This window comes from Cnephaeus nilssonii, assembly GCF_951640355.1.
Source record: "Cnephaeus nilssonii genome assembly, chromosome: 14".
Lineage (NCBI taxonomy): Eukaryota > Metazoa > Chordata > Mammalia > Chiroptera > Vespertilionidae > Cnephaeus > Cnephaeus nilssonii.
In genome coordinates, this window is record NC_137085.1 from 72,363,320 (window position 1) to 72,435,408 (window position 72,089).

Consider the following 72,089-nt stretch of genomic DNA (forward strand, 5'->3'; position numbering starts at 1 on the left):
AGTTTCATTTTTTATTGTTTGAGGAGACTCCATACTGTTTTCCACAGCGGCTGCACCAATCTGCATTCCCACCAATAGCACATGAGTGTTTCATTTTCTCCACAACCTTGTTAATACTTTTTGTTTATTGATTTATTGATGATAGCCATTCTGACAGGTGTCAGGTGATATCTCATTGTGGATTTCATTAGCACTTTTCTGCAAATTAGTGACATTCATATGCCTATTGGCCATCTATATGTCTATTCAGGCCCTCTGCCCTCTTTTCAATTGAATTGTTTGGTTTTCCAGTGTTGAGTTGTATGAGTTCCTTATAAATTTTGTATATTATTCCCTCAATGATGTATCATTAGCAAATATTTTTCCCATTCAGTAGGTTGTCTGTTCATTTTGTTACTGGTTTTGTTTTCTGTGTAAAAACATTTAGTTTGATATAGTCCCATTTGTTAATTTTTTTCTTTTGTTTCCCTTGCCTGGGGAGATATAGCAGAAAAAATATGACTAAGAGAAATGTCTGAAATTTTACTATGTTTTCTTCTAGGAGTTTTATGGTTCAAGTCTTATATTTAAGTCTTTAACCCATTTTGCATTTATTATTCTGTGTGGTGTAAGAAGGTAGTCTAGTTTCATTTTTGTGTGTATATCTATCCAATTTCCGCAATACTATTTATCAAATAGGCTATCTTTACCCCATTGTATGTTCTCGTCTCCTTTGTCATATATTAATTTATCTATAGTGTGGCTTTATTTCTGGTCTCTATTCTGTTCCACTGACCTATGTGTCTATTTTTATGCCAGTATTACCCTATTTTGATTACTGTAGTCTTGTAATAGACTTTGATATCAGGTAGCATGATACCTCTCCAACTTTGTTGTTCTTTCTCAAGATTGCTGTGGCTATTTGGGGTCTTTTCTGGTTTCATATTAATTTTTGGATTATTTGCTCTAGTTCTCTGAAATACACCATTGGTATTTTGATAGGCATTGCATAACTCTATAGAATGCTTTGGATTACTATCTTACCTAATAATAGACAAATATGCAAATTGACCATACCTCCGACACACCCACAAGCCATGCCTACCATCCAATCAGAGCGAGCATGCAAATTAACCCAAACCAAGATGGCTACAGCCACAGAGAGCAAGGTTTCCTAGGTAACAGAGGAAGCCAAGCTTTCTGCCTGCCCTTGCCAGGCCTAAGCCTCCACTCAAGCTACAAAGTTTCAATTATAGAAGGTAAACAAATTCAAACAAATGGCAGTAGAATGGAGCTTGAGAGAGCAGGCCAGGGTTGCTGCCGGCAACAGGGGAAGCAAAGCTTTCCACACACCCTGGCCGGGCCCACCCGCTTAAGGCAACAAAGTTTCAATTATAACCCCAACACAAATGGCTGCCGGCCTCGGAGGGAGCCCCAGGCTTGGCTCCGCTCCAGGCTACAAAGTTTCAATTGTAGAAGGAAAATAAATTCCAGATACCAGGGCCTCCGCTTGGGTTGCCAGGGGGTGTGGCCGGCCTGCAAACCACCACAGGCCCCTCACTCAGGCCACCCCACGCCCCAAGGGAACCCCCACCTGATCCGGGAAACCCTTCAGGGCAAACCAGCTGGCCCCCACCCCTGTACCAGGCCTCTATCCTATCTAATAAAAGAGTAATATACAGATTGATCATCACTGCAACACACAATATAGCTGCCCCCATGTGGATACAAGATGGCCACCACAAGATGGCCAGCAGGAGAGGGCAGTTGGGAGGCACCTGGCCTGCAAGGGAGGGCAGTTGAGAAGGACCAGGCCTGCAAGGGAGGGCAGTTGGAGGTGATCAACCCTGCAGGAGAGGGCAGTTAGGGGTGACCAGGCCAGCAGAGGAGGGAAGTTGGGGGCAAACAGGCTGGCAGCGGAGTGGTTAGGTGGTGATCAGGCTGGCAGGCAGAAGTGGTTAGGGGCAATCAGGAAGGCAGGCAGGCAAGCAGTTGGGAGCCAGCAGTCCTGGATTGTGAGAAGGATGTCCGACTGCCTGTTTAGGCCTGATCCCACTGGGACTGATTCATTGACCCCATCGGGATCGGGCCTAAACAGGCAGTCGGACATCCCTTGAGGTGTCCCATATTGGAGAGGATACAGGCTGGGCTGAGGGACAACCCCCCTCCGTGCACGAATTTCGTGCACCGGGCCTCTAGTGGACATTATAAAGATGTTAATTCTTCCTATCCGTGAACACAGTATATGCTTCTACTTATTTGTATCTTCCTCAAAGTTTTTCTTCAGTGTCTAATAATTTTCCAAGTACAGGTCTTTTACATCCTTGGTTAAATTTATTCCTAGGTATTTTAATTATTTTTTAAGCAACTATAAATGAGATTCTTTTTTTTTTTTTTTTTTTTTTTTAGTTTTCCTTTTTGATAGTTCATTATTGGTGTATAAAAATGGGACTGATTTCTAGATATTTATTTTGTATCCTGCTACTTCACTGAGTTCAGTTTCAGTTCTAGTAGTCTTTTGGTGGAATCTATATACAGTATCATGCCATCTTTAAATACTGATAGTTTTACTCTTCATTTCCAATTTGGATGCCTTTTATTTCTTCTTCTTATTTGATTGCTATGGCTAGGACTTCTAGTACTATGTTGAATAAGAGTGGTGAATGCCCACATTGCTATCTTGTTTCTGATCTTATGGGCATACTTGTAGTTTTTGCCCAAGGAGTATGATGTTTTCTCTAAGTTGGTCATATATGGTGTTTATTATATTGAAGTATGTTTACTCTATTCCCACTTTGCTGAGAGTTTTCATCATAAATGTGTTCTGGTTTTTATCAAATGATTTTTCTGCATCTATTAATATGATCAGATGATCTTTATCCTTCAATTTATTTATGTAGTGTATCACATTTATTGTTTTGTGGATATTGTGCCAACCTTGCATCTCCAGAATAAATCCCACTTGATCTTGGTGTATAATCTTTTAAATGTATTGCTGGATTTGATTTGCTAATATTTTTTTGAGGATTTTAGCATCTATGTTCATCAGAGATATTGACATATAATTATCTTTTTTTTTGTCGTGTCTTTATCTGGCTTTAGAATTTGGATAATACTGGCCTTATAAAATGAACTTGGGAGTCTTCTTTTTTAAAAAAATATATTTTATTGATTTCTTACAGAGAGGAAGAGAGAGGGATAGAGAGTTAGAAACATCGATGAGAGAGAAACATCGATCAGCTGCCTCCTGCACACCCCCTACTGGGGATGTGCCCGCAACCAAGGTACATGCCCTTGACTGGAATCGAACCTGGGACCCTTCAGTCCGCAGGCCGATGCTCTATCCACTGAGCCAAACCGGTTTCGGCAAACTTGGGAGTCTTCCATTCTCTTGAATTTTTTGGGATAGTTTGAGAAGGATAGGTGGTAGTTCTTTTTTGAATGTTTAGTAAAATTCACCTGTAAAGCCATCCAGTCCAGGGCTTTTGTTTGTTGGGAGTTTTTAAAATTATTATTACTGCTCCAATTTCACTAGTTGTAATCTGTCTATTCAGGTTTTCTGATTCTTCCTGATTTCATTTTGGAACATTGTATGTTCCTAGGAATTTATCTATTTCTTCTATGTAGATTGTCCAATTTCTTGGTATATTGTTATTCATAATATTTTCTTACATTCCTTTGTATTTCTTTGGTGTCAGTTTTTACTTTTCCCCTTTCATTTATTATTTTATTTATATGGTTTCTATCTCTTTTTATCTTGATGAGCTTGCTTAAAGGTCTGTCAATCTTGTTTATCTTTCAAAGAACCAGCTCTTGGTTTTATTGATTTTTTGTACTGCTTTTTTAGACTCTATTTCATTTATTTCTGTTCTGATCTTTACTTTATCCTTCCTTCTCCTCATTCTGAGTTTTGTTTGTTTTTGTTTTTCAAGTTCCTTAAGTGAAAACTTAGGTGGTTTATTTGAGCTTTTTCTTGTTACTTGAGATAGGCTTGTAATGCTATGAATTTCCTTCTTAGGACTGCTTTCCCTGTGTCGCACAGATTTTGAGTTGTTGTGTTCTCATTTTTTTTTCAAAGTATCTTTTGATTTACTCCTTGATTTCATTTTTAACCCATTCATTGTTTAGTATCATGTTATTTAGCATCCATGTCCTTGTGTGTTTTCTAGTTTTCTTCTTGTGATTGATTTCAGGTTTCTTAGCATTATGATCAGAGAAGATGCTTTATAAGATTTCAATTTTCTTAAATTTATTGAGACCTGTTTTGTGTCCTGATATGCGATCTATCCTGGAAAATGTTTCATTTGCATTTGAAAAGAATGTATATTCTGCTGCCTTGTGATGGAATACTCTGAAGATATCAGTTAAATCCATTTGATCTTTGTGTCATTTAAGGCCTCTATATCCTTATTGATTTTTTATCTGGAAGATCAATCATTGTTGTGAACGGGGTGTTAAAATCCCCTACTATAACTGTATTACTGTCAATCTCTACCTTTATGTTCGTCAAGATTTGCTTTACATATTTAGGTGCTCCTATGTTGGGCGCATAAATGTTTTGTGTTTTTTTTTAATTTCTTTATTGATTAAGGTGTCACATATTTGTCCTCATCCCCCCATTCCCATCCCACACCCTGGGCGCATAAATGTTTACAAGGTTATATCCTCTTATTGGATTGATCACTTAATCATTATGTAGTGTCCTTCTCTGACAGCTGTCAGTCTGCTCTCTGTTTCTATGAGTCTGGCCTGGTCTGATGGACAGAGCTGGGCTGGGGGTCTCCTCTGCCTGCTCACCACAACTGGGCCGTGATATAGGGAGAACCTACAGGAGGTCAATGCTTGCAGGAGGTCTTGGAGAGGAAAAGCTGGAATAAAATTGCAAGGTGTTTGTCCAATAAAAAGAAGATAGAGAAAGGGACTCCATGGGAGGAAATACTTGGGAGTAATAAACAGCTCATGGGGATAAATAGTAGAAATGCATGAAGTTTAAGAATACAAAAACCATTAAAATGAATACAAAGATGGTAACAGATGGTTAATTTAAAAATTAAAAGATTTTTAAAAATCAAAACAACTAAATATCTACCAAAACAAAAAATTCCACAACACAAGAATAATAAAACTCCTTTTTAAAAGGCTGCTCATTTAGCCCGTGCTTATGGTCAGGTGCTCCGACCATGGTTGGCTGCTCCACACTCCCGAAGCCCTTTCTACATTTTACGTTACATTAAATGGCCTCCCACTGTTCTAAATACAAATAAAATATTTTTTACTTCCAAATCTAAGAAATTTGAAACCATTTTATTAGCAGCTCTTAACATGAAAACTGAAATATTGAAAAGCTTAAAACCTAACTGGTCACCCTACTTCCCCTTTGCTGCAACCCTCATGTGCTTTCAGGTTCTAAGTATGTCTAGCACTGCCTTGAGCAGGATTCCCTGATTAATAAATAAGGCAGCACAAAACACAATTCTGTTTCCTTCTCAGCTTCCTCTTTGTGGATGCCATCCCATGAGCTAATCATCTTATGTTCCTCCTAACCTGCAGGTTCTTCTTGTACTTCCTAACCCTCAGAGGCTCATCCTAACATGCTCCACTCTGAACCAGCATTGTGGACTGTGAGGTTGAGACGTTGAAAGCATGAAGATCATGGTAATACATGTTAAGGAGTGCTTTGAATTTGTTAGATAATCCTATGTAATAAAAGGGTAATATGCAAATAGACCGAATGGCAGAACCGAACAACCAATCAAAGCTTAATATGCTAATGATATGCTAAGGCTGCTCAACCGCTTGCTATGACGTGCACTGACCAACAGGGATGACAGTCAACTGGCTGACCAGTCGCTATGATGTGCACTGACCACTAGGGGGCAGGTGCTCCGACCGGTAGGTTAGCTTGCTGCTGGGGTCTGGCTGATTGGGACTGAGTGAGATGGGCTGGACATGCCCTGGAGCCCTCCTGTGGTCCCTCCCCAGCCCAATCGTGCACCGGTGGGATCCCTCAGCCTGGCCTGCACCCTCTTGCAACCTGGGACCCCTCAGGGGATGTCGGAGAGCCTGATCCCACAGCCTGATCCTCCTTTGGGAGGGCACTGGACGCAGGGCTCATGGCTGGTGAGTGCCGGTGCGGCAGCACGAGCCTCTCCCGATCAGGACTGACTGGGCGTGAGCCTGCGGCAGCCACAGTGGGGCGGGAATGAGTGGGAGTGGCAGGTAGGAGCTGCAGGCGGCATTGGACTGCGGGTTTCAGCCCGATCCCTGCAGGCCACCCAGAGGGACCCCACCCGTGCACGAATTCATGCACCGGGCCTCTAGTGAGTTGATACAATACCAAGCCTTTGTGTACAATAGTCAAGCAGATTTGACTTTTGTGAAATATAGTAGGATAAACAGAATGGACCAACAAAGTCTTGAACTTGGGGATGCAAAATCAGATATCTTTAAAAGCTGTGTATACAAAATACTGTTAAAAAGGACTAATAAAAATCATAAGAAAGTTTCACAAGCAACAACTAACCAAATTTTCAAAAGATGTAGTTAGTTTCACAACTGGGAAAAAGAAGAAACTAAAAAATGGATGGGATGCAGACAATTCCCTCACATGGAAACAAAGTTCATGGGTAAAATCATCATTAGGGACTTACTGCTAATTTAGTCGATGTGATAAATGTAATATGAATAAGTTAGAGATTATCCTTATTTTTTGGTGGGGATGATACAAAAGGAAGTTTTCATAGGTGAAGTGTTATGATATCTGCAACTTACTTCCAAATAGCTGAACTAAAAAACAAACATATAAATACATTTTTAGCAAAATGTTAATCATTGAACCAATATGATGGATATATTAATAGATACATTCTATTTCAACTTTTTACATATTTAATATTTTTATTAACAAAAATACTAGGAAAAACAAAAAAAAGAAAGAAAAAAAAAAGAAAAAAAATACTAGGAAAAACAGATGTTAATGATGTTAGTGACCAGTCAACAAATTCAGTTAATTTTTCAATAATTCTTCAAACAGCTCCTCACTTCTACACATGAAGCAAGGCTAGTTCAACTTAGACAGGTCTGGGATCCTGGGAGTGTCTCACCCATTATTCAAAAATGCATAAACCCTGTAAGAAACAAGCTTTGGTTTCTCTCTCAACTTATAGAAGCACACTGCTTTACAAACTTAATGAGCACAATGCCTTTAAGTCTACCTGACTTAAGACTGTACTTTCCCCAATCTGCATTTAAATCATGAAATCGCCAGAAATCTGAATCGAGATTACAAATTTGTAACACTTCATAAATGTAAACAGCAAGTAAAAGCTTTTCTCTTTCAAAGGCAAAAAAGGGAAGGAAAACAAGTCATTTCTAACCAGGAGAAAAGCTGGCTGACTTTTGAAGGGAAGTGGAAAACCCCCATACCTAGAACTGTTAGAAATAAAAACATTGTGACACGTTAGCAAGAGGGGACAGAAAGTGGGTTCTTGGCAGCAAAGAACAAGAGAGAGAGGAAAGAGATTCCACATTACCTTTCAGGTGTCACCTAAGTTCACTTTGAGTTAAAACAAAAACTCCAATTTGAAACTAACTATGAATTAAGACTGATTCTGGAGGAAAAGTAATTCTGACAGAACTCAAGACGTTTACATGAAAAAGTGCCTTCGGAAACCATTCCATGCAATCTCCCCTTTACTACAAGGACTGAGGGCCACCCTGCCGGCCAGTCGATGTCCCGACTTCCCAATTCCCCACCTAACGAACTGCAACTGTGATTACAACACTAACAGTAGAGAAGCCACAGCCAACGTACGCTGCAAAGGGAATTGGGAGAAGCACAGGAAGCCCCTCAGAGGAGCAACTCCACGCTTCCTACTGGCTCCTGTCAACCCCACCACTGTGCTCAGGTCAAACCACAAACCTTCCCGCATTCAAAAATCAAAGTTAAGTCCATCTTCTAAGATATTCGTTACTTTCACAAACAGGAAGGGAAGAAAAACAAGAAAATAAATATTAAGTGTTAATAAGACACTTTATAAGAACAACATTAAGGAAAAACAAACCATTTCCTTAATGAACTTTGGTCTCCTCCTTCACTCAAAAGGCATTAAAACCTTATATAGACTTTTATAGTTTTAGAAAATGTGGAAGGAAGTAATGAAATTTATCCAGCTATGCTAACACCTTGATCTAAGGTAGAGGTGACTCTACCACCTATTGAAAAACTCATATTTGTAAGTAAGAAAATTAATATATAAAAACTTGAGCTGAAGAAATTCCATCTTCTAGGTATAGGGCATGAAGAATTCCTCTAAGGAGACATATAAAAAAAAATGCTCAAAGTCACTAATCATCCGAGAGATGCAAATTAAAAGGACAATGAGGTACCACCTCATACCTGTAAGAATGGCTACCATCAACAAATGACAAATGCTGGCGAGGATGTGGAGAAAAGGAAACCCTAGTGCACTGCTGGTGGGAATGCAGACTGGTGCAGCCACTGTGGAAAACAGTATGGAGTTTCCTCAAAAAATTAAAAATGGAACTGCCATTTGACCTAGTGATCCCTCTTCTAGGAATATATCCGAAGAAACCCGGAACTTGCATCAGATAGAATATATGCACCCCTATGTTCATAGCAAAACTTACAATAGTTAAGATCTGGAAACGGCCCATTACATATATGTTAGTACACTTGAGGTTGTTTTACAGGTGGCACTGTTGTTTTTTTTAATTACTTTTCTCTCAGTTGTCATATTAGAAGATTTCAACTGCACTATTTATCTTCAAGTTTATTTCTTCTGCCATCTCAAATCTTTCCTGATCCCTATTAGTAAAATGTTCACTTCAGTTATTGTTCTTTTCTGAGAATTTCCACTTGATTCTCTAAAAAAGTATTTTCTTTCTCTTTATTGATATTCTCTACTTGTTGAGTCATTATCATGATTTATTCCTTATTTAAATGTGGTTCCATTTCTTTGAAATGTATATTTAAATAGTTTTTTGTACATTTTTGTCTTCTAAATTCATTGTCTGAGATTACTCAAAGATAGTTTTTTAAAAAATATATAGATTTTTGTTGATTTCAGAGAGGAAGGGAGAGGGATAGATAGATAGAAACATCAGTGATGAGAATCATAGATAGGCTGCCTCCTGTACACCCCCTACTGTGGATCAAGGTACAACCCTGGCATGTGCCCTGACTGGGAATGGAACTGTGACCTCCTGGTTCATAGGTCGACACTCAACCACTGAGCCATGCAGGCCGGGCTCAATTATAATTTTTATTGACTGCTTTATTTCATAAGTATGAGTCACATTGTGTTTTTTTTTAAATCTTTATTGTTCAGATTATTACAGATGTTCCTCTCCCCCTCTCCCCCCCACATAGCTCTCCTCCACCGGGTTCCCACCCCACCCCAGGCCCTCACCGCCTCACTGTCCTCGTCCATAGGTGTAAGCTCTTTGTCCAATCTCTTCCCGAACCCCCCACACTCCCTTCCCCCGAGAATTGTCAGTCCACTCCCTTTTCATGCCCCTGATTCTATTACATTCACCAATTTGTTCTGTTCATCGGTTTTTTATTCATTTGATTTTTAGATTCACTTGTTGATAGCTATGTATCTGTTGTCACTTTGTTGTTCATAATTTTTATCTTTACCTTTTTCTTCTTCCTCTTCTTAAAGAATACCTTTCAGCATTTCATATAATACTGGTTTGGTGGTGATGACCTCCTTTAGCTTCTTCTTGTCTGTGAAGCTCTTTATCTGACCTTCAATTCTGAATGATAACTTTGCTGGGTAGAGTAATCTTGGTTGTAGGTCCTTGCTATTCATCACTTTGAATATTTCTTGCCACTCCCTTCTGGCCTGCATAGTTTCTGTTGAGAAATCAGCTGACAGTCGTATGGGTGCTCCCTTGTAAGTAACTAACTGTTTTTCTCTTGTTGCTTTTAAGATTCTCTCTTTGTCTTTTGCCCTTGGCATTTTAATTATGATGTGTCTTGGTGTGGTCCTCTTTGGATTCCTCTTGTTTGGGGTTCTCTGAGCTTCCTGGACTTGTAAGTCTATTTCTTTCACCAAGTAGGGGAAGTTTTCAGTCATTATTTCTTCAAATAGGTTTTCAATATCTTGCTCTCTCTCTTCTTCTGGCACCCCCATAATTCGGATGTTGGTATGCTTGAAGTTGTCCCAGAGGCTCCTTACACTATCTTCATATGTTGGATTCTTTTTTCTTTTTGCTCTTATGGTTGGGTGTTTTTTGCTTCCTTGTACTTCAAATCTTTGACTTGATTCTTGGGATCCTTTAGTCTACTGTTGAATCTCTGTATATTATTCTTTATTTCAGTCAGTGTATGCTGAATTTCTGACTGATCCTTTTCCTTTTTTTTTTTGGCATTCTCACCAAGATCCTTGAAGGTCTCACTAAGTTCCTTGGAGGTTTCTAGAAGATTCTTGAGTAACCTTATAACTGTGGTTTTGAACTCTATATCCCGTATTTTGCTTTCATCCATTTCTTTCATTTGTGACATGTGCTTTGTCTCTGCATTCTGGCTGCTTCCCTGTGTTTGTTTCTATGTATTGGGTAGCCACTAAGTCTCCTTGAGTTGATAGAGTGGCCTTGTGTTGTAGGTGTCCTATAGGGCCCAGTGGCTCAGCTTCCCCAGTCACCTGAGGTGGACACTCTTGGTGCACCCCTTTGTGGGCAGTGTGCACAATCTTGTTGTAGTTAAGCCTTGATTGCTGTTGATATCACTGGGAGGAATTGACCTCCAGGCCAATTTGCTGTGAGGACCAGCTGTGTCTACAATGGAAGAGCTGCTGTGCAGGAGACAACCTTATGGGGCAGGACTTGCTTCAATGGGGCTTTGGTGCTCACTAAGTCTGCCCCTTGAGTGTGTCACTTATGAATGTGAAGAGTTGTAATCTGGTATGGTTTCACACTGACCACTGGGTACACTGGCTCTTGAATCTCCAAGGAGGTACAAAGCCAGCCACTGCCTGGGGGTCGCCCAGCAGGAGCTACAGAGGAACCTGCAGATTCCTCCTCTTTGTACTGGGTTTGGAAGTGCCCATACAAGGCCCAGCTGTGTAGCAAGGCAAGCTGCTGCCGCCGGATTGATTGCTTTGGGGCTCCCTGACCTAGCTGCTGCCTGTTTGACAGATTTTAGGCTGAGAAAGGACAGGCCATTCATATACAAAAGCCGATGTGCACAGCTTGGGTGGGGTTATAAATTGGGTGGGACAGGGTCTCAGAGAATCACCAGGGTGGAGCAAACAGCAATGGCTGCCAGTCAGCCCTGCACTGGAGAGTTCCCCATGCAGGAACAATGACAACTGCGCACACCTCTGACTGGAAGAAAGCTGCCCTTGCATTCCTGTCCCAATGCCAGACAGTCCAGTTTCTCCCCGTATGTGTCTGGGTCCCCCAGAGTTTTGCTGGGAACTGGAGTTCAGAGCAAGTGGGAGTTTGTATCTCCCTCCTAATTCAAAAAAATAGCGCACCTGGGTGCCAGCCCGTTCCATGCTTCTGCACCTCCTACCAGTCTCAATGCACTTTCTTCTTTATCTCTAGTTATAGAACTTCCACTCAGACAGCTATCCCACTGTTCTGGATGATAGTTGTTCTGTCTTTTAGTTGTAATTTTGATGTGGTTGTGAGAGGCAGCAAGTACAGGGGTTTACCTATGCCGCCATCTTGGTTCCTCCCCCCACATTGTTTCTTTATGTATTGTAATTTTGTCTGTTGGTATTTCGGACAACATAGACTTTGGGGATTGTGATTTTTACTCCTGAGGGTTGCTGTTTGACTGTTTTTGTTTAGTAAACTTGTCTGGACTAATTCTGTGACACCTCTATTTTTTTAAAACGAACTTCTTAATATTCTCTTTAAAAAAGAAAAATGCCAGTACCTTTGGCATTTGTTAGTAGTTCATTCATTATGTGCTTTCATTTAAACGTAAAAACCTGGGTCAATCCGCAGGCTGGAAGACAAGTACACATCCAGGCAACTAACACCTTTTCATTTTAAAAAATAATTTAAACAAAAATTACAAAGACCCTGTAACTTAAAAAAAAGAAAGATTTTAGTGCTCACCTGAACTGCCCTTCTCATGCACCCCAGGTCAGTTTGATTTTACTTGTCTGATTTTTCACAATTTGTCCCAGAGCGCGAGTGGCTTTAATTCTGACAGATGAGTGGGCATCTACCTGAGACCATGGCTGAAGGTCCAAGTCCAGTGGGGCTGTGAGGGCAGGCGGGTGGGTGTGTGGGTAGCGAGGTGTAGTCCTGACTTGGGATCTTGTGAATAGTGTAGGTAACTTAGCTCCCTGCCCTGGAGCATTCTGAGTATTGTATCCCGCCCCGGGGCACTATGGGTAGCGTAGTTCCAGCAGCAGGGCATTCTGGGTATTGTAGTCTCGCCCTGGGACAGTGTGGGGAGCGACCCACACGCCCCTTGGCGGAGCTTGGCGGTGGTGACTGTTCTCCGGGCGCGTGGTGGGCGCGGTAGGTTTGGCCGCCAGCTCAGGGGAAGGACAGTCGGGAAACCTGGGAAGGGAAAGCGTGGCAAGTGTCGCTCTGGCCCAGAGGTGTGATTTCTCAGGGCGGGGTAGGGGGCTGGGGTCTCAGCGTCCTGTCCTGTTGGGGCCTGGAATAATACGGGCGATTTGGGGAGCAGACGTGCCCAGAGCTGTGGGTTTGCGGCTCGGGCTTACTTCTGGGTATTCACGGGCGCGCGGCCAGGTGGTGCCCGCCGTGCTGGTGGAGGCGCTGCTTGGCCCCGCGGACCCGGGTTTGGGGGAAGCGTTGGCTTGCAGACTTATTTGGGGTGGGGCGTCTGAGGCCAAGCGACTCTGTTAGCGGCCTCAGGACGTTGCGGGGAGGTTGGGGTCCTGGCGGGGTCAGTATTCCTGCTTGCGTGGGGCTTCCCTGTGTCTGCATGGTTCCCGCCGGTGCGGGGCCCCTTCCAAGAGCCCGGGGTAGAGTAAGTGGAATGGAGCCCATGGGTAGGGAACCTCCCGCAAACCCCACGGGCGGCCGGCTGACCCCTGAATTACAGGGGCCGAGGGAGGGGGAGGCGGTAAGAATCTGTCCTTAAGTTTTTATTTGCAACTTTTCATTATGAAAACATTGCAAGCATGCCTAGATGTGGCCGTGAGGTTCCATGATTCATCGCTCAGATTCACTAACACCCAGAACCTGTCCTCTCCCCGCAAATCTGCAAGTGTGCGTCTCTGGGCCTTGTCTCCACCCAGGAGCCTATGCGAGGTCTGCCATCCGGCCTCTGTAGGGAGAGTTCAGATCCAGGTGCGCCTCTTTCTCACGGAATCTGTCCTCATTGTGGAAAAAGGTGCAACTGGCGTCTAGCACATGCTAAGTGCTCAGGAACGTTATTTGTGCGTTTACTAAACTCCACAGGCACATAGAAGATAATGTCATGCTAAGTGTTGACATGAGCTTAGAGCTGGCTTTTTCTAAAACCCACCCCCTGCCTCTGAGGGACATGGAAGCTTCCTGGTTCTGATAGTTTAGTGAAGACCCCCCCCCCCCCCCCCCCCCCCCCCGCTGCAGGCTTGGGGGTTTCCAGCCTGCCCTCTGGGCTGGGAGAGAATCCTTTGGCTGGAGTTGCCTCTCTCTTGCTCAAGTCTGCCCTGGTGCACCCCACGTCCCCCCATATCCAGGGGGATTGCCTGTTAGGGTGGGGAGAAGAGGGGTGGGGGCCTGGCAGCCCCTTCTCAGGTGGGCAGCACCCCCCTGTGTTCCTGTAGTGCCTTTGCCCACAACAGAGGGCTGCTTGCTTTGCTTGTCCCTGGTACCTGGGGTGTAGTTTTCCTCTGCGGCTCAGAGCTGCAGGTGGTTTCCCAGGGGCTTCCCAACTTCTCCAGGGCACTCATCCCGACCCAATGTTCTCTGGGCCTCGGAGCCCTGGCTAACCAAAGGTGGTGAGAAGTAGTGTTGGATCCTGTGCACTGCTTAGTTTATTTCCTCAGCCAGCCTTGTACATTAGGTAGTAGAATTCTCATTTTATAGAGGGAAATGGTATAGTAACTTTTACCTTGGAGCCAGCTGTTCTTTAACTTTCAAAGTTTTAATGAAAATGTAAAAGCAGGTGCTCTGCCTTTCAAATTTGTCTCTCGTGCATCTAATGTGATAAAGATATAACATTTGTTCCCTTTCTCCTGATCCTTTGTCCCAGTCCCTAATGACATTAACTTCTGTTGATGACAGTAATGACACTAACAGAAGGCAAGAATCAGACCAGCCAGTATTTGTAGTTTATCCCCTCTCCTTTTTTTTTTTATTTCTTTATTGATTAAGGTGTCACATATTTGTCCTCATCCCCCCATTCCCATCCCCAACCCCCACCCCGTTGTCCTTAACCATTGGTTAGGCTTGTATGCATGCACACAGTCCTTTGGTTGATCTCTCCCCCCTCCCCCCATCCTCCCCTACCCTCCCTCTGAGGCCCGATAGTCCGATTGATGCCTCCTTGTTTCTGGGTCTGTTCTTGTTCATCAGTCTATGTTGTTCATCATTTCCCCTAGATGAGTGAGATCATGTGTTATTAGAAATATACTTATAAGAACCGAATGTGAGACGAGCAATAATAGTTATGCTGACAGGCAAATGAATCAGTCTGTAGTAAGTTTCTTTCTGGACCAACAGTTCTTTTGAGACCCAATTTCAATGTCCACCAGTTCCTTATGTGTACATGTCGGCACTGACTTTTCAGCTCTGGATGGTGGACAAATGGTGGTAATGCAGGTCCGACACCCTCTGGTTTGGTCTCGCCCGGATGCAGGGGCGCGGCTTCACCTGGACTCAGGGGCGCGTGGCCTCACCCGGACCTGGGACCCAGCATCACCCGGGCCCCGGGGCACGTGGCCTCACCTGGACCCAGGGGCGCGGCCTCACCCGGATCCAAGGGCGCACGGCCTCACCCGGACCCGGGATCCAGCTTTACCCGGACCCAGGGGCGCGTGGCCTCACCCGGACCCAGGGGCGCGTGGCCTCTCCCGGACCCAGGGGCGCGGCCCCACCCGGACCTGGGACCCAGCCCCCCCCCCCGGATCCAGGGGCACCCGGCCTCACCCGGACCCGGGATCCAGCTTCACCCGGACCCAGGGGTGCTGGGCCTCACCTGGACCCGGGGGCGCACGGCCTCTCCTGGACCCAGGGGCGCGGCCTCACCTGGACCCGGATCCAGCCTCACCTGGACCCAGGGGCACGGCCTCACCCGGACCCGGGACCCAGCCTCACTTGGGCCCAGGGGCGCGTGGCTTCCCCCGGACCCAGGGGCACGCAGCCTCGCCCGGACCCGGGACCCAGCCTCACCTGGATTCAGGGGCATGCGGCCTCACCCGGATCCAGGGGCGCGTGGCCTCGCGCGGACCCAGGGGCGCGCGGCCTCACCCGGACCCGGGACCCAGTGGGCTTCGTCTTCTTGATCCCAATTCCTGTCGGTCAATTCCCTCTCAGCAATTCCTTTGGCCATTTTCTCAAAGCTCCGGGGCGGCTGCCGCGGAACTCGCTGGGCGGTGGGCTCGGCGAAGCTCCGGTGCGCCCTGTGCACGGTGGCAGGCTGGTTCAAGGTCGCTGCGGTGGCACTCGGGTCTGCAGTGGCGACCAGTCTCCGGGCGAGTGCACCTGGATCCGGGACCCAGCGGGGCCTCGTCTTCCCGATCCCAACTCCCATCGGTCAGTTCCTTCTCAGCAATTCCTCCGGCCATTGTTCTGGATGGTGTCTGCTCTGCTTTCCAGCCGTAGCTTCAAAATTGTTGTGGTAGGCAACAATCAGGCATCCGCCCCACGCCGCCATCCCGGTCCTCCAGAAGATTCCCAAGCAACCCTATAAATGTGGTTCTGAACACTGTGTCGTCCATTAGTTTACTTTCCTTCATCCCTTCTATTCGTGACCTGCTTCGGTGTCTCCACCTTTTGGCTGCCTCCCTATGTTGATGGAGTGGCTTTGTGTGGTCAGTGACCTATAGGGGCCGGTAGCTCAGCTTCCCCAATCTCCCTAGGGGGTCGCTCTTGGTACCCCCCTTTGTGGGCTGAGTGCAAAGTCTTGGTGTTGTTAAGCCTTGATTGCTGTTGGTACATTGGGAGGATTTGACCTCCAGTCCAATTGGCTGTGAGGATCAGCTGTGTCTACACCGGGAGACCACCTTATTCAACTATACTTGCAAAATTATAAAAGCCTCTGTGCTCAGCTTGGATGGGGCGGAGTTTCAGGGTGGAGCCTACAGCCTTGGCTTCCTGTCAGCCCCGCCCTATGAGGTTCCTGGGTCTCAGTGTCCCTCTGTACTCCCTGCAAACACCTCTGAGAGAAAAGCGCCCTGGAGCTTCGCCCGCCGCCAAACAGTCTAGTCTCTCCCCCAATGAATCTGGACTCCCAGATTCTCGCCCGGAACTGGGTTTCAGTGTAGTCGGAACTGGGGCTCAGCGCAGTCTGGCGCCTTTGTCTCCTTCCCACCAGGGCAATCCAGCGGCACAGTCAACAGACCATCCTCTGCTTGCATTCCCGTGCACACCTCTGGTGCTCTGCCCTTCGCCGCTCCTCTGCGTCTCCGCCTCACAGCCCAGGTTCCCCCAGCATGAGCCTGGCTTCTCAGGGTCTCACCCGGAACCGGGGCCCAGCGCAGCCAGAACTGGGGTTCAGCACGGTCCGGAGCCCCTGTCTCCTCCCCGCCAGGGCAATTCAGCGGCACAGGCAACAGTCCGTCCTCTGCGCGCATTCACGTGTGCGCCTCCGGAGCTCTGCCTTTTGCCGCTCCTCTGTGCCTCCGCCCCACAGCCCAGATTCCCCCAGCATGCGCCTGGCTTCCCAGGGTCTCGCCCAGAACTGGGGTTCAGTGCAGTCGGAGCTGGGGTTCAGCGCAATCTGGAGCTTTTATCTCCTTCCCGCTAGAGAACGCCGGCCAGGCCGTCAGCCGCCCCATCCTCTGTGGCTCCGTCGTCCCCGCACGCGCGCGTGCTCGTGTCTCCATACCTCAGGCTCCTACGGCTCCTCTGATTTTCCCTGTGGTTTTCTCTTTCCTTCTAGTTGTGGGTATTTCAGTCAGCCAGCTTTCCTGTGTTTCTGGATGATGTCCGTTGTGACTTTTAGTTGTATTTTTGAAATTGTTGTGCCAGGCTGCAGGTTAGGTGTTCAACCTATGCCGCCATCTTGGTTTCTCCTCCTTTTTTTTTTTAAAGAGATGATACAAACCCAGACTATTATGTAAGTGTTAAAGTGATAATTAAAACTAAAAACACAGAAGAAAACTCAACAGTCAGTCCTTGTTTTTTAAAATGCCTCTGAACTTTCATTTTGTATAACCAAGGAATAGGAGTCAGAGGCACAGGTTAGCCATGGGGCTGGCTGGGGTTCAGGAGGGGTCACTTAGATCTGTTTTTCTCTGTTTGTACCTAGAGACTGCCAGTCACATTCTTTTCCAAGGGCAATGAGGACTTTTTGACTCTTGCCAAATAATAAAAGAAGTTTTTATTTTTCTTTAGGAAGAAGATGGAAGAAACTGTGACTATTAAGTAAGTTACACTAAATTCTGCATGCTCCTTCCCAGAAGATAAATTATATGCATTTGTAATATCCCTCTTCTTTTAAGTTTTTTTCTACTTTTGGGGATGTGAATGGAGATGGGTTATTAAATGTAAAATTATGGAAATCTGACAATAAAGCCAAAGTAGTGAGAATACTGTGGGAGCACCTGTGTGCTCAGCTTCAGCAGTTGTCAACATTCTGCTCTTCGTTGTAGTTTTCTCTGCTGAAGTACTTTGCAGCAAACCTCAGATAACACTTTACGGGTAAATACTTCAGCATGCATCTCTTTTGTATAAGGACTTTAAAGAAAATGAGCTTTACACCACACACACACACACACACACACACACACACACACACACACACACACACCCAACAAGATTAACCCCAACTTATCAATGCCATCTAATATTCAGGCTGGGTTCCATTTCCCCAGTTGTCACAAAATGCCTTGCTACAGTTCAAAGCCTGCTCTCAACAGCCCAGGTGAGGGGCACGTGCAGGACTCTATTGGGAGTCTGCCTTCTGAATCCCCCTGCACTCTGCTCACCCATTCTGCCCCTGCCATCTCAATGGCAGGATTCTACCTCTTGGCACAAACTGCATGACCTCAGGATTCTTGCCTCCTTGAGTTTTCCAGATTTCCCAGTAATCTGATGAGCTGTTTATTAAGTCTTGTCCATTCTTTCTCCTCTTCTCCTTTCTCCTCACCTTTATGTTAGCTCAGCATATTGTCTTCCCCCATGTTCTAGTTCATCTACTTCCTGTTACAAAAAGGTCCTCCTCTCTTCATTGTGGGTTCTGAAGTCAGACTCTGGGGCTCCACTAGTACTGACTCTGTGACCCTGGGCATCTGCCCTCATTTGATGTCCCTCCCTTTTTCTCATCGGTAAAATAAGGCCTAATAGCAATGTCTGGGTTGGAGGGGGAAAGGTGATCTTTGGAAGGGGCGAGGGCACACAGTGAGTGCTCAGGGAGAGTGTGTTAGGTGCTGGTGAGTATCCATTCGGAACTGGCCCCCAAACAGCCTTTCCAGAATCATTGTCACCCTTCACTCCAACGGGACTCTGGTTGACAGCACAGGGGGATCTACTCCAATCCATGCGGTTTTATTCCCTCATGCCTTTATGCTTCACACGTTCACCCTTGTTAACTGGCTGAGATGGTTCTCCAATGCAAATTTCTGAATGTTCTCTGGCAGGATTATTCCCAGAGCACTTGTATGTGAGGACTTGAGGGCTTGCCTGGTGCATTCCGATGGTCTGACCGTCTCGCTGGTTGAGATAGTTCTCTGAGGGACCTTGTCTGGCTCCTGGCTCCTCCTGGGAGGATAATGAGGGGTTATCCTTTCTGCCTGGAAAGTGACATCTGTGGGGGGAGTGATGGAAACTCAAGTGGGAAAGGGGGTTGGGCTGTTATTTGGGAGGGCTGTGGGTGGCATGGTAAGAGGTGTGGAGCTGTGGTCAGGGGACCCACTGCAGGGTTTTGACCAGAGGAGGGTCATGATTTCTTCCTTCATTTATTGCCTCATCTCTCTGCTCCCATTTTTAGTGCAAGTCATCAAGAGATCCCTAGCCAGTTTGGCTCAGTGGAAAGAGCGCTGGCCTGCGGAACTCAGGGTCCCGGGTTCGATTCTGGTCAAGGGCATGTACCTTGGTTGCAGGCTCCTCCCTGGCCCAGGCCCTGATTGGGGCTTGTGCAGGAGGCAACCAATCTATGTGTTTCTATCACATCGATATTTCTCTCTGTCTTTCCCTCTCTTTTACATTCTCTATAAATCAATGGAAAAAATATCCTCGGGTGAGGATTAAAAAAGAAAAAGTCATCAAGGAAATTGTCTATACTTGATAAATGCAGTTTTTCTCCATCCAATGTCTAATTTCCAGATATTTTGGGATTTTTCTAGATAACTTATTATTACTTATTTCTTATTTAATTCCATTCAGGTCAAAGAGAAAGTATGTACAGTGTCAGCGCTTGTAAGTTGTGAGTTATTTCATGACCCAGTGTACTAGTATCTTGCCTTGCTGAATGTGCCCTGAGTCCTTGAAAAGAATATATTCTGTAGTTGTTGGGTGTTGTTCTAATACTATGTTAGCTCAAGTTGCTTGTTATGTTCAGATCTTTTATTTTCTAATTGTTTAGTTATTTTTATCAATTTATTTAGCAGTAGTTTCATCATTTTAGCAACTACTGTGACAAGGTGTTAAATTCTTCAAGTAGGATTGTGGAATTTTCTGTTTCTCCATTAATTCTGTTGTTGTTTTTTCATATATTTTGGAAGCACCATTATAAAATGCATATACATTTGCCTTTAGTATATTTTCTGATGAATAGACTCCTTTATTATCATGAAACATGTCTTTGTGTCTCTGGTAACACGCTTTGTTTTGAAATATACTTTGTCTGACATATTGCCACTCCTAACTTCCTATGCTTACTGTGTGCATGCTATGTCTGTTTCCACTGTTTCTAGATGTACCTGAGCTGTGTCTATATTTACAGTGTGCTTCGTGTAGACAGCATACGGTAGGGCCTTGCTTTTTTATCCAGTCTGACGGTCTGTGCTTTTCAATTAATTGGTGAGTTATTTCATGTAGTTATCAGTATGGTTAGATTTAGGTCTCTACTATTACTGTTTGTTTTCTATTTACCTCCTCTATTTTTTCTTCCTTTGTTATTGCTTCTTCCTTCATGGATTATTTTTTGGAATTCCATTTAATTTAATTTATTGTAATTTAGATACCTCGTAGAAGTGGAATGATGCAACATTTGTCTCTTTGTGACTGACATATTTCACTTTGCATAATGCCCTGAAGGTTCATCCAGGAAAAGGCAGGATTTCCTTATTTTCTAAGGCTGAATGACTCATATTTCATTTTATGTTTTTACTACTTTTTCTTTATCCACTCACCCTTTGATGGACATTCAGGTTGCCTCCACACCTTGGCTAACATGTGTATGTAAATATCTCTTCATGATCCTGATTTTTTCATTTCTTTGGTTATATATCCAGAAATGGGATTAATGTATCATATGATACTTCTGTCATTAATTTCTTGAGCAACCTCCCTCCCTACTGTTTCCCATAGTGGCTGCACCATTTTACTATTGTACCAACAGTAGACTAGGGTTTTTTCTCACATTCTTTGTAAAACTTATTTTCTGTGTGTGTGTGTGTGTGTGTGTGTGTGTGTGTGTGTGTGTGTGTGTAATGGCCATTCTAACAGGTAGAGATGGTATCTTTTTAAATATATATATATATATATATATATATATATATATATATATATATATTTGTATTGATTTCAGAGAGGAGGAGAGAGAGAGAGAGAGAAATATCAATGATAGGAGAGAATCACTGATGGGCTGCCTTCTGCACATCCCCCATTGGGGATTGAGCCTGCACCCCCAGCATGTGACCTGACTGGGAATCTAACTGTGACCTCCTGGTTCATAGGTTGAAGCTCAACCACTGAGTTACTCCTGTTGGGCTAGAGATTATCTTACTGTGATTTTGATTTGCACTTTTCTGATAATTTATGATGTTTAGCATCTTTTTATGTGCTATTGACCCTTTGTATCTCTTCTTTGGAGAAATGTTTATTCAAGTAGTTTGCCCATTTTTAGTCAGGTTATTTTTTTTTTAGTTAATGAGTTGTAGAAGTGCTTTTAATGTTCTGGATATTAACCTGTATATGGTATATGGCTTGCATCTATTTTGACCCATTCTGTACTATGCCATTACACTGTGTTGTTTCTTTTGCTGCCCAGAAGCTTTTAAGCTTAGTCTCATTTGCCTATATGTGCTTTTGGTGTTATTGACTATTCCATTGTCATTCCATTTTCCCTGTTTCCTTTTTATAGTTTTAGGCCTGGGTCTTAGCAATTTTAATAATTGCAAATAATTAACCTATTTATTAATTACCTTTATAGTTTTATTTATATTTTATTGATTTTTCCTGTTTATTACTTATTATCTTCTTGCTAAACTTTTGTCTTCATTCCTAGCTTCTTAAAAGGTGTGAGCTGGTTCTTGCCTGTTTTGCTCAGTGATTAGTGTTGGTCAAAGGCACTCAAGGGCACCTACCTCGGTTGCAGGTTCCCCAGCACCAGTAGGGGCTCGTGCGGGGGGCAACAAGTATCTCTCTCATGTCAATTTTTTTTCTCTCTCTCTCTCCCTCCTCTTTCCCTTCTACTCTCTCTAGAAATCAATGGAAAAAAATATCCTTGGGTGAGTATTTTTAAAAAAAAAGGTGTGAGCTAATTTTTTTTTTTTAATTAAAAAATTCCTCCTTTTCTGGTGCATTCATTTAAGGATATAACTTTCCCTTTAAGAACAGCTTCAGCTGTTGTATTACTTTGCTAGAACTGCCATTACAAAGCACCACAGACGGAGTGGCTTAAATAGCAGAAACTTATTTCATCACAATTCTGGAGGCTAGAAGTTAAAAATCAAGGTTTTAGCAAAGCTGGTTTCCTTTGAAGCCTTTCTTTGGCTTGTAGATGGCTTTCTCCTTTTGTTTACATCATCTTCTCTTTGGAAATCTCTGTTCAAATTCTTATAAGGATACCAGTATATTGGATTAAGGCCCACCTTAATAATGTTATTTTAACTTAATTACCTCTTTAAACAGCCTATGCCTAAATACAGTCATATTCTATAGTACTGGGGGATGAGGGCTTTTACATATGAATTCAATAGGGGACACACTACAGCCCATAACTCCATGCCACAAATTTGGTTAGTTGTGATATGTTTTGACATGTTGTATTTATTAGAATCATTCAGTTCATAACATTTCTTCATGTCTCTTGGAATATTTGTTTTCATCCATATCTCCTTTAGATCAGTATTGCTTAATTTCTAATTATGGAGGTCTTTCTAGATATCTCATTGTTACTGATTTCTACTTTTATTCCGTCTTGGGCAAAGAACATACTCTTTAAATGTAATCATTTGAAATTGGTGACTTGTTTTATATGCCTCAGAATGTCATTTAACTTGTGAAGAGTCTGTGTGTACTTCTGCACTTGGGTTTAGTGTTCTATAAATTTAAATATGATCAGTACTGCTTGATAGTGTTTTCAAACCTTCTATTTCCTTGCTATTTACTGTCAGTTTGTTTTTTCATTTACTGAGAAGTATAGTGAGTTTTTTAACTCTGATTATGATTTTTTTCACTCAGTCATTTTTTTCTTCAGGCATTTTCTCCTAATCTATAGTTTGACTTTTTATTTTCTTACCAGTATCTTACAGAGCAGAAGGTTTTAATCTCAACAGAAACCAATTTACCAATTTTTTTCTTTCATGGATTGTGCTTTTGGTGTCCTATCTGAGAAGACATTGACACACCCAAGGTCACCTAGATTTTCTCCCATGTTATCTTCTAGGAGTTATAGTTTCACATTTTATCTTTAGGTCTGTGATCCATTTTGAGTTAATTTTTGTGAAAGGTATAAGATCTGTGTCTAGATTCTTATTTATTTATTTATTATTTGACATGTCGATGTTCAGTTATTCCAGAGCTACCATTTATGGAGAAGACAATCTTTTCTCCATTGAATTTCCTTTGCTCCTTGGTCAAAGATCAGTTGACTCTATCTGTGTGGGTCTATTTCTGTGTTTATCATTTATTCCATTTATTTTATCTGTTTTTAATTTTTTTCAACTACAGTTTACATTCAGTATTATTTTGTATTAGTTATAAGTGTACAGAATAGTGGTTAGACAATCATATACTTTACAAAGTGGTCCCCTTGATATTTCCAGTACCTGGCACCATACTTAGTATTGCAATATGCTACACTTACATCCCCATGACTATTTTTTAACTACCAATAAATATTTTTATTTTTATTTTTGCCGTGGCTTTATAGTCAGTTGTGATATCCAGTTATGTCAGTCTTCTGCTTTTGTTCTTCTTCACTATTGTGTTGGCCTTCCTATATAGTCTTTAGAACCACTTTATTAATATACTCAAAGTAAGTTGCTGGGATTTTGATGATGGTTTTGTTGAATGTGTATAGACCAAGTTGGGAAGAGCTAATACCGAGTCTCTCTTTCCATGATGTGGACTCTCCTTTTCCATTTATTTAGATCTTCTTTGGTTTCTTTCAGCAGAGTTCTGTAGTTTTCCTCATCTAGATCTCATACAATTTAAAAAAAAAGATTTATACCTAAGTATTTCACTTTACTGGGAGCTAACAGAAATGTCCTAATGGTTTTAATTTCACATTCCATTTGTTGATGGCTGGTATATAAGAAAGCAGTTGACTTTTATATATTAACCTTGTATCCTCTGTCTTGATGTAATCACTTGTTCCAGAAATTTCTTGTTTATTCTTTGGGACTTTCTACATAGACAATCAGGTCATCTGCAGACAAAAGCAATTTTATATCTTCTTTCCCAATCTGTTTATCTTTTATTTCCTTTTTTTTTTTTTTTTTTGTCTTCTTACATTAGCTAGGAATTCTAGTGTGATATTGAGTAGGAGCGCTGAGAGCAGACATCCTAATCTTGTTTCTGATCTTAGCAGGACAGCATCAAGTTTCTCATAATTAAATATGATGCTAACTGTAGAGACCCGGTGCACGAATTCATGCACAGGGGGGGGGGGGTCCCTCGGCCTGGCCAGCAATTGGGGCCAATCGTGGAGCCAGCCGGCCAACCTCCCACAGTCCTTCCCCCAGCCAGCCGGCGGGAGGTTGGCCGGCTGGACTCCCCCCTCTCCCCCCCCCATTGGGGGAGGAACTGTGGGAGGTTTGGCTGGCTGGGGGGAGGGACTGTGAGAGGTTTGTCAGCGGGGAGGCGGGGGGGGGGGGGGGGGGGGGGGCGGGAACCACAGGAGGTTGGCTGTGGGAGTGAACTGAACTGGTTGCGTCATAGCAACCAGTCAACTGTCGACTGTTGAGTTCAGTCATTCGGTTGCTTAGGCTCTTCAGAAGGGGATGGGCGATGGTATCCCACGTGGGACAGGCCTCCCTCTTAGTGAGAGGTATGCCTTCCATACCTCCCCTCACTCGGGCTGAACTGGGATGCTCGATGGGACCTCTCTCCTAAGCATCCGCCCACTGCTCTTCTCTTTCCCCAGCTCTGCCTGTGCCACTTGACTCTTCTCTAGGAAGAGCACTCAGCGACCAGGAATATGGCTCCAGGGCTCCTGACAGCCGGGGATAAGGTGAGTCCTGAAATTTCTTTCCAGCTCTTGCAGATGGCCCCATTGCCTGTGCTTGCCCTAATACCTTGCTAGTATCAGGCAATACCCAACCCTGACCTTGGAGGTGTGGCCCATCTTACCTGGAGCCTTTTCATTCACAACTCAGGAATTTACCAAGTAGCAAACTTTGATTGCAGTTAAATTAAAAATACTGGACATTGGTGCTTAAGTGCCCAGTGACTCCCAGGGCCTAATAAAGTGGAGGAACGCTGTCGAGAGAGGAAGTGACTGTGCCTCCTCTGCCTCCCTCTTCCCCCCCATGGACTTGGCAAGTTGAAGAGCTGAGGGAAGGCATTTCTGTTGAAAAAGTCTGGAAGCATAGTGTGTCCCAGTCTGGGTGACTCACCATATGGGAAGCTTGGAGCTGCCAGTGACCTTGGGTCACATCAGTTTTCTGTGTAGAGGGAAGGGTGCTGAACTGATTTTGTTTGTGACTCAGATAGATTTAGTTTGACTGGACCCGTGCTTTATATTTAAATGAGTTTCCACAAATTGGAAGATTACACCTAAAGGTCTGGATTGCCAACTTCTCTGAGAATAGATTATTTCCAACTTTCTCTGAGAATAGATTATTTCCCACGGTCCTACAGCTACACTCTTGGGCAGATGGCTAGTGGCTGGAGACAAACAGCATCTCCACTATGTAGTCATGCCCCTTCACCCCAAGGCCGAGTGCCTGCTTCACTCACTCATTACTTGCCCGGCCCCTGAAGGCTTTGCCTTCATCTCCTCTGAGCCTGGATGGAGACAGTTCAAACTCCTGAAAGCCAGGCTGAGGAGTATGGACTTGAACTTGGAGCAAGATGGGCTTTGAAGGATTTTGAGAAAGAGTTTGTCATGTTGAAATCAAGGATTTGGAAATATATAATGGAATGGATAGAAAGATGTTCTAATCTCTCAGGCAGCATGGGGGCTTGTCGTAATCAGATGCAGTTAACATTTACTGGCCACCTGAACAGATGCTGTGGGCACTCTGTGCTGTTATACCAGTCACTCAACGTAGCGTCACTGTGCTTATTCAGAGTTGTATTGCCTGTTCTATAAAGAAGGCAGATTTTTTTTTTTTTTTGCAAGAAGATCTAAACTTCATGTTAATACTGGGCTCATATGGTAGATATTTGCCTATTACTGTACAAGTTAAAAATCTTTGGTTTTGATGTTATCAGACATCATTGAGAGTTGTGTGTCCCTCAATTGTCAAATCTTTTATACCTTTGAGAAAAAAATGTGTATATAGTGTATACAATTCAGAATGTTCCCTAATGTAAGAGGGAAACTTTTCTTTTGTACGTTTCACTTTACCATTTATAGTGTTAATAGAGAAGCATTCTTGGCCAGAATGAAATGCTGTACCAGCTTACTTTCCCCAGACCTACTCTGCCACTTCCCATGGGACCCTTAGCATACCCTGAACTTAATCCTGTCTGTGACCAGCAATTTTCCTTTGATTCGCTTCCTGGTGAAAAGTTGATACCAGGCAAGAGCACCTGAGTGGGTTAGTTTTTAAGGTGAAGTTTCCATACCTGGAAGAGTGTCAGGCACTCAACACATTTGTTTCATAAAGAGACCAACTAGTAACTAATTTTGAAAGAATTAAAGAACCAAAGGGGTTTGTTTTGCTATTTGTTGTTCGGGGCATAGAAATTACATATTTTAGGGTTCTTTAAATCGTTTAGCACCCTTGCAGCAGCCATGCCCATTCTGACCAGTGACCTGTTCTCAGGTGAGAATGACAGGCAAGTTCCTTCCCGATGTCACCCCAACTTTCCTGGGCATGTGTCTATTCTCCCTGTCCAGTCCCATCCCCAGTGATCTGTGGGGAATAGGCTGGTGGCTCCCTGGGGAGTATAAAGCTTTAGCTTCCTGGTGAAGCTGCCCAAATGACATACCAATAATATTTTGCTTTGCAGGGAGGGGAGACCCCAAAAAAGCTGGCTATAGACCTGCAGAGGACTATGCAGTTGTTCTTGTTCGTCCCTTTTGCTCCTTTCCTGTTGTTAATAACTAGGTTAATTATAATGGTATCGATATCTCCAGATATACACACACTGGGGGTTAGGGCTTAATATATGGATTTTGGGAGGACACAGTCAGCCCATAGCACCCCATAGATCTCGTGACTGTGAAGAAACCTTTAGTCAAAATTTACAAGTGTCAGAGAATCCACAAGCGAAAATTCATATGGATAGAGAGAAACCTATGAATACAGTGAATGTGAAACTCTGGATATAAAATCAACATACAAAAGTCAGTTGTATTTCCATACATTTCCAGTGACTATCTAAACAAGAATTTTTTAAAATTTCATTTATAATAGCATCAAAAAAAAATACTCAGCAGTGAATTTAACCAAGTAAGCAAAATCTTGCTCATTAAAAACTACAAAACATTGCTGCAATTACTGATGATCTAAATCAGTGGAAAGTCTCCCCATGCTTATGGATTGTAAGACAATATTGCTAAGATGACAACAGCAGTGGAAGTGATCTATAGATTCAATCCAATCCCTATCAAAATCCCGTATGTGTGTGTATGTGTGTGTGCTGCAGAAATAGAAAAACCTGTACTAAAATTCATTTGAAATCTCACAGGACCCCGAATAGCCAAAACCAGTTAAAAAAGAAAAATAACAATGGGAGGACTCATACTCGCTGATCTCAATACTTAGTGCCAAGCTACAAACAGTTAGAAAACTGCTGTATTGCCAAAAGGATAAAAATATAGATGACAGAGCAGAATTGAGAGCTCAGAACAAATAATCCTCACATATACAGTCAGCTGATTTTTGGCAAGGGTGCCACATCCATTCAGTTGGAAAAATACCAAGTCCATTCAATTGGACAACTGGATAGCCACAGCTAACAGAACACACTTAAGATAAATGAAACATTAGAAAACTGCAAAGAAACAGAAGTTATTATGAATAGGCATATGGAACGTTCAGAACTGAAAAATACATACCTGAAGAAAAGTTCAGTAGCAGATTCAAGGGAACAGAAATCAGTGAACAGAAGATAGAACAATATAAATTACCCAATCTGTACAACTTGGAGAAAATATAATGAAGAAAAAATGAACAGTTTCATGAACTGTGGGAATATAACAAAATATCTAACGTGTACCATTGTAGTTCTGGAGAAGAAGTGAAGGAGGACAGGGTTGAAAAAGTATTAGAGAATCAGTGGCTGCAAACCCCCCAAATATGGCAAGAGATGTAAACCTACAGATTCATAAAGCCAAGTGTATGTCAAACATGATAAACCCACTGAAATCCATGCCAAGACACATTATAATGAATCTTCTGAAGACTAAAAATCAGGAAAACACCTTGAAAGGAGCCAGAAAAAAAAACCACATTTTTCTCATCGGGGGAAAAACTGTTAGAATGGTAGTGGGTTTCTCATCAGAAACCACACAGGTTAGGTGGAAAGGGTGCAGTGTTTTTCAGGAGCTGAAAGGAAAGAATTGTTAATGCCAAGTCCTATACCAAATAAAAATATCTTTCATGAGTGAAGGGGGAGATCAGGAAATTCACAGATGAAAGAAACTGGGAATTTGTTTCCAGGAGAATGAATAACGGCAATTTTATTAACAAATGGAAACAATAAAAGAGGAAACCTTGGAACATCCGTGTGCAGTAAAGAATGAACATAGCAGGCTTGACACCTCTATCCTTAGAAAGTCCTGTTGGCTAGATCATCCTCTGGCTGCATCAGGACCTTGCATTTCAGGAGGGTTGGCAACGTTCCCAGAACTGATATGAATGGCTCACTGGACCTAAAAGTATGCAGTGGGTTGGTTTATGCCGAACACCTGCTTTCCTTCTGGGACCTCGATTTATAATATGTGCTAGGCAGAGGGTGCCTCTGGGCCAGCTCCTACTAAAAATGTTGAATACTGAGCCTCTTATGAATTTTATTGTTAGACAACATTTAACACATATTGTCACAAGTCCTTGCTGGAGGACTTAAGTGCGCCATGTGTGTTTCCACTGGGAGAGGATTCTTGGAAGCTAGTTCCTGGTTTCCTCCAGACTTTCTTTCTCCTACCATTTCCCTTTGTGGATTTTGCTTTGTATCCTTTTGTTGTAACTGCAGCCATGCGTACAACTATATGGTGTGTCTTGTGATTCCTCATAATGAACATCAAATCTAAGGGTGGTCTTGGGAACCCTTGACGCACTCAGGATGAAAAAGAACACAGGAAGGAAAAATAGGGTAAATACAGGAGGCACTCCTCCTATACAGGAGTTTTCTAAAGTAATTTTGGTGGTGGAAACAAAAATAATTACATGGCCTGATGTGATTCTAAATGTATACAAAGGAAGTACTTAAGAAAGTTACATCTTAAGTAGGAAGGGTAAGAGGATGTATTGGGAAGTAAGGTTTCTATATTTCATTCAAACTGGTAAAATGACATGAGCAGGAGATTGATAAGTTATGTATACATAATGTATCACCTAGAACAACTACTAAAAATGCTATACAAAGAGAGATACTAAAAAACATTATAGATAAATCAAAATTCAATTTTTGAAAAAGCTCAAGTAACCCACCAGAAGTCAGTAATAAGAAAACTGAGACAGCCTAAGTGCCCATCAGCAGGCGAGTGGATTAGAAAACTGTGGCACATCTACACAATGGAATACTACGTTGCTTTAAAAAGGGAGGAATTCTTACCATTTGCAACAGCATGGATGGAACTAGAGAGCATTATGCTAAGCGAAATAAGCCAGTCAGAGAAAGATAAATATCACATGATATCAATCATTTGTGGAATATAATGAACAACAGAAATAGAACCAGAGACATAGAAGCATCAAACAGACTGTCCAACTTATGAGGGAAGGCGGGGGGAGGAGGGGGGTGATAAGAGATCAACCAAAGGACTCGTATGCATGCATATTAACAAAATCAATGGACGCAGACAGAGGGCTTGTGCTTGGGGGAGGCGGTGGTGGGGGAGAGGTCAATGGGGGGAAAAAGGAGACTCATGTAATACTTTAAACAATAAAGAATTTTAAAAAAGAAAGAAAACTGAGAAACAAAATTAGAATGTTCATCAACTGAAAGAGAGACTGGCACAGTTGATTAAAACAACAATCATATGTGCTATCTAAATGAAACTTCAAATACATTGTAGACAGGTTAAAACACAAGGATAAAAAAGGTGCATCATGTAAACATTAATCAAATACAGCAGGAGTGACTATATGAATACAAGGTTAGGTAGACTTCAAAGCAAGGAGAGTTACCAGACACAGAGGGTCAGTTCACCTGGAAGACATTATGGTCTTCAATGTATACACATCAAATAACAGAGCTTCAAATAGGAGAACAGAAAATTGAAAGGAGAAATGGACAAATCAACAATTTAAGACATAAATATCTTTCTGTTAAAGATAGAAGAGCTAGACCCAAAATCAGTAAGAACTTATCAACACCATCAAACAACAGAATCTAATCAACATTTACAGAACATTCCACCCAGCAGTAACAAAGGACATATTCTTTTCAAGCGTCCTAAAAAACATATACCAAGATAGATATATCCTGGGCTGTAAAACAACACAACACAAAATAAAAATTTGTTTACTGTAACAAACTTTGAAAAATTGAAATCATACAAAAGTGTGTTCTCTGACCACAATGGAATCAAACTTGAAATCAATATGAGGAATTTCACAGAAAAATCTCTAAACACTTAGAAAAGAAATAACACACTAGAAGGAATAATCCATGAATCAAAAAAATAAAATTTCAAGGGAAATAGAAACATACATGAAAAGGAAATGCAATATATCAAACTGTGTGAGATGCAGCTAGAGGAGCCCCGAGAGTAAAACCTATGGCACTAAATAAATGTATATGTTAGACACAGAAAAGGTCTTAAGTCAGTCATCTAAGCTTCCGCCTTAAGAACCTTACCAAAAGCTTCCTTACGAACCTACAAAAATAAGAGCAAAATGAACTCAGAGTGAACAAATGGAAGGGAATAATAATTATAAAGGCAGAAATCAATAAAATTGAAAAAATAAAAAGAATAGAGAAAAAAGATGAAATAAGAGCTTCTTCTTTGAAAACAAAATTGACAAACATTGAGCAGGACTAAGAAAAAGAGATTAGACACAAATTACCAGTGTCAAGAATTTAAAAAGGGATATTACTACAACTCTAGCCATCAGAAAATTTCAATGAAATGAACCTATTTCTTGAAAAACAAAAACTACCTTAACTTGCCCAATACAGAATAGATAATTTGAACAGCCCTATAACTTTAAGGAAGTCCAATTTGTAATTTAAAAACTCCCACAGAAGAAATCTATAGGTCCAGGTGATTTTACTATGGAATTCTGCCACATGTTTAAAGGAGGCTTACCACCAATGCTATATAATTTCTTCCAGAAAATAAAAGCGAGGGGAACACTTTCCAATTCACTTTGTGGGGCAGGTATTAAACTGATATCAAAAGCAGACAAGGACAACAGAGAAATCTAAAACTGGAGATCAACATCTCTCATGAATATAGACATGAAAATCCTTAAATTATTAACAAATTGAATTCAACAATATATAAAAGTAACTATATACCATTACCAAGGACCATTTATTTCAGGATACAAAACTGGATCCATATTTGAAACTCAATTAATGTAACCCACAATATTGACTAAAGAAGAAAACCACATGATTATATCAGTTGATACAGTAAAAATATTTGACAAAATTTAGCAACCATTTCTGAAAAGCACAGAACAGTAGTAACAGATGGCAACTGCTCTATTTTGTAGGGACATCTACAAAAATTCTAGAGCTAATTTTTTATTGCTAACATTTATATAATAAAATTTCTTATTTTAATGATTCTTAAATATATATCAGGTCCTTGAATAATGTGTTTTGATTCAATGTCATTTTGTTATAATGATGAGATACTGTAGGAACTTAACTCTGGTTTATATCAATTAGCCTATGATAAAATTGGTTTCATGATACATCATTTTGCTTAAAGTCACAGAACCTATAAAGAATGTTAAGTGAGGAATTACTGTCCAGTTCAGTTGCATAAAGTACATTCACAGTGTTGTACAACTGTCATTCTCCATTTCCAAAATTTTTTCATCTTCACAAAGTGTAAGTCTGTTTATTAAAACAGTAACCTCCCATTCCCCATTCTTCCCATTTACTGGGAACCTCTATTTTACTTTGTGTGTCTATGAATTTGCCTATTCTATGTACCTGTTATAGTGGAATCAAACAATATTTGTCCTTTGTGACTGGCTTATTTCACTTTATTATAGCATAATGTCTTCAAGGTTAATCCATAATTTAGCATGTATTAGAATGTCCTTTTTTAAGGCTGAATAATATACAATTATCTGTACATAATTGAGCAAATGTGAATAATGCTGTTATGGACATTGGTGTATAACTACCTGTTTGAGTCCCTGCTTTCAGTTCTTTGCTGGACCCTATAGTAAATTGTATGTTTAAGTTTTTGAGGAAATGCCCAACTCTTTTCCATAGAAAACACGATTTTACTTTTATCACTAGCAATGCCCAAAGGTTCCAATTTCTCTACTTCCTGCCAAAAAATTATTTTCTGTTTCTTTGGTATCCTAGTGAGTGTGATGTGGTATCTCAGTATTCCTAATGCTGGAGATAAAGGTTTCCCTCCTTATATCAAGAACAAGACAAAGATGTCTGCTCTTACCACTCTTATTCATTAATGTGCTAGAAGTGCTACAATAAAGGCAAGAAGAGGAAATGAAATGCAGACAGATTCTAAGGGAAGAAATAAACCTGTCCCTATATGCAGATGCCATAATTGTCTATGTAGAAAATCTCAAGGGACCTTGGAGAAAAAATACTCAGAGCTATCAAGTGAGTTCAGCCAGGTTGCAGGATTCAAGATAAACATACAAAGAGTTGTACTTCTGTATCATAACAATGAACATATGGCCACTGAAACAAAAAATATAATTTTGAAAAGAAGAAATTCTTAAAACACATATAGGACTTGTGTGCTGAAAACCCCAAATGTTGATGAAAGAAATCAAAAGAACATGAGTTCATGGACTTGAAGAGTCAACGTAGTAAAGATGTCAGTTCTCCCCAATTGATACACAGGTTTAATGCAATCTCGTCAAAATTCCAGTGACTTTTTTTTGGTTGCTATAGATGAGATTATTCTAAAATTTATATGGAAAGGCATATGCCCTAGAATAGCTAAAATACCTTTAAAATGAAGGATGAAGTTGGAGGAATCACACTAGCTGATTTCAAGGCCTGCTGTATAGCTACAGTTATCAACACTGTTTTTGACAGTGCCACGGACATAGAAATCAGCAGAGCAGAACAGAGAACTCCTAAATAGACTTACCAGCCACGTGGGCAGGGGTTTTATTGTGTTGACACATGGCATCAGGGTTCAGGTTAGAAGCAGGATCTATGGGTCTCATCTAGGTGCCCCACACCAGCCTTCTTGCTGCCTCAGTGCTGGTTAGTAGAGTAGGTGAACTGATTAGTGGGTTGGCTGGCTCCTGGGTGAGCAGGGATGTGTTTCTATTCCAGACAATAATAGCCTTCAGAGATGTAGCTGTGGCCTTCACAGAGACAGAGTGGAAGCTGCTAAGTCCTGCCCAGAGGACCCTGTACCGGGATGTCATGCTGGAGACCTACAGCCATTTGGTGTCGCTAGGTAAGGACGGACCTTTTCAGGTCTTGGTCATTTCAAGATTTAGGCAGCAGCCACCAGGCTTTTGGCTGAGAAAGAAAAATAATATTTTCCCTACATCCCCGGAAAATGTCTGGGTTCTCCAGCTTTGAAAGTAGTGCAGTTATTTAGGGGTGTGTGTGTGGTATCTTACTGCATTTCATCCCATGAAGGGGCTATTGCCAAGGCCCCTTCCTCCCAAGAGATGGTGCTTCCAGTGGGGGAATATTTGTATTCGGTGAAGCACAGGGGAGAGTCGGTGTACTGCCTTTAGGTCCAGAAGTACCGCCCCCCCTTCCCTAGTCACTCTGTTAGCATTCAGAGAGCCTTTGCCCTCCTCTGTGCCTCCTCACCCCCTCTGGGTTGTTGCGTTCCCAGCTGACTCGAAGTTCTGATTGCCTTTTAATCCGCTGACTAAACCCAAGGTCACCTTGCTTTCTTTTCCTGTGAGTAGGAATTGCCTTTTCCAAACCAAAGTCCATCACACAACTGGAGCAAGGGGACTCGGAGCCCTGGCGCGGAGAGAGCGAATGCCGTCTGGAGCTCTGTCCAGGTGAGTGAGAAGCACCAAGCAGACGAGGACACAGGCCCGCGAGGCGCTCGGCAGGTGAGGAAGGAGCAGCATCTGTGAGCTCCTGGGGGGAGCTCTTCTCCAGCCCTCCCTTCCCTGCCCTCCTGCTCACCAGAGAGGGCCCCCCCCCCTGCTCTCCTCCCCCAGGAGCATCACTCTGTCACTGGCATCCCTTCTCCAGCACACCTAGGGTCTCCCTATTCTTGGGCTTTTCTTGTTGGGCCTGATCTTCAACATAACTTGCCCTCTGAGCCTAAGTCATCTGCCCCAGCTAGATAATGTCCTGTTACTCTTCTTAACCTGGTAACATTTTTGTGCATTGATTCTAGCCATACACTCTATTAACTTTTTTTAATTTTATGATGGATTATTTAGAATTACAAAAGGGTATAAAGAATTATGCAGTGAGTGCCACTGTGCCTTCCCGGTAGCCTGACGGACGTTCTAAGTCCAGGTGACAGCCCTGCAGCTTCCCTGGTGGTATTTTGCTCCTCCATCCTGTCCCTGAGAATCCAGTGCCTGCATCAGCATTTCCATGACTACCTTTATCCTTATTTTCCATTTGATGGTCCTTCAACCATATAGAGCGGCAATTTCCACCAGTGTGCAGCAGCACTGGAGTGTGAGGCGGCATAATAGCTGCAGGCACAATGTGGCAGAGCCTAATCAGGTTGAGGCCACGCCTGCCTATGCACACTTGTGCACCACAGAATTTTTAAAACAGGCAACACCTGACTATTTAGTCAGGGGCACTGACTGACCTCTTTCCCGTAGATTGCCAAATAGAAGAATGACAACAGCCAACACAACAACAGTTGTCTGGTGTGAATGAACCAAAAGTATACTTTTTTTTTTTAGTCAGATCGGCAAAAAATAATTATTTTGGGGTGCTGCAGCATTTTAGTAGTTCGTTTGCCATGAGTTGAAAAAGGTTTAAAATCGCTAATATAGTGTGTTGTTTTGCATGTTTGTAAATTTCTCTGCACATAATATTGTAATGTCACACATCCCTCTGGAACATGCCTTTTCACCCACTTTCTGTGAGACTCATAACGTGTAGGTTTAGTTCATATTTTTAAAAACTTACATAATTACATTATATGAATATTCTTATTTTAATGCAGTTGAAGTTCCTTGCTTTTAGAGAGTTAATTACTTCTGATTTTTGGCTGTTAAATAATGTTGCTATATATTCTTGTTACTTCCTTGGAAAAATGTGCAGGAGTTTTTCCAGATGCCTACGTAGGAGCAAGTGCAGTAGCGGTTCATTGGCACGAGTGGCCGCAGCCTGATGAGGCTGTGCCACATTGTGCCTGCAGCTATTATGCCACTTCACACTCCGGCAGCAGCGCTGAGCTCTTTTCCACACCCTCACCTACACCAGGTGCTGTCAGACCCGTGTTTGACCCATGTATTCGCTCTGCGTTGCAGCCTCACGGGGGTTTGCTTTCCTGTGCGCATGAGCATCTTTTCCTGTATCAGTTAGCCATTGGTGTTTCCTCTCTGTGAGGTGCCTGTTCAGAGTGTTTTCCTCCTTTTTATTTGGGCTGTTTCTTTCTGTTACTGATTTGTAGAAATTTCATATAAATTCTGTGAACATTATAGGTCTTTAATCCAACTGGAATTAATTTTATGTGAATGTTGGGAGGTAAGGATAATTTTTTCATGATTTATCTTTTTTCATTGTTTTATTTTCAACATTCCTGGCATTTTACTTTTGTTTAAAGAGTAAACTTTGGTTAAAAGTTCTGATGTATGTTTATATCCATGAAGTCATCACCACAATCCAAAAAATCCAAGCATACCTATCACCCCAAAGTTCCCTTATGCCTCATTCTCCTCCCTTCCCATTTCCAGGAAACCACTGACCAGCTTTCTATCATTGTAGATTTGTTTGCATTTTATGGAATTCATAGGAATTGAATACAGAATATATAGTGGATTCTCTCACTTAACATAATTACTTTGAATCTTATGCAGAGTGTTGCATAGATCAGTAGTTAATTTCTTGATATCACAATTTATTCAACTATTCTATCAAAAGACTTTGGATAGTCTCCAGTTCTGACAAATACAAATAAAGCCTGTGTGAATATTCATGACAAGTTTTGTGTAGACATATGCTTTAATTTCTTTCAGATAACTAGTTGGGATTAGAATGGCTGAGTCATGTGATATGTGTATATTTAACTTTTTACTAAATATAAAAGGTTAAGTTTTATATTAACTGTTTCCAAAGTGGCTTCACCTTTTCACATTCCCACCAGCAGAATTCCAGGTGCTCCACATCTTTGTCAACACTTAAATCTTTTACCCATTTAAAAAACTGGTTTCTTACCTTTTTATTGAGTTTTGAAAGCTCTTCCTATATTCATTATAGAAATCCATGATCAGACATTTGATTTGCAAATATTGTCTGAAATGTGGCTTGCATTTCATTCTCTTAGTTTATCTTTCAAAGAGCAACTCTTACTTTAGAAATGCAAGTGTCATTTTTTTCTCTCATGAGTCTCACTTTTGGTGGCATATTTAAACAATATTTGCCTAAAGGTCAAAAAGATTTCATATGTATTTTTTTGTTTTTAAAAGTTCAATAATTTTTATTTTACATTTAGGTCTATTATCTATTTTGAATAAATTTTTATACTAGGTACTTAAGTCTTTTTTGTGTGTGTGTCTACAAATACCCATTTTTTCAGCACCATTTATTGGAAGGACAACCCTTTCTTTTTTGAATTGCATATGCCCTTCATGATAAATCAGTTAACCATGTGTGTATGGTCTATATCTGGACTCTGTCTTTTCCCCACTCTTCTCTTTGTATATCTTGATGCCAATACCACATAGTCATGATTATTGTGGTGTTATAATAAGGCTAGAACTTAGTACCAATTCTCCAACATTTTTAAAATTTGCTTTAGTTATTAGAGATTTTATTCATTTCCATGTGGATTTAGAGTTAGCCTGGTAATTTTCACACACAAAAAAGTCTACGGGGATTTTGATTGGGATGGAGTTTAATCTACATCAATTTGTGGAGAATTTACATGTAAATAATACTGTGCCATCCAATACATAAACAGAGTATATCACTTCACTTTTATGATACTTCTTAATTTTTGTTAGCATTGTTTTGTAGTTTTTGTACACAGGTCTTATGCATCTTGTGTCAAATTTACCCCTCTGTTTTGATGCTATTTAAATTATTTTTAAATTTCATTTTTCAATTGTTTGTTGACAGTGCATAGAAATACAATTAATTTATGTATAATGACTTTGCAACTGGTAAACTTGAAAACTTACTTCTTAGTCCTAGCAGTATTTTTTTACGGTATAGGATTTTCTACATAGATGATCTTGTTATTTGTGAGTAAGTATAGTTTTCTTGCCATACCTGGTTTGGCTCAGTGGATACAGCATTGGCCTGCGTACTGAAAGGTCCCAGGTTTGATTCCAGTCAAGGACATGTACCTTGATTGCGGGCACATCCCCAGTAGGAGGTGTGCAGTAGGCAGCTGATTGATGTTTCTCATCGATGTTTCTAACTCTCTATCCCTCTCCCTTCCCCTTCCTCTCAGTAAAAAATCAATATATATATATATATTTAAAGTATAGTTTTCTTTTTCAGTATATCTTTTAACTTCTTTTTCTTGCCTCATTGCACGACAAAAACATTCAGTGCAGTGAATGAATTTAAATGGTCAGAGTGAACATCCTTTCCTTGTTCCTGGTCTTATGAGGAATGCTTTCCTCCTAAATGTAAGTTTTATAGCTGTCCTTTATCAGCTTCATAGAATTCTCTCCTAGACCTTGTTGGATGAGAGTTATTTTAGTTTTTTAATTTAGTGAACTGCATTGATTTTTTTTCTTGCTAAACCAGGCTTGTGTTTCTGTTAATACAATGCACAGACCTCATTCAGATTTCATCAGCTTTACCTTCATTCTTGTGTGTGTGTGTGTGTGTGTGTGTGTGTGTGTGTGTGTGTTTGGTTTTCTGAACATTTTCCCATGTATATTCATATAAATACTAGATTCAAAGATACAGAGTTCCATCAAAATGACCCCTTGTGCTATCCTTTTATGGCCACAGCCAATTCCCTCTCTTCTCCCCTCTGTTATTCTGGCAAACACTAATCTGTTCTCTGTCTCTATAAGTTTGTCATTTCAAAAATGTTATATAAAAGAAATCATACCATATGTTACCTTTGGGATTGCCTTTTTTTTATTCAGCATAACTCTCTTTAAATTCATCCAATTTGTTGCATGTATCAACATTTCCTCCTTTTTATTGCTGAGTAGTGTTCCATGGTATGAATGTACCAGTTTGTTAAACCTTTCACCCACTGAAGGACATTTGGGTTTTTTACAGTTATAAACATCTGTGTACAGGTTTCTATGTGGACATAAGGTTATCATTTCTGGGGTAGATGCCAACAGTGCAATTGCTGGGTCACATGGTAGTGGCATATTCAGTTCTGTAAAAAAGTGCCATGCCAATTTCTAGAATGGCTATACCATTTTATATTCCTACTAGTGGACTGGTGCACGGATTCGTGCACATTGAAAGGAAATTAATGAGAACGTGGCCAGCAGGGCGAGACTGGGTGAGACAGGCCAAACATGCCCTGGGGCCAACCTCCCATGGTTCCTCCCCAGCTGGCCGCACCTGGGACGGCACCGCAGCTCAAAGGGCTCTGCGGAGTGAGTGGGGTCCCTCTAGTAGGTGGGGTCCCTTGGCCTGGCCTTTGAGGATCAGGCCGAAACCAGCTCTCTGATATCCCTTTAGGGGTCCCAGATTTTGAGAGGGCACTCTGCAAAGTTGCTGTCGCTTGGCAGCACCTGCATTGAGCATCTGCCCCCTGGTGGTCAGTGCAAGTCATACCTACCAGCCGGTCAGACGGTTGGTCAGTCGGATAATTGCTTAGCCTTTTATATATATAGATTAGCAAATGTTTGAGTGATCCATTTTCTTTGCATTCTTGCCAGCATTTGGTGTTAGCACTGTTTTTTATTTTGACTATTCTGACAGTTTCTAGCAATATCTGTTTGGTTGGTAAGATTGAGGTGTTTAATGCAAGCAGTTCCAGGTAGACATGAGTTTTGGTGGGATACTGTTCAACCCAGTACACTGAGGAATAAGGTAACTGTATGTGTAGTTTTATAATAAATGTCTAGGCACGCATACACACACACACACACACACACACGCACACACACACACACACACACACACACACACACACACACACAATGAAATGTATTATAAGGATATAAGGAATCGGTTTTCATTATTATGGAGTCATAGGAAGACCTAAGAGAGTTGATGATATGGTTTCAGTCCAAAGGCCAGCAGGCTTGACACTCAGGAAGATGTTTCAGTTTGAGTGCAAAAACAGGAAAAACCAAAGCGTCCTCCTCCCCCACGCCCCAGCGTGAAGACAGTCAGGCTAGAGGAATTCCCTCTTATTTGGAAGAGGGTCAACCTTTTGTTGTATTCAGGCCTTAACTGATTGGATGAGGCCACTCATAAAGGGAGGGCAATTGGCCAAACTCAGTCTTGCCATTTATATGTTCAAGTCATCCAAAAACACCCTCACAGAAACACCCACAATAATGTTGGACTAAACATTGGTGGCCAGATAAGTTGATACATAAAATTAATTATATGTTAGTATTTCTTTTATATTGTCTTAAAATCATGGACATGGTATATTATGAAAAATTTCCAATTTCTAAGGACTAATTCTGATTAACATTGAAAACATCCACCTTTTACATTTACGAACCAAGTCTTAGAATTCTTTAAACTGTTTAAAAGCAGTGACAGCACAAGCATTCCTCTTGTGAGCCAGTGTCTAAGGCCATTCACTTAACAGCTGTTCTTTTCTACTACATCCAGCAGCTACAGAAGGAAACATTTCCTTAATGAGCCATTAGGCATTGGTTTTTCTCTTTGTATTGGAAAGTTTTGAGTTCATGTACAATTATTGATGTACTTTTATTGATCTCAATAATCAATCGGCCCAAGAGCAGTTGTAGATTTTTCAAGAGTTTATGAGCTGATTTTCTTCTACATCATGGAAATTTTTTTGATTCACTGAAAATCATTACTTTGCTAAATTTTATTTTTATTTATGCTTTTATTCAGGAACTTCTGGATTTTTCATCAGCTTCAGGTAGACAGAACCATAGGTTAAAACCATGTTAAAGTTTAGGGTTATCCAAAGTGGACACTGGAATTCCAAATCACTTTTAGCTAAAATGTGCCATATTACTAGCTAAATACAAAAATTTTAATGAATGAATGTTCTTATTAGACGAATGGTTAGAATTGGTTCCCATAAGGGCAACATTAACCATATTTACCTCAGTCACCATATTTAATACAGAAGACTCTCAACATAAGAAACATTCAAACCCATAGAGAATTTTAATGGATTGAGAGAATGCACTTTTTCTATTAGAATGCTAGAAAATGCACTACATAAATCTATTACTGAAAAATATTGGCAGTCCAAGGAATGGCTGATAAAAAATATGTGGATTTGGAACACAGGATGTCTTGGAATAACTATCTTATGTATAGCTGAGATCCTGTACAAATTTCTATCCTTTCCATTTGGTTTCTTTACTAGAAGGATAGGAGAATCACAGGGGCTTGTACATGGAATTATAAGTCCCCTTTTTAACTAATCCTATCTAATAAAAACCCTAATATGCAAATAGACCGAATGGCGCACTGACCACCAGGGGGCAGATGCTCAACGCAGGAGCTGTCCCCTGGTGGTCAGTGCTTTCCCACAGGGGGAGCGCCACTCACCAGAAGCAGGGCTCACAGCTGGTGACTGCAGCGGCGGGAGCCTCTCCCGCTTCCACGGCAGCGCTAAGGACCCCTTGGGGTCCTGGACCCAAGGGTGCAGGCTGGGCTGAATGACACACACCTCCCCCTCCTCCCCAGTGCACGAATGTCATGCACTGGGCCTCTAGTTTTGTATAATGGGCTTACTTCCAGCTAGTGCATCAGGTCTTAAAGGATATTGGCTAATATTAGGTAGAGGCAAAGTATTATCAATAGTTAATAGGAGTGGCTGAATTGATCTTGACAATATCTGTACTGGAAAGGATCCAAAGTTGCATTGGAACATACTGCAACAAACGTTCAGTTTTAACATTACTTTCCTCTTGTGGAAGTTCCTTTAAAATAATAATTTCCCCAATTGTTTCAGTATCTGATTGCTTTAGTCCTGAATACTAGTATATTTCACCTTTCTGGGAAAAGGATATGTGGGCATCATGGGTTTCAAGAAAATCTTTTTCTATCCACTAAATTGGGACTGATTTGACCAGTAAAAATATATGTTGCCTCATAACATTCCCTAATTGAAAGGAGACAGGTCCTGATTTAAAAACAGTCATTGGTTGGTTATACACCCCTACCATGTGCACAGAAGCTTTACTCTGATAGGGAAGCTTAGCTGGGTAGGGTTAAGAATGGATAACGTAGCCCCAGTATCTCCAAGGGCCTTAGTAACTTGCCCTTTCATGATAATTTCAGTTTCTCCTAAAGTATTAGTAAATAGTGGAAATACCCTCTCATAGTCCTTAAAGCAGCCCTATGCTTGCTTCTATTCTTCTACTCTTTGTAAATCTCATTTCACTTTCCTACAATCCTTATGCTGACCGGGCTTTTTATAGTAAAAAGACTCCTCTCTGCCCTTGTCTAAGAAACCTCTCAGTAGATCTGACTTGATTGCTTAATTGTTGGAGCTTTAAGTTCATAAAGTTGGCAGCTTTATATGTTTCTTTCTTTTGAATAAGTTGATAGTTGACCAGCCAGAATAGCCAGTTCTGATGGTTGTCTGCCATTTCATGTTGTTTGATCAAAGTTACAAGCTCTTTATCTAGTCCTTCCAAAAATGCCAAATTAAGAGGTTATTTTGATGCTTCTTAAAACTGTGTGGAGACAAAACTGAGAATTGTTCGCAAGTTTTTTCAAAATGTTCAAAGAAATCCAGCACCAATTCATCAGACTTTCTTTTATATTGTTGGATCTTGGTCCACTCCATTTTCCAGGCAAGAATCTTAGGTATGGCTTGGTAAAGCTGGTGAGCTAATGACCTGCATTTTCCCCAGTCTGTCTCTCTCCGTTTAAAAAAAAAAAATTCTCTACAGGAATATGCCAGCAAACCTGATTCAGCCATCCTATTTCCCTGTTCTCAGAAACCAGTAAGTGTATTAATTGGAATAGGTCAGAATAGCCATAATCATATATTCTAACAGTTAAATCAAATGCCTTTGCAAACCTGTTGTGGTCCTGAAGAGGGTCAGGGAAATCTTTGGTTAGATTTCTTAATTCTGTGCTAGTCCAAGGAATATATACAATCACTGGTTTCCCTCTACCTGAGACAAGCTGCTAAAGTTCCTGAATTATCTTTCTCTGAATTTTTATAATTTTTCCTTAGGTCAATAAGGAGTGGTAGTAGAGGGGAGAGAGAAGGAAGAAGGGAGGTGGAGGGCAAGTCTGTATAAGGAAGCTCAGAGAACAAAGGGTATAATGGAGGAGCTGTAGAAGGGGAGGAATGAGGTCTTGGCATTTAGTGGCTTTGGAAGCCTTCTTTAGTTCAGAGACAGTCCCTTAAATTTTCTTATTAACTTCCTGTAGGGAAGATATTTTAGCTGAGCCTTTCCTAAAAGTTTCTAATTTCCAATCAAGATAAGCTTCCCATTCGTTCCATTTTAGAGCCGGCTTTTTCTAACTGAGCATGCAGAAAAATCAATTTAGAGGTCTCAAAAATCCCCCACTTTGGCCATTTCAAGCTGATACCATTTTTAGTTAAGTTTCCCCATTTCTGTAGATACTTGCAAGTTGAGATTCCATATGAATTATACATGAACTCTGAGGGAGTATTAATGGGGAGCTGGGATTCTTGGGATTCATGGACCTTAGAGGCACGACTTCCCATTTTAACTGTAGTCTTTCTTTGGATTTCTGCAGTCTCAACAAATTTTCTAGGAAGGTTATATAGTGGGTCGAAGTGTGCTGCTTATAACATGAGCTCCTCTAGGCCAAGCATGTCAAACTCAAAGGCTAACACGGGCCAAATAAACAAGGTTTAAGTTTATGAAGGCCACAAAAAAACAAAAGCTTCCATTTTCATAGAAACATAGGTTTATTTCAATAGAGATATGCTGAGTACAAAGAGCTGAAACAAATGAGTAATCGTTAACATAAAATAATAGAACATTTTAATAAAAATATTTTTTCTTGAACATTAACTTACTAGACACTGAATAACCTCCCACATTAATAAGTATAATTTTTCTTGTTCTCCAAAAGTGAAATATTTCCTGTTGCACACACCAAACAAGTCAGTCCAAGACTAATGACATGGCAATCGGCTGCTAAAATATTTGCTGTTAGTATTAGTGGAGAGAAATGGTGCGCCGGCGCGTAAGGGAAACGAATGCACCACGATTATAGTAATCAGTCATTAGCGAACATTGTAGTTTGTTATTAGTAATTATGTATAACAGGCTATTGTAAAAATTAAGTTAGGAAGTTTTTATTAAAACGTTTCTTACATACTGTTATATTGGCTCGGCCGCAAAAATATCAGTTGTGGGCTGCGAGTTTGACATGCTTGCTCAACATGTGCTTCAGTTTGTCTCCCCAGTTGTTTAATACAGCTATGAGGACTCAGAGCACTAGGTACACCACCTTTCTATGTGCATCCCCTTAGAAGTCAATTGTTTAATTACAGTTGAGTTGGAATTTTCCTATTGGGCTTCTGCAGGTTGTGAGGAATGTCCTCTGACACATCCACGAAGATTCTTAGTCTCCTAAAAACACCCAAGGTTCTGGCTGGAGGGAGGGTATGTCCTCATCTTCACAGCCCGAGTTCAGGGTCTCATCAGCAAGTCTTTGCTCAGACTGCAGTGGAATAATTCCAATTGAAAAGCCAAAATCAAAGCCAGCCACCCTTCTCAACTCCTATCTTTTAGTGCCACCTTGAGGATTTTCTAAGAACAGTTCAAATAAAGTCTGTCCCTCTACCTCAAGCAAGGGAAGGTCCTGGCTCAGAGGCAACTCATCCAAGTTCACCCAATGTGGCGGGGAGCCAGGCTCAATGGGCCCCTTGCTGGATTCTATCACCGGGCCCAGATCCATTGGGGGTCCTGGGTGAGCTTCACTGGAATCCTGCCAACTACTCTAAGTAAATGTCAATGTAAGAAACATTCAAACCTGTAAAGATTTTTGTGAGTTTATTTGTGTCAAACTGATGGCAATTGCCAGGAAGCAAAGTCTCACCGGATTGAGAAAATGGCAGTTTTGCACCTTATTTTACACATTACAATCAAAAGAGGAGACATGAGTGGGTTATATGAAATCCATTCGTGATAGATTAGGGAGGTGGGAGAAAGCAATAAAGGGGGTAACCTCTGGGGTTGGATAAAAAGTAAAATAATAGACACATACTTCTTTATATAGGTGGGTGCAGGATAGTTAACAGTCAACAATTTTAACTCAATAACAATGAGGGGATTTTTTTATTTCCGCAGTGACGCCTGTGCTTTGAGGGGTCCAGAAAAAGGAAATTAATTTCACATTCCAAAGATATGTTATCATAGATGCAAAACAACAGACTTAGTGAAGGTGAAAATTGACCTTTGTCAGGAAAGATTTCTAGCTTAGGACATGACTACTCATAATGAACTGCTTTTAGTTAAAAAGTTTTAATTTTGGACCATCCTTTGTGAGTTTGTCAGGTTTAGTATGTAGTACTTTTTCGTGTACAAGACACACCAAAGTGCTTCCTTTTCCAGTGAAAGGCACTGCTGTCATGGCGTGCTGTGTACCACTGGCTTTAGGGTTTATGTGATCGAGTGTACAAGCAAGACAAGAAGAAGGCAGTGGCTGCTTTCTCTTCCCATCAATTCAGAGACAAGTAGACAATTGTGCAATACTGAAAGCTCAGCTGTCAGAATTCCAGAATTACAACAAAGTATTGGAAACTGCTGCTCAGAGATATATACACACCTTCCACAGGCTGTGAAAATGTGGACAGATTAACAAAATAAACTGACAGTTCAGTGAGCTGCACTGGAGCACATTTGCTGATGAGACCAACCATGGTGGGACCTCTTGATGGCCAGAAATAGATGCAAGACTGAAAGGATGTTCACTGTCACATCAGCACTTGTGATTATCAAGGCCATTTCACAGGAGATTCTCGATCTAGCTACGTATACATACATATACACACACGTGCACGCACATACTCACACATAACTAAGTTTATTAAGAACTTGTTGAAAAGCAAATCTAGGGAGCTTGAAGTATTAGGAAGGGGTTTCATAGTAGCTATCCTTGTTAGTATTGAAAGTTGGCATTTTAGACAAGATTGAATGAGTCAATAATGTAAGTCAGGGTTCAGGAAAGATTTTCCTCTAAAGGGCCAGATAGTAAGTAATTCAGCCTCTCCACCCTTTTTGTTCTTTGATGCAACTACTAAACTTTGCCGTTCTGTGAAAGCTGCCACAGACACTACTTGGAGAGTGTGTGGCTGTGGACCTTATTTACAAAACCTTGGTGGACTGTAGTTTGCAACCCATGTTGTAGGTAGTTTATAAAACACATCTCATTGTGACTGAAGAAAGAATCTGGTAGGTCTGAAAAAGCCTGGGATGCTGAGTTTAAGTGTCATGGTTTTTTCATCAGCTTCAGGTGGATAGAACCAGTGTAATAAAACAAGGCATACAAATTGATGTCTCCTAGTAAAGAGCTATTGCAGGGGGTATTGTTCCTTTCACAACAATTTGTACAACACTGAGAAAGCAGGTTGGCATTGATTGGGGTCATCAGGTGCCAGAATCCTTTAAGGGTTGCAGACTGTTGCACTGTTGAGTCCCTACTTTCTGGCATGGAACCCAGCAAATATCCTCTAGAAAACACTTGCTTAGGATGGTGGCAACACCTCCTGGTTCATTTCCTGCATGGATCCCTGACCTTTCCTTTTTACTGCCTCCCCGATGGGGCCTCCAGGTGGAATGATTCCATGTAATGACCCCATTCCTTTCCTGTAGGAAAAAAATCACTAAAGAAATTTGTAGTAAGTCATATACTTTCAGTAAAAGCATATACAGGCTGTGCCAAAAGTAGGTTTACAGTATTTCATATGGAAAACAATACAAAAATAATATGAGAATAAACTCTGTGCTTCACCTACTCACAACTGTAAACCTGCTTTTGCTCCAACCTGTATTTGTGATAATGTTTATATCAGTGACAATGCCTGTGGGTTGTGAGATAATTGTACTGCGGGAAATGTATGACTCTAATGGCAGCACTTCATAGGACTAAAGCCATCTCTCAGGCTTTCTTGAAACTATTTGCCAGGCTCATCATTTAGAGCTGGCTCGTCTTATGAGTTTTTTGGGTTGCAGCAGTATACACATGAAGGTGTCACAGCGGGAGGGAAGGCAGCTCTCTAAAAGAAGTCTTTCTGTGACCTGAGGAATGACTGCTGGGTAAGTCTCACTGTCCACAAGGTACCGTGGTGATTATGACAGACTTTCTCTCCAGCAGAACCAAGGACAGAATTCCAGCCCAGTCTCTCCTGCCCGGCAGCCTTTTCTAGTCCACAGTTCCTCAGACAGTATGTGCTGTGTGGCCACGCCCCTGAGATTTCCCCAAGCTCTTCTGTAGGAAGTCACTTCCCACTGGAAGCTCCAAGCTGCTTGAGAGAAAAAGCAGAAGATGGAAAGAGCGAAGGCTCTGGCACCATGGTCAGGAGGCTGCAGCTAAGTGGGACTTCTAGCATATTCTTTGGCCCATTTCAAGGTCAACCAGTACACAGGGTGGAAGGCAACAGAGGTGAAGGAACAGACCAGAAGATGAATCCTGAGAGGGCAGACATGTTGACAGGGGCAGACTGCTCAGAATCTGGAGCAGTCCTGTGTGAAAGATATACACGAGGACGCAGCACAAACTCAAGCCTGGTTCGCCTCCAGAAGCATCATGCGTGCCCTGAATGTGGCCGAGGTTTCTGCCAGAGGTCAGACCTCCTCAAGCACCAGAGGATGCACACAGGGGAGAAGCCTTACAGCTGTGGGGAGTGTGGACGAGGCTTTGGCCGGAAGTCCTCCCTCACCATACACCAGAGGAAACACTCGGGGGAGAAACCGTACACGTGCAGGGAATGTGGGCGACACTTCAGGTATACGTCCTCGCTCACTAACCACAAGAGGATACACTCCGGAGAGAGACCCTTTGTCTGTCAGGAGTGTGGGCGAGGCTTTCGTCAGAAGATCGCCCTCGTCCTGCACCAGAGGACACACCTGGAGGAGAAGCCCTTTGTATGTCCTGAGTGTGGGAGAGGCTTTTGCCAGAAGGCATCGCTCCTCCAACACCAGAGCTCACATTCTGGTGAGAGGCCCTTCTTGTGCCTAGAGTGTGGGCGTGGTTTCAGGCAGCAGTCCCTGCTCCTCATTCACCAGGTCACACACTCCGGGGAGAAGCCTTATGTCTGTGCTGACTGTGGGCACGGCTTTCGCCAGAATGCCACCCTCATCAGACACCAGAGGACGCACACAGGGGAAAAGCCTTACCTGTGCTCTGAGTGCGGGCGCGGCTTTCGGCAGAAGGTCGCCCTCATAGGACACAAGAGGACTCACACCGGAGAGAAGCCCTATGTGTGCCCTGAGTGTGGGCGGGGCTTTGGCCAGAAGGTTACCCTCATCAGACACCAGAGGACACACACAGGGGAAAAGCCTTATATGTGCTCCGAGTGTGGCTGCACGTTTGGCTTCAGGTCACTTCTCACCAGACACCAGAGGACACACTCAGGGGAGGGTTCTGATGGGTATGGAGTGTGTGAGCAAAGACCTAGCCAGAAACCTGACCTCACCTCTGACCAAAGGACACACTCAGGAGAGAAGCCATGCGTGTGTGGGGAGTGTGGGCGGGGCTTTGGCTTCAAGTCAGCCCTCATCAGACACCAGCGGACCCACTCAGGAGAGAAGCCATATGTGTGCAGGGAGTGTGGGCGGGGCTTCAGCCAGAAGTCTCACCTCCACAGACATAAGAGGACCAAGTCTGGCCATCACTCCCTTCCAAAAGAGCTGTTCTCCTGACCTTTCTTTTCCTTTTGCCCTCAGTGTGCAGACGGTAGAAGTCACTGGGAAATGTTATCCCTGTTCTCCATTGCAGTGGAGGAAAAGTACTGCATTATTTCAGTGATAAGAGAGTTTGTTTATGTGTTCCTTCCTGCACTAGGAATGTGTGCTAATTTGCCAGGGCTGCCATAATAAAATACCACAGACTTGGTGCCTTGAAGAACAGAAACTTACTTTCTGTCCTTCAGTATGTGAGATGAGAAGTCCAAGATCAACATGTAAGCAGTTTGGTTCTACTGAAGCCTCCCTCCTCTGCTTGCAGATGTGACTGCATTCTTGCATGTGGCCTTTTTTCCACGTGTGTGCTTTCCTGGGGGGTCTCTCTCTTTTTTTAAAAAAATATATTTATTTATTGATTTCAGAGAGGAAGGGAGAAGGAGAGAGAGAGATAGAAACATCAATGATGAGAAAGAATCATCCATCAGCTGCCTCCTGCACGCCCCCTACTGGGGACCAAGCCCGCAACCCAGGCATATGCCCTTGGCCGGAATCGAACCTGGGACCCCTCAGTCCGCAGGCTGACGCTCTATCCACTGAGCCAAGCCGGCTAGGGCAAGGGTCTCTCTCTCTTATGGGGATCCATCCATATTGGGTTAGGGACCTCTTAACATTTACCTTTTAAAGACCATGTCATCAAAAAAGTCACATAGTAGATTATCACTTCAACATATGAATTTGGCAGAATAATTCAGTCCTCTAGTCTCGCCCCCACCCCTTCCCCAATTCACATTTTTCCCACATACAAAATACATCCACCCATTTTAAGAACTTCAAAAGTCTTAATGCTTTCCAACATCAATGGCATGTCCAGAATCCCACCTAAATCACACATGGGTGAGACTAGGCAGAATTCCTCTTTAGCTGTGAACATGTAAACCAGACAAATTATCTGGTCCCAAAATACACTGGCGGGACAGGCCTAGAATTTACATCCCCATTCCAAAAGTGGAGAGAAGAAAGGATTGATGGTCCCAAGCAAGTCAAAAACTTAGTTAGATTCTATTATGTTTAAGGCTCAAGGACTATCTTTGGTTGGGTCCTCTGCTCTCTGGTCCCACTTGGGTGGCATCGGCAGTGCCAGGCCCACTGAAACCATGGAAGAGACATGCTGGCCCCTAGTCTTTTACTTTCTGGGCCCACTGTGGGAGTAGCAGACCTGCTCATCTCTGTTTCACCTTTGGGGTCATTCCCCTTCTTGATGGGTAACACATGTTTGCAGTTGGGTGGATCCATTGTCCTACCTGTAGAATGCCTTCAGTTTGTCCCATGTGCATCATGGTTAATCCAACCTGCCAGAGTTTCTGCTGAGACAGGTGACGGGTTCCAAACTTCTATCTTTACGAAACAATTGTCCAGCCACACTGGTGTTCTTTCCAGGATGTGCTTATTTTCTGTAATATGGATAGGCTGTTTCCCACATCTTCAAGTTCTGGTTCCTTGTTGTTTAACAGTTCCTTCAGTTTATCCACCTACTCTTATTATAAGTAGCAAGAAGAAACCAGGCTGTACTGTACCTTCAACACCTTGTTCGGTAATCTCTGCTAAACTTACACCCTCTGGATGCCCAAAATTGATGTGGCCAGATACAAACTCCTGCCATAAAAACGTGTTCTGACCTTTCCTTGCCATTACCATGGATGTGAAGATGGCAGAAATCACTAGGAAACATTGTGCTCTGCTGAAATGGAATGGAGGGAAAACAATGTTGCTTTTTCCAGTGTTCATGAGATAGTTTGCTTATGGTTTACTTTTCTAAGCAGCAGTCCTTCTATATATTGTATTTCCTTTTATTTTAAAAAACTGCTTCTATACAAAGCTGCACACCTGGATGTGTACCTCATTTTATCAAGAACCTCAAAATATTCAACTTCTTGGGAGACATGGAGAGTCATTCTGTATTTCTTCTGGGCTCTGGTCCTATAATGGGGAGAGCAATATTATAATGGCCTTCATCCAACACCCCTTCCTAAGTCCTCCAATAGACATGAGTTCCCAAGCCACACACTCTGCCTCCCCCAACAACAGACTGAAGGGTATCTATTAATACCCGTCCTTGCAGCTCGAGGCCCCATCCCGTTAGCTGTGACCACATGGCAGTGATCAAGCCCAAGGACTGAGGGCTTTCAGCCACAACTCTCCCCAGTTTGGGGGTCTACAGCACACATCTTTAAATCCAGGCAAGGTGCTGCCCCTTTAGTCATTTCCTCTTGTGCTCTCTAATCCCCAGAGCCTAACAAATGCCCAGCCCAGATGCTTTCCTCGCTTAAAATCCAGAGATAATAAAAGATTATTGATAAAGTTGACTACAGGAACAGTATTTTGCATTGCAAAAATACTATAAATAGTGTCAAAAAACAAATGACTGGAAGAGAAATATATAACATAAATCAACAGTATTTAGCAGATAAAGGGTTAATATCCCTACATTATAGGAACTTTAAAAAATAAAGCGGAAAAGACCAGAAGTTCGAGAAAATTGGGCAAGAAACATGCTCAGTTTACCAAAAGAGGTATACACAAATGAAAATATGTTCAACTTCAATCATGATAAGAAAAAGGCAAATTTATAACTTCATTGGGATACCATTTCACACTCATCAGCTTGGCAGAAATTCAAAAGCTTGACAGCTATCTATTGGTGGGACTGTGAGAAGACAGGCATTTCCATGCATTGTTGCTAGGAATGCAGAATGGTAAAGTCTTTTAGAGGGAGGGCAATTTGGCAATATGTAAACTGTACATGTAACTGTTGACACAGCAAGCACACTTCCAAGGTCTCTCCTGAAGGGTCAGTTGCAGTTTTATGAATATACACATGCACATGGTTATTTTCATATAGTTCTAGAATATTGAATGTTTAAGCATAGTCAATTATATAGACTGGAGCATACACTCAGTGGGTAAAATGCAGCTGAGAAAAACACCAAGGAAGAACATACTAGTGAAACATGGAGGAAGTTTCCTAAATGAAAAGAGCCAAGTGCCATAAGCACATATAGTTTGTCACCTTTTTAAGAACAAAGGGAAAACAATGAACATAGTATTTTACAGTATTATCCTCGGTCTTGGGCAAAGTTTAATTTTACATGTGTGTGTTAGAATTATAAACAAATCCTAAACTCTTTAATGGGTTTGCTTCTTGTAGCTGTATGGTGAAACAATTCTGAAACTATTTTGGTGGGGAACCTTTTTCTGCCAAGGGCCATTTGGACATTTATAACATCATTCACAGGTCATACAATATTATCAAGATAAAATTTAGCCTGCTATATCTGGTCAGACATTTAATTCACTCCTAATGCCTAGGCAGGGTTAGACTAAAGGATTTAGCGGGCCCCACAGGGCCCAAGGCTGGACATTCCCCACCCCTCCCTTACAGGATTGAACAAATGCTGATGTGGTTGGCAGCCAGAGTTCTCACTGTGGAAGGAAAGCCATCCAAATGGAGAATGGGACTAAGCAAGGAAGAACCATGTGAGGATGTACTAGTGTGAATTTAAGATTCCTTAGACATTTGCACATGTGTGTCTGTATGTGTTTATGTGCTAATACATATTTGTGCATATGTGTATATACTTGTATTTACTTTCTACGTATGTCTGCTGAAAAGACTAAGGAGCAAGGACAATCCTGAAGCAGCAAGCACATCTAGCATCTAGATTTTAGTCCTGGCACCATTTTCCATTAGTTAAAAACCCAGGCTTCTTGGATTAATGGCTGCTTCCAGGGTTAGGGCAGGGTAGTTAAGAGATGATCCCAATCTTCTGGTAATGCCAGGGGGGAAGGAAGTGCAAAAAAAAATACACTCCAAAACAAAAACTAGGATAAAGCATGATACTAAAACACAGGACCCAGTTTGAAGGGATTCCAACCCAGTGGCTACATCTGGGACAAGTCAAGCACAAACTAATTGGGTTCACTGAGCCATAATCCATTGGGGGGGGGGGGAGAAAGAAACTAATGGGTCTATCACAGCATCCTAATATACAAAAAGCCAGGGGTAGTCACGACATAAACGACCAGACAGACGACCAAACAGCAGGCTGCGTGGGGCAACCAGGCCAGCTGGGGGGTTAAGTGAGGACAACCAAACAACTGAACAGCAGGCTGTGTGGGGCGACCAGGCTGGCAGGGGGGTTAGTGAGGGACAACTAAACGACTGAACAGCAGGCTGCGTGGGGGGACCAGGTAAGCAGGGGGGGGCAGTTGAGGGTGACCAGGCCAGCAGAGGGGGGCAGTTGGGGACGACCAGGCCAGCAGAGGGGGGCAGTAAGGGGCGACCAGGGCGGCCGGGGGCAGTTAGGGGTGATCAGGCTGGCAGGCAGGTGAGTAGTTAGGAGCCAGTGGTCCCGGATTGTGAGAGGGATCGGGCCTAAACCGGCAGTCGGACATCCCCCGAGAAGTCCTGGATTGGAGAGGGTGCAGGCTGGGCTGAGGGGACCCCTCCTCCTGTGCATGAATTTCATGCACTGGGCCTCTAGTATATAAATAAATGAAGTCTGTTGCTTATTGTACAGTGCCAACAGCAAATGGTAACCACTTTTTTCTCCTAAAATTAACGTCTTACATAATTCTATTTGCTGAAGTGAAGAGATTAACATTGTGACAACACTGCTAGAAACTGCACACTGTAGTCGAATTTTCCACCATTGTCCCTTTTCTAATCTAGAATCCAACCCAGGACTCCCCATTGCATTTAGTCACCATATGTTTTTAGTCTTCTCCAATCTGTGACAGTTCCTCAGTCTTTCTTTGTCTTTCATGACCTTGATACTTGAAGAGAGCTGGTCAGGTATTTTACTGAATGCCCCCTCAAGTTGCAATTGTGTGATGTTCTATTAGATGTGAATTATGGACTCTTTGGAAGAATAACACAGAAGTAAAATGTCCTGACTTCATCTCATCCAGAGGTACATGATGCCAACAGGACTTACTCCTAGTGATGTTAACCTTGATCACTTGGTAAAAGTAATTTGGTAAGTCCAGCCCATACTCCAAGGATTGGGAATTAAACTCCATCTTTGCAGAGTGGACCTTGTGACTAGAAGAGCAACATAGGGAACAGTGCTTCTTACATCCCCCACCTCACAAAGGGAAGTAGCCTGGTGTTTCTTGGTTCCCAAAGTAGTCCAGGTACATTCTCTCCTCCCTGGATGGGGTGTAAGTCCTGCTGCTAACACCAGGTGAGCCCAGTAGCACAAGCAGGTGGGACTGATTAGGACCCCTACTGACAGTGATAAGGAGTACTGTTTTTGTCATAGGATTAACACTTCCCTCACTTTGAGACAGCAGGCAGTTAGGTGGCACCAGCCAGGGGGATTCTGCCACAGAAATACCTGTCCTGGGAAGTGCTCTTTATCCCCATAGACCTGAGACTCCCCATCTAGATCCAAGACAACTGGTAGCCAGGCAGTACCAGAAATGACATTCCTTGTAAAGTGCCCAGCCCAGGAAGGGACTCCTGTCCCCTGACAGACATCTGGTGGCCAAGAGGCATAGGGAAGGGGAACCCTGACACATCAGTGGCTAAGCTTGTGAAGTTTTTCCTCCCTTTTGCCCTAGAGCAGTGGTCGGCAAACCACGGCTCGCGAGCCAGAGTGTGGCTCTTCCACAAAATACCACGGCCTGGACGAGTCTATTTTGAAGAAGTGGCATTAGAAGAAGTTTAAGTTTAAAAAATTTGGCTCTCAAAAGAAATTTCAATCGTTGTACTGTTGATATGTGGCTCTGTTGACTAATGAGTTTGCCGACCACTGCCCTAGAGCATCTATTTCCTTAAATTGAGATAAAGCAGACTGTTTTGGAGAAGCTCATAATGCAAAAATAGCAAGGGAAAGTGCAAGCAATGATGCTACCAAACAAACTAAGCAGATTTACCTATTATCGCAAGGGCTCTGAAAATTAAATTGTTGTTGGAATAAGAAAAGTAGGCCAGCATCTGGGTGCTAATCTTAAAAATAGGGAGGCTTGGAGACTGGAGTAAAGATGGCGGTGGAATAGATGGACGTGTCCTTAGGCTTGTCCCGGAGTGGGTAGAGGGAGCAGCTGAAACGAGTGGAATTCAGCCCGAATTTGGCGAGGAGACGCAGCTGGTGAGATAGTTTGCACCCGGGAAGGGAAGAAGTCCCTTGAAAAAGTTCAGCCTCTACAGATTCTGCCCCAATCCTCTTATTCCTTTGTCTTTTATCCCATATCTTTTTCTCTCTCTTCCATAGCATTTGTGCTCTCTTTTCTCTGCCCTACCTCTCTTTTCTCAGGTGGTCACTTATATTGGGGTTATTGGTGTCGTGAGTACATTTGTGCTTAGTTCCCTCAGTGTTGTGTCTTGTTGAGGTGAATTTTATCCAGTCAGGCCAAGGGGCTTGAGAGCAAGCCACATAACCAGACACCTGGAGAGGAAACTCCATCCACGAAAGGGTCAACAACACCCCAGACCCAACTAAAGAGGCAGGAAGAACGCGGCAGTGAGGGAAAGAGCATGAGTGAGTAAAGGAGTAAAAGAGGAGCGTGTGGTCAGGTGGGGTATGTGTGTGTAAGTGAGTGAGTGAGGCACAGTTAGATTCCACAGGACCTTCAGGGGCAGGCTAATCAGGCTCGCCTAACCAGGCAGCTTCTGCTACCACTGTGAACAGTACCGGAAGGCCAGCTTGTCCTAAGGGGCCTAGCCTTTTTGAAGGGGAGAGCTGCTGTAACCGGGTTCCCAACCTCAACTCCAACCAGAGTGCCCTCAGATAACACCTGGGACTCTATAGCCACCCCTGCCTGGGACATGCTACCTAGGCTGTGATCCCACGGTCAACAAGGCTCCAGCTGCCCAGGGTGCAGGCTCCTGTGAGTTTGGAAGCAGGTTCCCCTCTGACCGGCCCAACGCTTTAGCCCAGGGCACTGCAACCACATGAACAGCAGACACATGAGCAGCCTGCTCCTGTCCAAGGAGCAGCAGACCCGCAAGCAATCTGCCACAGGCCTAAGAGCAGCAGCTTCACGTGGCCTGCCCCTGTCTAAGGAGCAGCAGCTGTGGAAGCAGCCAGTTCCACAGCAACCTCATAATCAGCCCACCCCCGTCCAAGGAACAGCAGCTATATGAGCAGCCTCCCCCTCCAGCCAGAGGAGGCACCACTGCTGCGAACAGCACCCACCAGAGAAACTGCTGCCAACTGAGAAGCAGCTGCTACCTTAACCGCCCGAGGAGCAACTGCAGCCGGAGAAGCTACTGCCACCCAAGGAGTAGCCCCTGCACAGCTCGACATCTAGATCAGTCGGTGAGACCAAAAATGGGTAAACAAAGATACCCCCAAAGGAAAGAAAAGGAGGAAACGCCAGAAAAACAGCTAAGTGAAACAGAGGCATGTACTATGTCAGAAAAATAATTCAGAATAAGGGTCATAGAGTTCATAAATCGGATGGAAGAAAAAATTAACCTTTTGCACTTGGATGTCAAATTGTATTGAATGTATCAATAATTTGAAATATAAAAAAACCCAAATAAATAAGTTTGTATGAAAAGAAACTCCAGTTTTTTATTCTACTGCCGTGCTTTGTAAAATCTGGGGTATTTAAAAAATTAAATCCTGAGTAGAATAAAGGAATCGAGAAAAAAGCAAGTGAGTGCAAAGGGTTAACACCTTATGCAAGAATCAAGAAGAAATGGATGAAAAAATCAACAACTTATGTAAGAATCAAGAAGAAATGAAGAGTGATATAGCTGCAATAAAAAAAACCATGGGAAGTTTCAACAGTAAACTAGGAGAAGCGGAGGACCGAATCAGTGAACCAGAAGATAGGGAAGCAAAACACAGCCAAACTGAAATGCAATTGGAGAAAAACATTAAAAGACAGGAGGAGAGGCTAAGGGAGCTATGGGACATGAAACGAAGCAACATACGAATAATAGGGGTGCCAGAACAACAGGAAGAAGAACAAGGGTTAGAAGAACTATTTGAAGAAATAATGTCAGAAAACTTCCTTGATGTGGCAAAGAAAAAAGTCACACAAGCTCAGAGAGTCCCAAACAGGATAAACCCGAAAAGACCCACACCAAGACACATCATAATTATGATGACAAATATTCAGGACAAAGAGAGAATCTTAAAGGCTGTAAGAGATAGTCAGAAAGTTACACACAAGGGAACTACCATTAGATTATCAAATGCTTTCTCAACAGAAACACATCAGGCCAGAAAAGAATGGAAGGAAATCTACAAAGTGATGCAAACCAAGGGACTGAATCCAAGAATACTCTATCCAGCAAGGTTATCATTCAAAATTGAAGGGAAAATAAGGAGCTTCACAGACAAAAAAATGCTAAGGGAGTTTATCACTACCAAGCCAGCAATGCAAGAAATGCTAAAGGGACTGGTGTAAAAGGAAGAGATAAAAAGATAAGAAGGAACATAGTCTCAAAAAATAAAAATGGCTACAAACAAGTACCTTTCAATAATAACTTTAAACGTAAACGAACTAAATGCTCCAATCAAAAGACATTGAGTGGCTGAATGGGTAAAAAAACACGACCCGTATATATGCTGTCTACAAGAGACCCACCTCAGAAAAAAGGACTCATACAGATGGAAAGTGAAGGGATGGAAAAACATCTTTCAGGCAAATGGAAATGAAAAAAAAGCTGGGGTAGCAGTACTTACTTCTGACAAAATAGACCTCAAAATAAAGGCCATAACAAAAGATAAGGAAGGCCACTTCATATTAATAAAGGGATCAATACAACAAGAGGATATAACCCTGATAAACATATATGCACCCAATGCAGGAGCACCCAAATACATAAAAAAACTCCTAGAAGATATCAAGGGAGAGATCGACAACAATACAATCATAGTAGGAGACTTTAATATACCACTGACATCACTGGATAAATCATCTAGACAAAAAGTCAGCAAAGAAACAGCAACTCTAAATGATTCACTAGATCAGATGGACCTAATTGACATCTTCAGAGCATTTCACCCCAAAGCCACGGAATATACATTCTTCTCAAGTGCACATGGGACATTTTCAAAAATAGACCACATATTGGGTCACAAACAAAGTCTCCCCAAATTCACAAAGATTGAAATCATATCAAGCATTTTCTCAGACCACAATGGCATATTATTAGAAATAAACTACAATAAAAGCATTCCAAAAAATTCAAACACTTGGAAGCTGAATAGCATGCTATTAAACAATGATTGGGTTAACAATGAGATCAAAGAAGAAATTAAAAAATCCTGGAGACTAATGACAATAAAAACACAACAATGCAAATACTATGGGACACAATGAAAGCAGTCCAGAGAGGAAAATTAATAGCTCTACAGGCCTACCTCAAAAAACAAGAAAAATGGTAATAAATCATCTAACTCAACAACTCAAAGAATTAGAAAGAGAGCAACAAGAAAAGCCCATAGTGAGCAGAAGGAAGGAAATAATAAAGATCAGAGCAGAAATGAATGACATAGAAACCAAAATCAATACAAAAGATCAATAAAACCAAGAGCTGGTTCTTTGAAAGGATAAACAAGATTGATGAACCTCTAGCCAGGCTCACCAAAAAGCAAAGAGAGAGGACCCAAATAAACAAAATCAGAAATGAAAGAGGAGAAATAACAACAGACCCCGATGAAATGCAAAGGATTATTAAAAAATACTATGAACAACTCTATTCTAACAAACTAAACAACTTGGAGGAAATGGACACATTCCTAGAAAAATACAACCTTCCAAAACTTACTCAGGAAGATATTAAAAATCTCAATAGGCTGATAACTATGGAAGAAATTGAAGCAGTCCTCAAAAAGCTTCCAGCAAATAAAAGCCCGAGGCCAGACGGCTTCACAGGGGAGTTTTACCAAACATTCAAGGAAGAACTAAAACCTATCCGCCTCAGACTATTCCAGAAAATTCAAGAGGAACACTTCTAAGCTCCTTCTATGAAGCCAGCATTACCCTAATACCAAAACCAGATAAAGATAACACAATGAAAGAGAATTACAGGCCAATATCCCTCATGAACATAGATGCCAAAATCCTCAACAAAATTCTAGCAAATTGGGTCATGCAGTACATCAGAAAGATCATACACCATGACCAAGTAGGATTTATCCCGGGGATGCAAGGATGGTACAATATTTGCAAATCAATAAACGTGATACATCACATAAACAAATTGAGAGATAAAAATCACATAGTCATATCAATTGATGCAGAAAAAGCATTTGACAAAATCCAACACCATTTCTTGATAAAAACTCTCAACAACGTGGGAATAGAAGGATCATACCTCAACATAATAAAAGCCATATATGACAAACCCACAGCCAACATCATACTCAATGGGCAAAAACTAAAACCATTTCCCCTAAGAACAGGAACAAGACAGGGATGCCCACTCTCACCACTGCTGTTCAACATCGTGCTGGAAATACTAGCCATTGCAATCAGACAAGAAGAAGAAATAAAAGGCATCCAAATTGGAAAAGAAGAAGTAAAACTGTTCTTATTTGCAGATGACATGATACTGTAAATAGAAAACCCTAAAGACTCCATCAAAAAATTATTAGACTTAATAAATGAATTTGGCAGTGTAGCAGGATACAAAATTAATGCCAAGGAATCTATGGCATTTCTATACACCAATAATGAACTTACAGAAAGAGAGACTATAAAAGCAATCCCATTTACCATCACACCAAAAAAAATTAAGATACCTAGGAATAAACTTAACTAAGGAGGTAAAAGACCTATACACAGAAAACTACACAACACTGAAAAAAGAGATAGAGGAAGACATAAACAGATGGACAAACATATCATGTTCATGGGTTAGTAGAATCAACATCATCAAAATGTCCATACTACCCAAAGCAATCTATAAATTCAATGCACTTCCCATTAAAATACCAACCGCATATTTCACAGACCTAGAACGAACTTTCCAAAAATTCATCTGGAATAAAAAAAAAGACCCCGAATAGCTGCAGCAATCCTGAGAAAGAAGAACAAAGTAGGAGGGATCTCAATACCAGATATCAAGCTATATTACGAAGCCACTGTTCTCAAAACTGCCTGTTATTGGTACAAGAACAGACCTATAGATCAATGGAATAGAATAGAGAACACAGAAATCGATCCAAATCGCTATGCTCAATTAATATTTGACAAAGGAGGCATGAACATACAATGGAGTCAAGACAGTCTCTTCAATAAATGGTGTTGGGAAAATTGGACAGATACATGCAAAAAAAATGAAACTAGACCACCAACTTACACCATACACAAAAATAAACTCAAAATGGATGAAGGACTTAAACATAAGACAGGAAACCATAAAAATACTAACTTCTTCACTGATACTGCTCCTAGGGCACTGGAAGCTAAAGAGAAAATAAACAAATGGGACTACATCAAAATAAAAAGCTTTTGTACAGCAAAGGAAACCATCAATAAAACAACAAGAAAGCCCACTGCATGGGAGAACATATTTGCCAATGATATCAACGATAAGGGTTTAATCTTTAACATTTACAGGGAACTCATGCAGCTTAACAAAAAAAGAAGATAAACAACCCAATCAAAAAATGGGCAACGGATCTAAATAGACACTTTTCCAAAGAAGACAGAAGGAAGGCCAAGAGACATATGAAAACCTGCTCAAAGTCACTAATCATCAGAGAGATGCAAATCAAAACAACAATGCGGTACCATCTCACACCTGTCAGAATGGCCATTATCAACAAGTCAACAAATGACAAGTGCTGGCGAGGATGCGGAGAAAAGGAACCCTCGTGCACTGCTGGTGGGAATGCAGACTGGTGCAGCCACTGTGGAGAACAGTATGGAGTTTCCTCAAAAACTAAAAATGGAACTCCCATTTGACCCAGTGATCCCACTTCTAGGAATATATCCCAAGAAACTAGAAACATCAATCAGAAAGGATATATGCACTCCTATGTTCATAGCAGCACAATTCACCATAGCTAAAATTTGGAAATAGCCTAAGTGCCCATCAGCAGATGAGTGGATTAAAAAACTGTGGTACATCTACACAATGGATTACTACACTGCGGTAAAAAAGGAGGAGCTCTTACCATTTGCAAAACATGGATGGAGATGGAGAACATTATGCTTAGTGAAATAAGCCAGGCAGAGAAAGATAAATATCACATGATCTCACTCATTTGTGGAATATAATCAACAACATAAACTGATGGGGGAAAAAAAAATAGATCCAGAGACAGAGAAACATCAATCAGAACGTCAAACCGCAGGGAAGAAATTGTGAGGTAACCAGAAACCCAAGAATGCCTGAGAACGCCTTTCTGGCCATGCTAGCAATCATCAGATGTACGGTAATATTACTTGGGGCAAATGGGGAAGTATTTTGGACTTATGCTCCTGACCCTTCATGGATAAGACCCCTTACTTGGGCTGATCCCCCGCCTAATGTAATCACCAATAATACCAAACACTTTGGTCAACCAGGAGGACCATGGGTGGGGCAAGAAAGTATAATTACACAGGGGTCTCCAACCAGCTTCCCTTTTGTATGTCACAAAATCAAAACACTGCCCCTTTGTGTGTAAAATTAAAGAGAGTTCTGGCTTGTGTGGACACCAAAGAAAGGGTGTCACTACTATCACTACTTGCCCTTGGGAGAGGTGCAGAAAATGTAACTAAGATCTTGTCTATACAAAAAGAAATGGACAGCCAGTTTGAAATGGAATTGCCATGGCCTAGAGCAAAGAATATCCTTACATTATATTATTCTACAATGTCATTAAAATTTTCCCCAGATTTGTGTTACCCCCATTACCTATAATAGTACCTCGCACCCTTGGGGATCAATAAAAAAAATCATCTTTTTGGTGCTTGGAGACAAAGGTAACACATTTCTTGATATTTTAGAATTACAACAGCATAATATACAATTATCCCAAGCAAACTTACAAACTAATTCTTTGAATGTCTGGCAGCAATTTAAAAAGGACATGAAAGGATTTAATCCCTTCCACTGTGTAGAGGGCCTCCTGGGAAGGCACCTGAGAATTCTATATTGGTCCCTCTTGCCCTTTTGGCCAAGAGGGACCCTCTTCTCACAATCCAAATGCCAACAGCTGTTGCCTGAGCTTTCTGTTCATGTTGGGGTTGAAGCCTGGTGATGACTGGTACCATGGATCTGTCTCTCGCCCAGTGGGGCGAACTGGGCCCTCCCTGGAGAAGAAACCCAGGTTCCCCAAGATATGTGATCAGTGCCAGGGCCCCGCCAGCAGGCAAGGGGATCCCAAGGCAGGTGCTGGGCATGGAGACCACGGGGGCATAGGCTACCAAGGAGACAGAACTGAACCTCACATCACCCTGCTTGGTCCTGGAGGATGGCTGGTTAGCCAGAGATGGGTAAGATTCCTCAGGGAAGGAACAACCTAATACAGGCACAGTCACAGAGGGGCCATCAGGAGAGAACTTGGGGGTCAACAGAGGTGTGGCACAGACCCTCACCCCCCCAACTTTGAAGGGGCCTGAACCCTCACCCCTTCTGAGGGAAGTCTCCTGCCCCCATGGCTGCTTAACTTCCCATGCCCAGATCAAATCGGGACCCAGGTAACAGACAGAGACTTGGCCGACAGCAGCTGCCCTCTCACTGCAACAAGACTTTTTTGAGTTGTTTGTACCCATGGTGTGGGGAAGTGGGTTTTTGATATCTAAATCCAGCCTACCACCAGGAATGCTCAGGGCCTACTCAAGAAGGCAAATAATCCTTTACACTAATATTTACAGGGTAAAATAAGATTGTTAGAGTAATAAATTTGACATTAAAATAGTAGTCAAGTTTTCAGGGTAATTTAAATTGGCTAATTGAAATAAGCGAATATTCTAGAAAAATTAATTGTACTGGACAAAAAGCAGATCCTAAAGTGTTACCTAAAATTTTTATTGGTAGTTCATCGCATTATAAAATTGCGTAACATGTAATGAACCTAAAACAGTCATATTATAGTGCAAAAAATTAAAATTTAAAAGCTTTCAAGACAGTATAAAATTTTCAAAAGCCTCCTAATATTGAAATCAAAAAAGGGGGGATAGTAGAAGAATATCATGTAAGGAAAATATCCTGTAAGTAAATTACATCTAGAAAATTTGTACTTTAGAAAATTAATTGTAAGGCTAACAACAAGACACCCATGAAAAACACACATGGTGTCAAAACAAGCCAGAGGAAAATCATTTGGGCAAAAAATGAAAAAGGATCCCAAGTCAAATTTATAGAAAATATTCCTTTATTAACTTTTGGTCGAGAATATGCATATTTTCAGGAAACAACTCCGAGACCATGTGGATTCCAGCAACAGAGATGAATTGACAGGACTACTCCAGCCATGAAGACAGAAGAGAAGCAGTCCAAAGATGGAAGACGCTGACGTCGCCTTGCCATACTAGCAGTCAGCAGCTGTGCATCACTGCAGGTTGCCCAGGACCAAACCAGAGAGGGTCGGACCTGCATTACCACCTTTTGTCCACCATCCAGAACTGAAATATCATTGCGGGCATGTACAAATAAGGAACTGTTTGACATTGAAATTGGGTCTCAAAAGAACTGTTGGCCCAGAAAGAAACTCACTACAGACTGATTCATTTGCCTGTCAACAGAACCATTATTGCTTGTCTCATTTTCGGTTCTTATAAGTGTATTTCTAGTAGGACATGATCTCACTCATCTAGGGGAAATAATGAACAACATAGACTGATGAACAAGAAGAGACCCAGAGACAAGGAGGCATGGATCAGACTGTCAGACCTCAGAGGGTGGGTAGGGGAGTGTGGGGATAAAGGGGAGAAATCAACCAAAGGACTTGTGTGCATACATATGAGCCTAACCAGTGGTCAAGGACAACAGGGGGGTGGGGGCATGCACGGGAAGGGGTGTGGGATGGGAATTGGGGGATGTGGACAAATATGTGATACCTTAATCAATAAAGAAATTAAAAAATATATAAAAAATAGGGAGGCTTCCTGCTAAAATGAAAGTTTTAAATAGGACCAAGAATCTCTTAACAGTTAAAGTTTAGAATACAACAGAAGATTAACCATCATAACAAGAACCAGGAAATCACAACCTCAATGAGGAAAGATGATCAACTGGCACCAGCAGTGAGAGAATATAGCATTGGAATCATCTGAGAGGGATGCTAAAGCAGCTATTATTACAATGCTATAAGCAACTACAAGTTCTCTTGAAGCAAATGAAAAAGTACAAGATATTATCAAAAAGTAGAAGTTATACCAAAAATTCAAGTGGAAATTATAGGACAAACATATACCTCATGATTCCACTTATGTGTAGTATATAAAATAGTGAAACATCTAGAAGTAGAAAACAGAATGTTCTATGCCAGGATTTGAGGGAGTATTTTACCAAACATTTGAGGAAGGATTAATACCAATTTTACACAATCTCTCACAGAAAAATAAAAGAGGAGGAAACATTTCTTAATTTAGTTTATGAGGCCAATACTACCCTATACCAAAGCAGACAAAGAAAGTGCAAAATTGTAAAACAGTAGCCCAATATCTCTTGAAGACAGATGAAAAATGTTCAAAAATTATTAGCAAATTAAATCCAACCATGATTTAGAAGAATTATACAGGTGAACCTTGGAGATATTGTGAGGTCGTTTCCAGACCACCACAATAAAGTAAATATCAAAATAAAACAAGTCACATGAATTTTTTGGTTTTTGATTATATATAAAAGTTATGTTTATACCAAACTGTAGTCAATTAAGTGTGCAATAGCATTATAGCTTAAAAAAACAAACAATGTGCATAACTTAGTTAAAAATGCTTTATTGGGAGATTGGCTCCTCCTGCTGGCAGCCAAGGCCTGTGGAGACAGACACAAATGGTGGATCAGTGGATCACCTGGACCTTCAAGCAGGTTGCTGAAAGCCAAAGGACAGTGCCTGACAGTGGTTAGCAGCTGTGTACCTAACAGGAAGCCCAGAATTGGCAGACAGGTGGAATCCAAAGTGAGCTCCCATGGGGCACTACACTCAGCTGAAATGAAGGCCATTTTCACTTTTTTCCCTCTCCCTTTATTTTCCCCCACTTTCCTTCTCTTTTTTCATTTTTCTCTTTCTTTTTTCCCTTTTAAAGTTTATCTTCTTTATTGATTTGTTATTCTAATCTCTGTTGTTTCATTTATATATCTAATTTTCCTCTTCGCTTTTCCTAATAATTTTTTTTCTTATTTCTTTTTTCACTATTCATTTTTTATTATCTTTTCATTTATTTTCTCCATCCTTTATTTTAAACCATTTTCCTTACCCTATTCCTTTAATTCTTTATTTTTATTTTCTTTATTTCATCTACATATTCTTGTCCCCCCTTTTCTTCTTGTTGTTTTTTGTGTGTGTGTGTGCTTTTTTAAATTTGTTTGTTTTGTTTTCGTCATATATATATATATATATATATATATATATATATATATATTTTTGTCTTTTATTCTTACTCTATTCTTTCCCAATTCTCTCTTCTCTGGCGGTTGCTTTTGTTGGTGGTATTGGGATCTTGAGTACATTTTGGTTTTGTTTCTCCTGCTTAGTGTTTTGTTGTGTTGTATTTTGTTCTGTTCAGTCAGCACCTCCACAACAGTTCGCATGATGTGGCTGTGGGTGAGATACATAGCCAGCCTGAGAGGAGACTCCACCCACCAATGGAACAATAACATTCAAGACCCAACTACAACAGGAGAACCCAAATAAAACAAGGAAGGGCCTTTCCTAGAGCACCCAGCTCAGGAGATCTAAGAGACTGCATCACTGGGTCCCACTCCCACAAAATACCTATTACATAAGACCACCCCACAAAATCTGGGAGGTACCGCAGTTTGATCTAATATGCAGAAACAAAAGCAAAGGGACAGCAAAAATGGGGAGACAAAGAAACAACCCCCAATTGAAAGAAAAGGAGGAATCACCAGAAAGTGAACTAAATAAGATGGAGGTGAACAATTTGTCAGATAAAAAATTCAGAGTAATGGAAATAAAAATGCTCAAAAAATTCAGTGAGAACTATAAACAATCAGAATTATACAGGTCTTGATGAGACCTATACCAACATGAAAAGAGATCTTGAAACAATAAATAAGAATCAATTGGAAACGAGGAATGACATAGCTGAAATAAAGAACACCCTGGAAGGTCTAGAACAGTGGTTCTCAACCTTTCTAATGCCGCGACCCTTTAATACAGTTCCTCATGTTGTGGTGACCCCCAACCATAAAATTATTTTCGTTGCTACTTCATAACTGTAATTTTACTACTGTTAATGAATAGTAATGTAAATATCTGTGTTTTCCGATGGTCTTAGGCTCTACAGCAGTGGTTCTCAACCTGCGGGTCACGACCCACAGGTTGAGAACCACTAGCAGGGTCGCCTAAGACCATTGGAAAACACAGATATTTACATTACGATTCATAACAGTAGCAAAATTACAGTTATGAAGTAGCAATGAAAATAAGCTGAGGACTGAATCAGTGAATTAGAAGATGAGGTAGGAAAAAAAAATCACCAATTCAGAGCAGCAAATGGAAAATAATTAAAAAGAGAGTCTAAGCTTTGGGACAAAATGAAATGTAACAATATTGGCATTATAAGGGTACCAGAAGGAGCAGAATATAAAAAAGGAATAGAGAACCTGTTTGAAGAAATAATGGCAGAAAATTTCCCAAGCCTGGTGAAGGAAAAAGTCACTCAGGTTAAGGAAACAGAGAGAGCCCCAATCAAGATGAACCCCAAAAGATCCACACCTAGGCACATATTAATTAAAATGGCAAAAATTAAAGGTAAAGAACAAAAGGCTGCAAGAGAGAGACAGAAAGTTACCTACAAAGGAGCTCCCATTATACTGTCAGCTGACTTCTCAATAGAAACATTTCAGGCTAAAAGGGAATAGCATGAAGTATACAAGGTAATGAAAAGCAAGGGACTGGACCCAAGACTACTCTCTCCAGAAATGCTATCATTTAATATCAAAGGTGAAATAAAGAGCTTCACAGACAAACAAATGAACAAAAAACTAAAAGAATTTATTACCACTAAACCAGCACTGCAAGAAATGCTAATGGGACTAGTTTAAGAAGAAGAAATAGAAACAGAACACAGGCATAAAAAATGATGGCAATAAATAAGTACCTATCAATAAGAACCTTAAATGTAAATGGCTTAAATGCTCCAATCAAGACATAGGGTAGCTGAATAGATAAGAAAAATGTGACCCAAATATATCTGTCTACAAGAGATCCACCTCAGAACAAAGGACTCACTTTTCCTCTCCTGTCCCCACTTTAGTTTCTCTCTTTTCTTTCTTTTTACCCCTTTGGGGACAGCATAACGTCCAACTGTGGACTGTGGAAAGGAAAAGCCACAAGGTTGCTGGCAGCTGGGGAATCTAGGTCTAAGACTACAGCAGCGAAATGGAAATGAAAAAAAAAAAGCTGGGGTAGCAATACTTATATCTGGCAAAATAGACTTTAATGTGAAGACCATACAAGAGATAATAATGGCCACTTCATAATGCTAAAGTGATCAATACAACAAGAGGATATAACTCTGGTAAGCATATATGCACCCAATACAGGAGCATCCAAATATATATAAAGAAACTTCTGGAGCATTTTAAGGGAGAGATAAACAGCAATACAATCATAGTAAGATACTTTAATACCCCACTAACATCATTAGATAGGTTTAGACAAAAAAAAAAAAATCAACAAGGCAACAGCACTCCTAAATGACACACTAGGACAGATGGAATTGACATTTTCAGAACATTTCACCCCAAAGCTACAGAATATACATTCTTCTCAAGTACACATGAGACATTTTCAAAGATAGACCACATATTAGGCACAATCTAAGTCTCTACAATTTCAAGAAGATTGAAATCATATCAAGCATCTTTTTAGATCACAATGGCATGAAATTAGAAATCAACTACAATAAAAGTACTCAAAAACATTTAAACACATGGAAACTATATAGGATGTTATTAAAAAATGAGTGGGTTACCAAAAGGATAAAAGAAAAAAGAAAAAGAAAACATCTTGGAAACAAATGAAAATGAACATACAACAACCCAAAATCTATGGGACACAATGAAAGCAGTCCTGAGAGGGAAGCCTACCTCGAAAAAAAAAAAAAAAAGAAAGAAAAACTGATAAGTTATCGAACACTATAATGTACAGAATTAGAAAGAGAACAAGAAAAGTCCAGAGTAAGTAGAAGGAAGGAAATAATAAAGACCAGAGCAGAAATAAATGACATAAAGACTAAAAACAATATAAAATTTTAATAAAACCAAGAGCTGGTTCTTTGAAAGTTAAACAAGATTGATAAACCTCTAGCCAGACTCATCAAGAAACAAAGAGGACCCAAGTAAACAAAATCATAAATGAAAGAGGTGAAGTAACAACTAACCCCACAGAAGTACAAAGTAAAAAAAAAAAAAATACTACTAACAATTATATTCCAGCAAACTGGACAACCTGGATGAAATGGACATATTCCTAGAAAATACAATCTCCAAAACTCAATCAGGAAGAGTCAGAAAACCTGAATAGGCTGATAACTACTGATGAAATTGAAGCAGTAATAAAAAAAACACACAAAAAACTTGCAGTTAACAAAAGCCCTGGTCCCAACAGCTTCGCAGTTACACCAAACAGTCAAAGAACTAACACCTATCCTCCTCAAAATATTCCAAAACATTCAAGAGGAAGGAACACTTCCAAACTTGTTCTATAAAGCCAGCATGACCCTAACTCCAAAACCGATAAAAATGCGACAAAGAGTATTAAAGGCCAGTATCTCTGATGAAAATAGATGCTAAAATCCTCAACAAAGTATTAGCAAATCAGACCCAGGAATACATTATAAAGATCATACACCATGACCAAGTGGTATTTATTCCAGGGATGCAAGGCTGGTACAGTATTTGCAAATCAATAAATGTGATACATCATTTACAGATTACAAGACAAAAATTACATGATCATATCAATTGATGCAGAAAGCATTTGACAAAATACAACACCCTTTTTGATTAAAACTCTCACAAAGTGGGAAGAGAAGCATCATACTTCAACATAATAAAAGCCATATGTGACAAATCTATAGTCAAAACCATACTCAATGAGAAAAAACTAAAATCATTTCCTCTAAGACCAAGAACAAGACAGGGATGCCCACTTTCACCACTATTGTTCAACATATTACTGGAAGTTCAAGCCATAGCAATCAGACAAGAAGGAAAAATAAAAGGCATCCAAATTGGAAAGGCGGAAGTAAAACTGTAATTTGCAGATGCCATGGTATTGTATATACCAGTAAAAAACCCTAGAGACTCCATCAAAAAACTACTGGATTTAATAAATGAATTTGGCAACATAGCAGATACAAAATTAACACCCAGAAATCTATGGCATTTTTATATATCAACAATGAACTCTCAGAAAGAGAAACTAAAAAAGCAATCCCACTTACCATTGCAACAACAACAAAATAAGATACCTAGGAATAAACTTAACCAAGGAGATAAAATACCTGTACTTGGAAAACTATGGGACACTGGAAAAAGAAATAGAGGAAGATACAAAGAAATGGCAGTGTATAACATGTTTATGAATTGGAATAATTAACATCATTAAAATGTTTATACTACCCAAAGCAATCTACAGATTCAATGCAACCCCTTTTAAATTCCAATGGCATACTTCACAGAGTTAGAACAAATACTCCAAAAATTTATATGGAATCATAAGAGACCCTGAATAGCTGCAGCAATCTTGAGAAAGAAGAATGATGAAGGGAGGGATCACAATACCAGATATCAAACTATACTACAAAGCCATTATAACCAAAACAGTCTGGTACTGGCACAAGAACAGGCATATAGATCAATGGAACAGAACAAATAACTGAGAAATCAATCTAAGCCATTATGCTCAATTAATATTTGACAAAGGAGGCAAGAGCATACAATGGAGTAAAGACAGTCTCCTCAATAAATGGGGCTGAGAAAATTGGACCAGTACATGCAGAAAAAATGAAACCAGACCATCAACTTCTACCATACCCAATAATAAACTCAAAATGGATAAAAGACTTAAATGTAAGTCATGAAATCATAAAAATCTTAGAAGAAACCATAGGCAGAAAAGTCTCAGACATCTCTTGTAGCAATATGTTTACAGATACCTTTCCTAGGGTAAAGGAAACTAAGGAGAAAATAAACAAATGGGACTACATCAAAATAAAAAGTTTCTGCACAGCAAAAGATAACATCCACAAAATGAAAGGGAGCCCACTGCATGGGAGAACATATTTACCAATGACACATCTGATAAGGGGTTAATTTCCAAAATATATAGGGAACTCACACTACTTAACAAAAGGAAGACAGTCCAATTTAAAAATGGGCAAAGGACCTAAATTGATACTTCTCCAAAGTGGATATACAAAAGGCCAAGAGACATGAAAAAATGCTCAAAGTCACTGATCATCAGAGAGATGCAAATTAAGACAACAATGAGATATCACCTCACACCTGTCAGAATGGCTATCATCAACAAATGACAAGTGTTGGCAAGGATGTGGAGAAAAGGGAACCCTAGTATACTGCTGGTGGGAATGCAGACTGGTACAGTTAACTGGGAAACAGTATGGAGTTTCCTCAAAAAATTAAAAATGGAATTCCCATTTGACCCCGTGATCTCACTTCTAGGAATATATCTTAAGAAACCCGAAACACCAATCCGAAAGACTACATGCACCTCTATATTCTCAGCAGTGCAATTTACAATAGCCAAGATCTGGAAGCACCCCAAGTGCCCATCAGTAGATGAACGAATAAAAAAGCTGTGGTACAGGAAAGAGGAAAGTGGCAGCCGAATAGGTAGACATGTCATGCACCTCGTCCAGGGGCAAGACTGGAAAAGCAACTAAATTGGAGGACATCCACCCGGAATGAACAAATTAGACACAGCTGAGGAGACAATTCACATCATGGAAGGGCAGAAGACGCCTGAAGAACGGTAGGAACGGGAATCTGGACTGGAGAGGGACACACAACCACCAGGCCGAGAGGGTGAGAAGGAAGCTGCACTGCACCAAAGCTGAGTCCCTTGGGGACAGGCATAACATCTGACTGTGGAAAGAAAAAGCCACAAGGCTGCTGGCAGCCAGGGAATCTAGGTCTAAGACCACAGCTGCAAAAGTTGCATCCAGAAAGGCGGCCTTAAAAGTGTCCTGAGCAGCGTGGTGCTGAGGAGAGAAACCCACAGTTTTGTGGTTGTTTTGTCTTTGCTTTTATTAGCTAAATCCAGTTCATAGGACCTTTCAACTACAAACACTCAACTGAGGCTGGGGTGCAGGTAGAGACACAAATTTGTGGAGCCTGAGGATAGGATGTGGAGGGAAGCAGGGCAAGGAGATGCTTGAGTGATTAAAACTGACAGCTGGCAGATAGGCAAAGTGGGCAGATTTCTCTTGCCTGCTTGCAGCCAAGGCCTGTGGAAACAGACTCAAGCAGAGGAGCGTGAATCTCTTAGAGCTTCAACACTGTGCTAACATCAAAGACAGTGCCAGACAGTGGTCAACACCTAACTACCTAACAGGAAGTCCAGAATTGGCAGACAGAACAGAAGAGTGGGGTCCTTTATAAAGCAGCCCCCATGGGGCATTAAAACTCGGCTGAAGTGAACACTTCACTTTTTTATATTTTATTTAAAAAATTTGTTTAGTATTATTTTTCTTTTTTTCACTTTTTTCTTCCTCACTCTCCCCTTTTCATCCTGTTTTTTCTTCTTCTCTCCCCACTTTAGTTTTTCTCTTTCCTTTATTTTTACCACTTGTTAAAAATTGATCTTATCTGCTTTGTTGATGTGTTATTATTATTGTAGTCTCTATTAGCACAGTCAAAATTTCCTCTTCCCTGCTCCTACTCCATGCCCCCTTCTCTTTTCTCTTTCTTCACTAGTCATTTATTTTTCTTTTCCTCTCCTCTCTTACTCTTTTCTTTTCCCTATATGTTAATTAGTTTCACTTCCTAAATTTTAGCCTATCTGCTCTCTCCTCTATTCTCCTTTTCAAAAATAAATAATTTTAAAAATTTTTATTTTTCCTTTTTCCCCCCTTATCCACTCATTCTCTTTTGACCTCCTCTATACTAAACCGTGGTCCTTCCCCTATTCATCCAATTCCTTAACCCTATTTTCTGTATTTTAGCTCTTCCACTACAGATTCTCCCCCCCCCCCTGCTTTTCTGGTTGTTTTTTGTTTGCACTTTTTGATTTATTTGTTTGTTTTGTGGTGTTTTCTCTCCATATATATTTTTTTCTCTTTACTTTTTTCGATACCTTTTTTGCTCCCTTTTCTCTCTCCTAATTCTCTTTTCTCTGGTGGTCACTTTTATTGGCATTATAGGTGTCTTGTGTACATTTGTGCTCTGTTCCTTTTGTGTCTGTCTTGTCGTGTTGTATTTTGTGCTATTCAGTCAGCACCTCCACAACGGTTGGTACAACCTGGGAGAGAGCGAGCCATATAACCAGACACCATGAGGGGAGACTCTATCCACGAACAGGACAATGCCATTCAAGACCCAAATACATCAAGTGAACCCAAATATCTCAAGTAGGGGGCATCCCTAGAATACCAATCTCAGAATACCTGAGAGACTGCACCACTGGGTCCCACAAAACATCTACTACAGAAGACAAATTTAAAAAATCTGGGTGGCATAGCAGTTTGATCTAATATATAGAAACAATCACAAAAGAACCACAAAAATGGGGAGACAAAGAAACAACCCCATATAAAAGAAAAGAATCA

General features: G+C 41.4%; 1 protein-coding gene across 2 annotated transcripts; it reads left to right on the top strand.

Moving 5' to 3' along the window:
- Positions 1-12,514: 12,514 nt before the first annotated feature.
- ZNF169 (zinc finger protein 169) lies at positions 12,515-50,963 on the top strand. Of its 2 annotated transcripts, XM_079790933.1 has the most exons (6): positions 12,545-12,569; positions 17,482-17,511; positions 24,620-24,706; positions 33,319-33,445; positions 33,915-34,013; positions 46,618-50,963. In XM_079790933.1, exons 3-6 carry the CDS (start codon positions 24,674-24,676, stop codon positions 48,162-48,164), a joined length of 1,806 nt encoding a protein of 601 aa, XP_079647059.1. In that variant the 5' UTR covers positions 12,545-12,569; positions 17,482-17,511; positions 24,620-24,673; the 3' UTR covers positions 48,165-50,963. The 2 variants fall into 2 exon arrangements, with proteins under 2 accessions (XP_079647058.1, XP_079647059.1); XM_079790932.1 differs by lacking the exon at positions 17,482-17,511 and having other exon boundaries at positions 12,515-12,569; positions 46,615-50,963.
- Positions 50,964-72,089: the final 21,126 nt, after the last annotated feature.

Bases quoted from the DNA above. Each gene is read 5' to 3' on its own strand.
- ZNF169 (XM_079790932.1), top strand. From the start codon at position 24,674: ATGGCTCCAGGGCTCCTGACAGCCGGGGATAAG. The intron at 24,707-33,318 runs GTGAGTCCTGAA...TTTCTATTCCAG, and splicing joins TCCTGACAGCCGGGGATAAG to ACAATAATAGCCTTCAGAGA. The intron at 34,014-46,614 runs GTGAGTGAGAAG...CTTTCTCTCCAG, and splicing joins CCGTCTGGAGCTCTGTCCAG to CAGAACCAAGGACAGAATTC.